Genomic DNA, 72089 nt, shown 5'->3' with positions numbered 1-72089 from the left:
AATGTTGCCAATGGGTCGAATATCTATTACAAATTAGATACCTAGCCATTCCAAATCAATTTTAAAATTGATTTATCATCCAAACCCGTGCAAAAACGAAATTATAAATATTATTTTTTTTATTTTAGAAATTATAAATAAATAAAAATCATAAATTCTATTTAGACTTATATATAGGGGCCGCACACTATGTGAAGTGGGGTTAATTGGCGCCACTTAATTTTTTAAAAATATTTATAAAATAGGATTAAATTGATAAAAAAAATTAAAAAATATATACACTAAGTTAAAAAAATTAGAGTTTTTAATCTAATTGACCCACTAAAAATCAAATTAAATAAAATGATCCCACTAGAAAATATTTCTAGCTCCGCCATTATATATATATATATATATTTACGATTATAATTAGAAAGGTATATTTATATTTTTAGGAAAATAATTATTTTTTACAATTTTAAAATATTAATTAAATGGAAAATGGATATCACAATAAGGGTATGTTTACTTATATAAAATAATTTTTTGTTTTATGAGAAAAAAGTTTTCTCAGAGAATGAAAATTAAAATATAAAATGGAAAAACACGTTCACTAAATTACAATATAAAATCATATTTTAATTCAAAAAATTTAGAAACATTATTCATAATTAAAAGAAATAAAATGTTATAAAACAAAGGCCAATAATCAAGTAAGCCTGAATTTTGAATGTTTTAACCATTTTAGCCAATTCTTTTAATTTTTTTCAATAATACGTGTAACTTATTTTTAACTTATTTTTTTATTAACAATTGTGACCTCCATCCAGTTAGAATCATGCTGACATGTCTGTTAATGGGTCTCACCTGCTGACAATAAGCAACTGACTAGGAATTCCACTAGAGCAACCCCGATTAATTATAATATAAAACAACAATATTTACGTTCTTTTGCAATAATAGAATCCAAATTATTCAATTGCAAATTCTCCACTTCTCGCTTCATTTTCTCTTCTACCTGTAGGATTGATTTTCCTTTTCTATGCCTCTTCATCACCATGCCAACCGCCTTTGCCACATAGACTCATCGTCCTATGGACCTCCTCTCTTGCCTCTTGTCTCCTAACCCTGAAATCAAGCTCAATGCTCTTAGAAAAGTCAAGAACCAGATCATCAGTAATCGGACCAAGAAGCTTTCCTTCCTTAAGCTAGGTGTCGTCCTGGTTGTCTCCTCTATCCTTACCGCTGCCATTGACAAAGCTGACTCTCAATTAGCTGATGTGTCAACGTAACAGACCAAAACAATAACTATATTAGTAACATTATTGTCTAGTCAAAGGTAGCTATAGGGAGTTTCGTATGTGACTTCGATGCTGGTGTCCAAGCCATTCTCGATGCTACTACTCTTCCTTACCTACTTCGGCCCTCCCCAATTCGATGAGAAGGTAATTGAAGCTTATTTGGTCGAATTTTTATTATCCAATTTTTGTTTAAAATGAGAAGCGAAGAGAACCTCAAAATGAGAACTTAGTTGGACGGAACATGTAACTGTGATTAGGATAATTTGATTGATATTTAGTTCTTAAAACTCACTGTTTGGTTATTTGATTGTAGCAATGCCAAGGGAGAGTGAATTATTATGTTAATATAAAACGTTGCCATTTTGTGTTATAATTGATACGAGGGCTGCTAGAGTGGAATTTCTATTCAACTGCTCTATTGTCAGTAGGCAGTGTTCTGAGAACCAGACCTGTCAGTAAACCAGTAAAGGGAGGGGTTCACTGAATCGAAAGGTTCGACCGAGTTCAATACGGTTCAACCGGATTTTTATATATAATATTTTTAAATATATTTATCAAATAAAATTGAAAATATATGTTAAAAAAAAAATTGAACTCGAATAAAAAACATTTTCAAAATTGGCTTTTATAAAAAGAATAAAAATTATTAAATAATTTTAAAAAAATAAAATATGAATAAATTTAAAACTAAAAAAATTAATTAATTAACATAATATATATATTATTTTTCATTTAATTAACATATTAGGACTTTGGGTTTAGAAATAAAGAGACTCAAAAATTAAAAAATCAATGCGCGCAATTTTTAAGAGGCCAAATTAAAAAAAAAAAAGCCTATATTTTTGGGAAAATCCAGAAATTGAATCGAACCGGTTTTAATCGGTCTAATTCGCCTGTTTTTAACTGATTTTCATCTGGTTTTTATCGATTCGGGCTGATTTTTTGAACATCCAATTTTGCTATATAATCCAAACTGGACCACAATCTAGTTCTCGATTGAACCAATCGGTCCGGTCTGATTTCAGAACAATGTTAATAGGTGAGACTCATTAACAAACACGTCAGCGGGATTCTAACGGATCCTTGATGAATATCACAATTGTTAATAAAAAAATAAGTTGCATGTATTGGTTGAAAAAATTAAAAGAATTGGTTGCAATGGTTAAAACGTCCAAAATTCAGGATTTATCTGACTATTAGGCCTAAAAGAAACTTAGAATTTTTTTAAAAAATTTTCAAATTTTATTATTGATTATTTAGAGTAATAGTAATATCCATTTTTATCATTTTGCAAAATTTTTTATATATAAAGGATATAACTATAAATATATTTTTGTAGTAATAAAATTAATTATATATTAAAGCAATAATATAACTTTTTATGTTGTTTAAATAATTTTTATTTGTTCAATAAAAAATTTTCATTAAAAAAGTTATAGATATTATATTTTTAATTATGAAAATGTCATTTTTTAAAAATGGAAATCAGTTGGAAAACACATCTTCTGTTATAAAGGAAAATTGTGAAAAACAACTTAAAATTATTTTCCAAATCTTAATTAAATTTTAAAAAATTATTTTCCAGTTCTCAATGAAAAACTAACTAATTTGAACACAAAACTTTTTTCCAGTTTTCTTTTAAAACTTTCCCAGAAAATTACTTTAGTTTTCTGCAAGTAAACAACCACTAAACTTTTCATAAAATTTCCTTTGAGTTGTTTAAAAGCTTATATTTATTGAATCTAGGGTTGGACTGTCTTGTCTTCCAATCCAACCAGAGGGAAAGGAATTTTGTAAAAACTGATTGATTTGAACACAAAACTTTTTTTCCAGTTTTCTTGGAAAACTTTCCTATAAAACTACTCTAATTTTCTGCTAGTAAACAACCATTGAACTTTTCATAAAATTTCCTTTAAGTTGTTCAAAAGCTTATATTTATTAAATCTACGGTTGGACTGTCTTGTCTTCCAATCCAACCAGAGGGAAAGGAATTTTGTAAAATGTCTCCTTTGTAAATCCCAACTTTAATGTTACATCCAGCGTAATAAGATTGACTGTGCTTCCAGTGTCAGCTAAAATCCGCCTAATCTCTATGTATATGGTAAGTGTCAATGGATACTAGTGAGGTGATTGGATTTTATAAGAATTTAACAATAGTTCGACATCATTGACTATGGACAATACTCTTTTCTTTGGAGGTTTTGGGAGTGTTAGTTCCTCCTACTATCATGTTAACGATCACCTTATGACCTTGTTCCTATTGAGGTTAATCAATTCTTAGGCCTAACATGTATGTAGCCGAATGCCTCTAGTTGCCCCTATAATATGCTCTTCATCAAACAAACACTTTTCCAACTTAGAGTTCATTTGATATGACTGGTATTTTTGTGCCCACTCCTTCAGGTCAATGGGCCCGGTGGTCGACACATATGCCTAACATGCCACAAAGTTCCCGACCTTCTTTAGGTTTATTTGACACGCAACAGTGGCAGACTCATATTAATGCTGGGTTTGCACCATTTGCACGCACATCATCTTAGCATTGTCCAAGTACATATGAAGATCCATTTGCATCAAGTGTATCCAACTTCCTTTTTACACAACATCAATCTAACCTTGGCCAAATTCAACCAGATCATGGCATTTTTACACAATGCGAGAGTAGTGATCATACTACGACACAAAAGATGCTGAATCTTTACAATCGTCTGAATCATAAGATCAAACTCCAAATTTGAACATCGCCACGTTTATTGTACCTACTCCAACAAACGAGTCTCATCAATTGTTGAGCCTCACTCATATACTCATGAACAACATAGACGTGGAGTTGGGAGTTGGATTGCATGATTATGGAGTCAAAATCAGAGAAAGCATCCAACTTGCGGTAAATGATGTCCTCATTGACTTCATATTTTTATATATGTGTACCATTATCTACAGTACTTTGACAATGTTTTATTATATGTACCTATGGATATTTTCAAATGATGTTTGATGATAATATTTTTATTAGATTCCTAAATTTCATATTCTTATTGAACTTACATAAAATTAAAATCAAAGTCATATTCCATTACTATAAGATATTAGCAAGATAACATACTTAATAGAAAAAATAACTTAACTCCCAGTCACTTGGTGGCTATCCGATCTGAACATGTTTGTTTATTATAGCCAAAATTTCCATATCTTGAACAATAGATTCTTGATGTACTACCGAGCTTAACAACTTTCCAACATCTCACTGCGAATTTGAGATGATTTTGGTTTACCTTTGTTCCGTGTTCATGACACGTCTGAGAAAAGTGGCTTACCATCCGCAATGGGCCAATAGTCAGAATGTCCAAGGGGATGGAACATGTATTCATAACATTTTAAGGATTCATCAGTGTATAATACTTATCCATGAACTATGTATAATCAATGGTTTTTGAGTTGCATACAGCTATTGCATGAGAACAAAGGATCCTAATCTCTTGAAATTTGCCACACATACATGTCCCATCCTAAAGCTTAACAACTTGCTTTCCTCCTTTCTCTTCGGTATGGGTTTTAAATTCCATTATCTGACTATTAATGTAATAATGGGATGGCCACTAACGCCATTTCATTTTCCTTTAGCATTTCTGCACAATAATGGGCGAACACAAAGCCGTTCTACTGTTGATGAATGAAATTGGTGCATCGAGTGTCAAAATGCTGAACACACTGATAGAAGATTTTATCCACCATTGTTGTAATAGGTAGAGCCCTAAAACCTTTAAGCATACCATTCATAGACTCAATTGTGTTAGTTGTCATAGAGCCATGTTATTTCTCTCCATCGTGAACACGTCCATTTCTCCAATTCGATCTTATCAGCCCATTCAATAGTCTCTCAGTGTAATTCATGAATGTCTTTCATATTATGAAGAACTTCCTCTTTTGATTTTCATAGGCTGGTAACATCAAGAAAAATGAACAAAGAAAATGATAAAGCACTTAAAAACCTAAAATTTAAATTAGAAAAATAAGTGCAAAACCACCAAATTAATAACTTATCAGCCTTTTGCAAAGCTTCTTTCATTTGAGCATGCTTGAATTTAGTATTATAATTGCTAAGAATATGGCGTATGTAGTAGCAATAATTTGCTGCTGAAGGCAATCGCCAATCTTTTTACATTGCCTTTTTAATACTAATATGGTGGTCTGATATCACATATAGATTGTCTCATTCAGTAACAAAAAATCTGATGCAATCCATAAACCAATCCTAATGAGAAGCGTCTTCCTTCTTAATTACGGCAAATGCAAGTGGAAATATCTGGTTATTCTCGTCGAGTGCTGTTGCACACATTAGATAACCATTATATTTTCCGTATAAGAAGGTTCCATCTACCATTATCCCATGTCGACAATGTGACATCCTACTGAATTGAGTCGCGTTCAGTAATAAAAAATCTGATGCAATCCATAAACCAATCCTAATGAGAAGCGTCTTCCTTCTTAATTATGGCAAATGCAAGTGGAAATATCTGGTTATTCTCGTCGAGTGCTGTTGCACACATTAGATAACCATTATATTTTCTGTATAAGAAGGTTCCATCTACCATTATCCCATGCCGACAATGTGACATCCTATTGAATTGAGTCGTTGCATTTAGCGAGTCGAGTCGAGTCGGAACGAACCAGAATCGAGTTCGAGCCATAAAATTAAATAAATCAAAGACTTGGACTTAATTGAATGAAACATAAAGATGTAGACTCAATTGAAATAAAAGTATAAGGATTAGGACCTAATTGAAATAAAGTATAAAGTTTAGGTATTAAATGGTAAAATATTGAAAATTTAGGTACTATTTGGTAAATTTTTAACATACTAGAAGATATATTTGGAGGTTACCCGAAAATTCCATTCACTTTACCTTCTCCATCTTCTCCTAAATCTTCCTCTATTTTCTATCTTAATATTCAAGCTTTCAAGCATTAAATTCAACTTATAACTCTATCCAAGTAAGTTGAATTTCTTGAATTTCATAATTTAATGAGATTTTGGATGATTAATAAGATGTTATTATGTATAGGAGAGGTGAGCTCAAAGTGAGAAGAAAAGGAAGCTAAGAAGAAGGTTTAAAGCTTTTTGGTTGAAGGTTTGATATCTCTTTTAGTTTAACAAATTTTCTTGCATGAGAATATGTGTAGTGTGATGATAGTGATAAGATATGTAGTGTAAAGATAGTCATCTTTACAACTGCTGCAGTTCATCTTTTGAAGACCCAGTCTTTAGGGTAACTACTCATTTTGATATTTTGGTTCTGTGGCATGTATAGGGCACATAGTTGGGCCCATTTCATTTTGGAAAATAGTGTAATGTCTTGAATATATTAAATAAATGTCTGTATATAAATGATGTATAAAGCAACAACATGACATAATATTTAGCATATAGGATGATATCAGCATGACAGGACATAGGTTCAACCAGATTATAGCGTCTCGGCTCGGTTCATTCGGGTTCAAGGGTGGACCGGGAAGGGATGTTATAGACAATGTTTAAATCAATTGATTGCTTGAATGCCTAGGACATCCGATCAAAAATGCGACAATGCGGATCTATGTTATCATTTATATAATGGTCATAGTCTTAATAACAAAAATTGAACCAGTATTGAAATGAAGAAATGCAGTCGTGTACTGACTAATCATCTATATGAGTCATCCCATCTCCCAAATAGCTTAACAATGGTCATTTGTTTCTCATGCTAAGTTTTTCGATAAGTGGGCTCATATTCGACTTTCTCTTTAATCTCAGCTTGTAGAGCTTTGATTTTGATAATCAGTTGTTCTTCTATCATAGATATAATAAAAGCACAAATATATTTATTATCCAAATGTCAATGATTTTGTATCAATTGACTGTTAGTGCAGGTGTGACCACCATTATACTTTATGATTTTTCATACATTGGACCCATCCATCCTGCTTGCTCGTAATCTCCAATTATATTGATCTAATTGATATGCACATTTGATGGCATATGTTGTGGGTTTGGTTTCAATCATACGAAACTAATGATGTCTTCATAGATGGTACTCTTTAACAGCTGCTTGTATTGCATCTTTGAAGGAAAATAACATACTAACTGAAAATTTTTTTTTATGGATCCCAATTTGAAGAACACAGAGGTTTAGCATTAGGATCCATTGTTAATAAATCAAAATCAATTTTCGACAATGGTGGTGGAGGAATAATAGGTAATATTGGATCTGAACATGAGTGTTATAGTATTCTTGTATGGTTTTCCATAAAATGTGTCCTTTCATCGTGGGAATCTTAATCTTACCTTTGATACCTTACCAAAGCATAGAATGTATTCCTTTTGATATAATGACATTGTTACATTGTTTCATTTATAATATTAACATTTAACAAGGAGAGAGGAGAGAGAATATTAGTCCGTAAAGCTGCTAGACAATATTAAAACAAATTAAAATTTATTGCTTTTATTCCGGTTATAGGTGACAATTCTTTTATTACACTATAACCGCAACAAAAGCCTTTGAAATGTCAATAAAACACCATTCTTATAAATATTTTTCAAAGAACACCATTTGCGAAATAGTTTTTTGCAGAATACCATATTTGTAAAAAACCCAAATTAATGTACTTGTAATTGTATTATAATATTTTATATAATAGTATTATAATACTGTAATTATAATTCATCGCAGTACGTGTAAAACACCAAAGGTCAAAATAAGCTTCAAATAATGTACAGTGGGGACCACGTGATTAGACTGGTTGCAAAAAGGAATAGGCCACGTGGATAACTTAGTTGATTTATTATTAATTTGAAAAACCGTAGTCAATACTGGTTCGGTTCGATGATTTTAACTTGGTTTTCATATGTTTTAAGCGATTCTCTTTTGGTTTTTTACTCTTCAGTAATAAGCATCCATCCTAGACTGAACTATAATCCAGTTCCCAGTTAAACTGGCTGGACCAGTTCTTAGAACCATGGTTGCAGTTTCCATTCCCCATCACATAATGTCATTAAATAATTAGAAAATAAGTAAAATGATAAAAAAACATATTTTGTTTTGTATCAATGTGTTTGTTCATCCCTCAAGATGCTTGTATTAATTGTATGTATAAAACATATTTTGTTATTTAAATCTCTGATTCTCGAAGAATAAGTGCAGAAATTATGTCGTCTTTAATTAATTACATAAATATGGTTGGTTAGATTATGGCTTCACAAATTGATTTCATTGATGAGGTGAAGCAACAGAGATGCAGTGGAATTAGAAAGTGTGTGTGGTGCGATTGTGGCAGTTTCTAGAACGTGATAACTTAAGCAGTGCATTCTCTCTTGAGATGGTGCTACAAGATGGAAAGTTTTTTTACTAAATCTCTCTTGATATACTATATGTTATCTTTTGATATTATATAAGTGGGTTTAACATAATATTTGAATTGAAGGATATTTGAATGATATATTTCAATGATATTTCTGCAGTTAACTAAAGTAAGTTATGTGTTTATACAAATATGACCATTTATACTACATGTTGTCTTTTGTATGCTTTCTAATTTATCATTTATTCATATGCTGATTTTTTTAGGAGTATGTATGATTGTAAAAATTGAGAAATCCAAACAAATCTCTTTAATATATATAATTTGTTTGATATGTTACGAAACAAAATAATATTTTTAATATTTATGTTTATCCATTTTACTTACATCATTTCTTCTTTAGGAGTCTAAATGTTTGTACAGATTAGGAAATCTTTTTTTTTTTTATGATTGATATCTATTTTTTTTCGTAACTGTTCATATTTGATTTTAGCGAGATCATATCCATACAACGATTGATAAAACTGTTATTTGTATATTCAAATCAAAGATACACAAGCTTAGATAATATTTGATGAAAAACTTTATAATTGAACCAAATAATTTAAATCTGTAATGGGATAAGGTTGATCATCACAGGACTTGGAAATTGGGTTATTGAAGCCAAACTTTATCAAGAAATTTGGTTGGAGAAAAAGTCTTAATCCTAAGAATGAGGTTGACTCCATTTAATGCAAAAATACTTTTTAAATTTCAGTGAGGGCAATTTCAGATTACATTGTCTTTTGCCATGATTATTAATAAAAGTCAAGGCCAATCATTACTTCATGTCAGGTTATTTCTAAGGAGACTTGTGTTTACACATGGACAACTTTGTGTTGCTCTTTCAAGGGTGACAAGTATAAATAGATTAAAAGTTTTAATTTATGATGATGAGCGATAAATTACAAATGAAGTTACAAATATAGTATATAAAGAAGTTTTTCGTAATCTAATTTAAACAGGTGTTTAATTTGTAGTTTTCAACTAAAAAAAATTATTTATCATTTTTTAAATTACATTATTTTAAAATGATGTTTTAAAGATTATTTTATCTTTTAATATTGCGTATAACATCAGAGTTCATATTTTTGAGATGGTTTTGCAAAGGGAATTGAGTTTTTCTAAAGGAGAAAGTGATGTTTCTTCTAGAGTTATTGCTTACAGGATCATTGCTAAGACAACTGATTTTACTGATGCTCAATATACTCTTCTCAACGTGAGTAATTTGTGTGCGTGAACACATGCAGGCTGGCATGTTACTTTGCCTATTTTGGTCATTGGCTAAGATTCTTTGGGAACAAATTTATGCCCTAAAGTTGTTGAATTTGCGTGTGTTTATGGACAACTATAACTACTAAGTTTTCTATGAGCCATTGTTTTTTACGAAGGGGTAATTATTATATAGGAACTTGTTTTATTTATATTTTATATGAGTTGTTAATATTGATTTTAAAGGAAAGTAACCGAGTTTAATTAATTGTGGTTCATACCATATTTTAAAGCTTTTTCCAACATGATGTAGATGATTTGCCTGTAACAATTCGTTATAATTATAAAATCTATCATGGATGATATTTGTCAATGCTCAACGGTTATCAGCTATGTTAACACAAATGAGGCTATCGGCCCGTTGTTTAATTGATCTCTTTTTTTAATAATAAGACATTAACCGTGTAGTATGTATTTATATAGATTTATAATATTTTTGGTCTTAAAATATTATTGTTTATTGCAGGTCATATTATGTATGACTTTTACTATTTTATACCTTGGTAAAAGGTTTCGTAATTTTTTTAAATGATGTTATAAAAGATTATTTCATCTTTTAATAAACCGAGTAGCCAATTAATTAAAAGAGTGTAATTTAATAATAATAATAATAATAAAATAATAATAATAATATTATTATTATTTATGAAATTATTAAGTGAAATTTCTTCACGGTACAATGCGGTATCCCATATTAAAAAAATTTCTTTGAAGGAAATTATAAGTTAGGACGAATTTCTCATATTAAGTTTTTGAAATCTGAGGTTTTGTTCGTTTATTTAGGTAAATTTACTTTTTTCGGCTATATATTTATCTTTTATTTATTTATTTTTCCTTACAATTCATTTCCTTTTCTTGCTTCTCAGTCGTCAGTCCCTCATTTTCTTTAAAACAGACTTAACCGTAGAATTCAGTATTGGATTGAGCTCTATGAACCTTTCTGTTGCTTCTCAGTCCCTCTCTCTTCCGCAGAGACGATCTTTGTCTTACAATGACGCAATTCCTATGACACCATCCTCTCTTCTCCACCGCATCCCCACCAGCAATTCCGCATTTATTCACCATCCATTCACTGGCCGCCACAAAATCATAATCCGTTCGTCGGCGAAACCAACCATCACCGATGAGCCTCGTACCTTACTTCGTGTTGCTGCTACCTCCGCCTTACTGTTCTTAGGCCTAAGTGTTGGTGTTTGGCAAGCAGCGGCTTCGACTACGTTTCTCCACCCCGCGACCACTAAATTACCGGAAATTGCAGTTGTCCCTCAAGGTATACTTGTTTTAATTACTCCTTGTTTTTTTTGTTTATACTTGAATTAGAATATTTTTGTTTTACAATTGTTTTGCTTTAGATTTTATGGACACAGAGGGTGATGATACCAATGGCAATTCTAAGGCTTCGGAAAAATTTGAAGACGAAGAGTTGAACAGTGCATTTGAAGCTTGGAAGTCAAAAACATTTGCTTTATCTGTTCCTCTTAGAATTGTTGCTCTTCGTGGTTCTATGCCTCCTTCCTGGGGAAAGGTATAAACTTTTCTGGCTGTTTCTATTTTTCGCCCTTAATGCTTATGATTTATTCTGTACTTTTCAGTTTCTTTATCTATTCGTGCCCACATGAAATTATGGTACTTTTTTCTGGGTTGTTGTGTTACTTAATAACATAGCAGAGAAAAATCTGATGTTCCAGTTATCTCTATCATGGTTTAATTAATGCTTTTATATGCTGAATAAGTAACTCGACTTGTGGAAAATGTTGTTTTACTACCTTACAGTATCAGGAAGGATTTATTTGTCGCAATAACTTGATCTTCTTTTAATTTATAGGATTTCACACAATCTCAAGGAAGGAGATTAAGGCTTCGTATGCAGTTCCTTGGAAGTCTTGACAAGATTTTTTCTGACCTATCAATGTCCTTTAACAAACGCAGGATTGGTCCTGCATCTGTTGTGGCTGCTGATGTTGTTAGTATTGGTGATTCCTGGCTTAGTTTTGCCATTAAAAAGTCTATAGTTGAGCCCATTACTGGGATAGAAGACCAGGATTGGTATAAAGATTTAAGCGAAAAATGGAAGGTAAGAGTTTAGAACTCTTGAAACTCTATGTTTTGGCTTCTTTTCATGTTTAAAGATCTTTAGGTGATTCATCTGATTCAAAGATATTTGGTACTTAATAATTATAATTATGGTGGTTTTAGGCCATCCATGCCCATGATTTTTGTCCTCAGTTCTTCCTGCCTTCTTTCTCTAGTGTTGGCTGCAAGTTTGGTTTATATCCTAAAGCTACAACATTCTAATCTTTCAGGCTAGCCATTTTATTGAATCTCACAACCACATTAAATCCACAATTTTATCAAACGTAGCCTCCTCAAATCATATATAAATAGATTGACTTTGCTTGTATTAATGCAGTTTTTTTATAATAAAGGGAAAATTAATTAGGGTTTTCTGGAAACAAATTAATTTTATTTTACAAAATGTACTAAGATCACACAAGTCACAATTGTACTACAAGATATTGATACACTGCTACTTATACTCCCACAGTTTAGAAGTATTCATAGGATTCCATGCATTATTGAACATTGATTTTAATCCAGATGATCATTACTAATACAGGATATTTCCTTGAATGATACTATTTCCCCTACACTTAAGCAGTTATATCTTTTGCTGGTTCCTGTTTCTCCATGGAGAGTTGCCTTTGTTCAATAATAAACATGTCTCAGGTATACTTACGCAGGAATCGTGAGGGAAAAATAGACCCAAATGGTGAAGTATGGGCTGCTCCATATCGATGGGGCACTATGGTGATAGCCTACAAGAAAAATAAACTCCAGAAGAATAAATTGGCTCCAATAGAGGTAACTTGTATGTTTAATACATCTTTCCATACTGGGATGACCAATGATATTTTCATGTTTCTACTCTTTGTGAAATTTACTAACCCTAATTATAATGAAAGGAAAACTAAGGGTTTTATAGGAACCATTGGTATTTTATCAGTTCATTGGAATGTGGACATAGCAACTATGTTTCTGTATCAATTTATATTGTTTGAATACCATAGAGGGGCTGACGGTTATGGATGGAGGAAATTATTAGACATTAACATGGCTTGGCTTTAAAACTTAACTTTGTGGTTCTATTGCTTCTGTAGATACTTAGTTAGGAATTCCATTGGGTACAATAATATTTCCAATTATGATAATAGGTCAAAATTGCAGGATTGGGCAGATCTATGGCAGCCTAAGCTCGCAGGGAGGATTTCTATGGTTGACTCTCCTAGAGAGGTGGTTGGTGCAGTTTTGAAATATATGGGAGCATCATATAATACAGAGAACATTGAATTGGAAGTTCCTGGTGGAAGGAAGGCAGTCCAACAAAATCTTGCATTCCTTCAAAAACAGGTAGATAGATTTTATGATTGCATTTCATACTTCCTTTTGTAGATAAGAATAAAGAGTTGCAAGGTATTCCACTGAGTAAGGCAAATCTAACCAAGAGTTAAACATCAATAAAGCGAGAAAAGTTTGGCCTGTAGGGACATTATATATTATGCTTCTGCATCTTTGTGATTTTCATGAGGTGAATCTAGAAACAAGGTGGATTGAGGTTTCTTAGCGAAAATCTGATGAAAACAGGCTGGAGTCTTGATAGTTTGATGTCTAAAATGTAAAAATGTTACTTAAGTGGGAATGGCTCTTTTCCTTAGAATTAGATTCTCAATAATGATAGCTTGAAGTATGTTTTACAACATAATAAAGGATTGCAAAGGTTGGATACTCGATGCTAGCTTTTATTCTTTGCCACTAGAAGAAGATTCCTAGCAGTTCATACTTCAGTGAGGTAGACTTTTGACTTAAGGATTTTTCTATTTACTTGTCTGTATTGCCTCACTACTCTTTGAAATGCTCCCAATACCAGGTTGTGCATGTTGGATTGGGGAACAAGTTGTTGCTATTTTAATTTTCAAAAGTCTAGTGAAATAAAGGAAAACAGTGGCTATTGGTTTAATTCTGGTTAGAGTCATTTTGCATTTAAATTTTTTTAGAATTTTTGTTAACCGGAATTCAGCCCTAAGCCTGAACCTAAAATACTAGGATAAAAGTTAAACTATGTGTTCACATGATTTTTATTTCCTTTTACATTTGAATTCATTGCACCAATGATCAGAAAAGGAAAACAAAAAAAAGAATGCTAAACCCTTAGACATGCCTACAGTGCCAAGCTGAGCATCTAACACTACCAAAAAAAAAAAAAAAAAAAAAAAAATTAAGGCTGAAGAAAATTTTGAAAGCATTCTCAAGGTTGTATAAAAAGAAAAGAGGGGCCAAAAAAAAAAAAAAAAAAAATCAGATCCCATGAAAGTTTCACAGTATTAATTGAAATATAATAAAATATGCACAGAAAAGTTTCTGTATTTTATTTTAAGGAAGAAGCTACACAATTTCCACCTTAAAAAGTTATATCTGTGGGAGATGGATGTCTAAATTAATTAAATCTAGATACTCGCGACATGTGATAGTTTTGATTAGGGTAATTATTACTATTAGTGTGTGAAAATTTTCAATGTTTGTTGTTTTAGCATTTGAATTGACTTTACAATCAAGTGTTTGAATGTAAAAAAATTTAATCTAATTTAGATGCATTTGACTGGATTTACTTATGAAAAAATTTGGATGGAGATTTTACCTCCGTAAATAATAGCACCCTACCCCTCCTCACCTATTCAACTATTTCACTTACTCCATTTATGTCTCTCTCTCTCTCTCTCTCTCCCTTCCTCTCTTTTACCTTCTCTCTTCTTTTGCCTTTAGGAACTCCATTTCTAATCGTTCTCTCTCTTGTAGCATCAACAATGGTAACTTATATGTGTCTGCTTGATGTTGCGTTTAGGTTACATTTGGGAAACTGCATTTGCAATATTTAAGGCTTAAACCATGATTTGGGAAAGCTAGACTTATTAGCTTCTCTCAAACCATGGTTTTCCTAAAGCAGTTTAAGAAAATTAAGAAAAAAAAAGTCAAAAAATACAAAACACAGTTGAAAAAGCATCTCTAAACTGAATCCCAAATGGAGCCTAAATCTCCAAATTGTTTCAAAATTGATGCCTCAATCTCCATGAATAAATTATTACATATTCCACTTTTTTCTTATATGCAAACACATTCAATATTGATACCTATCTTTCCTTTTTTGCCCTCATGTCGATTGGCTTGTTTTGTTTGCTAAGAAAATGCAAGAAAAAGAAATATCTTTGGTTGTTAAGAAAATGCAAGAAAGAGGAATAAAAGTGTGGGTAGAGATGTGAAGATGAGAATTCAAATTTTTACGAGGGAAAGGAAAGAGAAGGAAATAGAGATAGATAGATAGATAGAAAGAGAGAGGATATACAGCCTTGTTAATGAGGGCAAACACAATGGATTATGCTTGTTCTAGTTGATTGAAGTTAGCTTCCCCCGCCCCTCTTTCTCCTTGCTATTGTTTTTCTTGATTGCTTTTAGGGTGTGTGCTATTTCATGTCGAGGTGGGAAGTTTTTGTGGATCATAATGATGCATATGGGGTAAGGCAAAGATGATGGTAGAGGTGGGGTGAGTGATTTAAGTGATGCAGCGAGTATGCGAGACAAACTTAATGACCTATCTAAATCTAGGAAAAAACGTGTAGCAAGCTTCTAGCAGAAACTTTAAGCTCAGTTTAAGTGGAAAATAGCTTATTTTTTTATGCAAAGTTGTAACATCAAATATTTATAGAACCTGTTGTCTGAAATAGAATGCTGACGACGGAGATATAATTAAATGGGATTAATATTAGTACTTGTGTTTGGGCTGTGAATTGCATTAAAAGTACATTAATATATTATTGTTCAGTTGCATTTAAGTAGCTACTATCTGTTGTACTAAGCTTTTATGTCCTCGATATTGTAGGGTCTATAAATTCAAGCATGAACTGTCAATAATAATCCGAGAAATAAAAATTGTCAATTTAATCTGAGTATTATATTAAAGAGATTAATCATCAAATTTCAGAAAATATTCAAAGAAGGCATGATCAAACCCTAGAGTCTTGAAGGCTTGATTGAATCCAAGCTGCTCCTAGGATTTCCTTGCCTTCATTCTCAAGTTGATGAGAACAAAAAGGGCAACAACAATAAAAATAATAACAATAATAACAATTAAGGATTAATCTCAAATTAGTTGTAATTGGCTATAAATCCTTTGTTTCCATATCCATTCTGTTCAATTAAGCAATTGAAGCAAAGTATAAAATTGGAAAAGTTTTGTAATACTTTTTGTGAAAGAATTTTGGAAAAGAAGATTTTTTTTTTTTTTTTTTTTAAAGAAGAAAAATCATTTGATTTATTAGTAAATAAACAAAACAAGCGACAGGCAACTAAGCCTTAAATTAGTTAGGGTTTGCTGTATGAATCTTTTGCCTCCATTTTACTTTGTCCATAGCTAAATCCTTACTAATATCCAAATACTATAGGCACCTTCTTGACGACTTCCCTCTATGTGGTTCTAGGTCTGTCTCTTCCCCCATTTAGCAGCCTCCACTACCAAGGTATCACATTTATGAATTGGGCATTATGGGGGTCTACTTAACACATGACTATACCATCTCAAACTTCTGCTACTTGCACCTTTTCTCTAATGTCGTCATTCCTAATCTTATCCAATCTTTTGTGACCATACATCCATCTCACATCCGCATCTTTGAATTTGATATCTTATTGAAAAAGGACAAGGAGCAAAAATTCAAAGAACAAATTTCGGATCTTATTGAGCTATTTGGTCTTAAGAAAAATCACCAATGCCGCTGCTTATCTTATAGTTTCAATTCAAAATGATTATTGTGGTTTTCGTGGCCCTAAACTCAGTTGTGGTTTTGGTCAAAGGGTTTGTAAACCTGAAATTGTCTTCAATGCTGAGAATATTTTTAATAAAGAAGATATTGTGATTGTTGGTCTGAATGCTGTGAGGTTGCTTCCCCATTGTGGGAATCATGAATTGGAGGTAGATGCAATATAGTTTGGTAGTCTAAAACAATAACTGGAGCTTAGAAGAAGACAAATAAAAGAAATTATGTTTTCTATCAGTGGAAAATCTTAGCCTGCAGAGGTCTTTATATGAATAAGAGAGTGAATAAAGAAGTAAATTGTCAAAAGTGTTGTGAATGTTGATACAAAGGCATCTGAGATGGGTTTTTTTCAGAAATAATGGGAAAAAGAAGTCAGTATGCACGAGGAGCTATGACAGTCATGTCTTGAATTGACATTAAATGGAAGTTACACGATCATCGAAGGAATGGCATTAGATGTGGAAAAGAATGAAATCCCAGCCAACAAAGGTTTTGAGTTTTTGAATGTTTTTGTGAAAATAAAAATAGTTTTTGGAACTTAGATGGGAGAACGATCATGGCCCTTGACTATCTGTTCTGATGGCTACTGGATATAAGTTCAATTTTTGGATTTAATATGTGACTTGCTAGAATTATGCAACTTCATTACATCCTTGTTGGTCTGGGATTGCTATAGCTGGCAGTTACTTTCACTGAGCAAACATTGCAGAACTTTGTTTTTGCTTAAGGGAGCAATCAAGGATTGCAAAGTTGCTATCAAAAGAAGCTATAGAAAGGCTGTGATGTCAAATTAGGGAAGTTCCCAGAGAAGCTTCAAGTGCACAGGCAGCAATGAGTACCAATTTTGCAGAATCCTTTTTAGGTCCATGGTGATAGGAATCTTAGTCTTTATCATTTCTAACCTTAAGGACACAGATATACTCCTTGGGATAGGCAAGTATGACAATGAAGATACAAGTAAATGGTATTAGTAGTAGAAGTCGAGTCAAGCTGTGGATTGCATTACAAATACATTTTTATTCATTTCCATATACATCTTAGTTGCATATAATTAGTGTCTGTTGTGACTACTTAACTCTATATTAAACTCAAGCATGTACTGTTAATAGCAATAGAAGCGATAAAAAAAATTATCAATTGAATCTTGCTCTCCAGTGTCTCTATACTTTCTTTCTTTTCCCTCTCTCTTTTATTTCTCACTCTCAAACACCAAAGTCAGGACCTAAAAATCTTGGATCCTAACTTTTTTTTTGAATTTTGTAGGCAACTGATCATGCTGTTATTTTATTTTATTTATTTATTTATTTGGGTGTTTGGTTTTTATTTTTCATTTTTACCATTTAGGTTCCTAACTTTAGCAATGTCCACATTTCAGATGCATTCCATTCAACAGAGTTTTTTTAATTCCAAACTAGTCAGGCTGGTAGCTATATAGACCTATTTCCTCCATTTCACTTGTTATAAAAAATATTTTTTTCATCTATTTTCATCAATAGGGACACTTATATATACATATACAGGATAATATAAACCTATTATGAATCTAACTCCTAACAAAACTCTATTTACAACTAGTCCTTAATATTCTTTAGAAAGATATATAACCTTTGAGTTTGAGCCCCTTTTTTCTGATGATGTCATCTAGGCCTACCCTGTCCTTTCCATCAACATTATTTCAATGTGTTCAATCTTCATACTAAAGCACCTCTTGATCTGTGATGCACATGTAACACATTCAATCTCTGCTCTCAATTTTTCTTCAGTAGCAAGTGTCACTTCCACCTTCCTGTAGATGTTTCTCTATTTTTGATTTCTTTTATTGTTGTTGAAGGGGCCTCAATCACCTTCCTGTAGATGTTTCTCTATTTTTGATTTCTTTTATTGTTGTTGAAGGGGCCTCAAGCATGCTTGAGGTTAGAGCCATATAGGCCAAGTCTAAATCCTCAACCATCCCTAAGGTTCAACTTTTGCACTTCCTCCAAGCACAAGTTATATAAGAAGCATGCCTCACAAGAATATATTGGCAAATTCTTACTGCTCTTTAATGCCAATCTCTTAAAAACCCTTAAAATCTCTTAGATGGCCACAGCCATCCATTTGGCTTCCTTCTTTTTCTATTAGATTTTGGGGTTGAGGCTTTGAGGATTGAAAAACTTGTCTTCTGGTAACATATTAGGATATTTCTAACTTTTTCCTAAAATTACCTAAATTTGAATGGAAGGAAGACTAAGAGCCCATTTGATATTGCTGCGGCTAATAGCAGACTTGGAGCCAAAATTAACCCCTCATTTGGATTTTGTGTTTGGAATGAAAAAAAAAAAAAGGATTGAAATTCTATGAATTCAATTCTTTGGAATTGAACATAATTAAACTAAATTTCATCAAAGTAGATGAACTACCAAATTAATTCCACAAAAACATAATGCAGATTTTTATGACAAAACTATCCATCCTCCTAGTCTTTTAAAATTATTTTGTTAAGGGTATTTTAGAAAATAAAGGCAAATAAGTTTTCAATTCTAAATTCATTCCAAACATAATTATGTGAAATTCAATTGAATTTTATATTCTAAATTAAACATACCAAATTTGAAAAATTCATTTGTGAATGAATTCTATCTAGAATTCATTTGTAAATGAATTCTATCTAGAAGTCATTTGTACCAAACGGAGCGCAAGAGTAATTTTGTTGGTCTAGTTGATATAGCTTTTTGAATTATGGTTTTCTAATGGGTCCAAATATGATTTTGAAATAAGCTCACATTTGAAGCTTTTCTCAAATCCAGTTTTAGGCTCATAAAAACAGTAGTGTATATTCATTGTCTCATGAGAATTGTTCCTAATTTTTGACTCAAGATCTACTATTTTGGAATGGCATGCTATACTAGCCCTGAATAGTATAGCAGAACACAACATGGTTATATTTAAAAGAAAAAAAAAGGTTACAGCAAAGTTGCTAATAATCTCCTCATACAATTACAATTGGAAAAAGAAAAATGTAGTCTTTACAGGTCCATCCATTCTGAGTTTGTTGATGCAAAAGTAACATTTTCGAGGTACTTGAATCACTAAAAAGTAATTCCACTGACTTTCAGTTGTACAACCAAATTGAAGAAACATTTGATTTTCTCAGAAATTTTTTTCCCTCTGACTATAGATTTTTCCTTGCACGAACAGACCCTTTTGGTAATGTATAAAACAATTTAACTTTTTGAATCAATGATTTACTAATGGTAGTAGCAGAGTTTATGCAGAAAATGAAGAGGATTGAGAAGAAATAAGATACAAAAATTTTGTATGAGGAATGCACAACTTTGCTTGGGATAAAAAGACAGTATCACAGTGTCCTAAATCTTTTTGTACCAATGAATCTTCTAACAGTATTATAATTTATAATCTTGTCATTTATTGGCTATTTGTAGGTTCGGCTATTCGACAGTGTGGACTATCTTAAAGCATTTGGAGTGGGAGATGTATGGGTGGCTGTTGGGTGGAGTAGTGATGTCCTTCCTGTTGCCAAGCGGATGTCTAATGTTGCTGTTGTAGTTCCCAAGTCTGGAGCTAGCTTATGGGCTGATCTCTGGGTATTCTTATTCATCTAAGTGTAAAGTTGACAATCACTTGGTTTTTCTTCTTCATAATACTTGTTTGTGATCGCCTCTAATACATCATCTATTGTGTCTAAGCATTCATTTGTTAAGATGGTAATAGCAGACTGGCAGTGCAATGACTGAGTGTGATCTATGATCTAGATATACGTTGAAGATTAGAGTTTTACCAATCATGAATTAGAATAGCAGTTATTATTATAATTTTTAGTTGTACGTGCTTGTTCAGAAGATAAGTTGTACACTTTTGTGCAGGCAATCCCTGCTGCCTCTAGACTTGAAACAAACGAAATCGGAGGACGAGTGAGAGGGCCATCTCCATTAATCCATCAGTGGATAGAGTTCTGCTTGCAAGCTGCAAGAGCACTGCCTTTTAAGCAGGAGGTAATACCTGGTGCAACTCCTTCTGCCCTTGAAAGCATTCCAATTGAAGTCCCTAAAGAGCTGACCAGGAATAAGCCAAGTCTAGACACAAATCTTATTGCTGGAGTACCTCCACCTGAAATTTTGTCTAGATGCGAGTTCTTGAAGCCGCTGTCTGATGCTACATTATCAGATTATTGGTGGCTGATTGCCGGTATGCAGAAGTCTGATCCTGGTTTAGTCCATAGAATACATCATCATCTCTCGTCGATGGCACAGTCTGTTAGGTTAAAGCTGTATCCCAAGGCCTAAACTTGGACAAAGTTTCATTGAAGCAAGTCAGCAACTTCCAAAATGCTAAGATGAGCTTTGACGGGTTCGGGTTCTGACATATCTGCGGGCACATCGGTAGGATAATTTCAAGGTTAAGCGGAGCTTACTAGTTATTGTAAGTTAGGTCTTTTTATCTCAGTTTCAAATTTTTAGTATAGAATAAATATTTATCTTATTGTTGAAACATTTTATAATGTATTTGTGCAATCAAAATTATATTATATGTACATTACATCTCATTATATTTTTAATGTAATGCTCTTTTTTTTTTTAATTTAAATTAAGTTAAATTATATAACTTCAAATGTTTGATGTAAAATTTCTCTCTTTTTTTTTTTCTAATACTAAACTAATTTTCTAATGTGTATTTGTATCATTTATTTCAAATATGGCAATTAGAGTAACCCCTATTTGATGTACAATCTTAAATTACTTAGTCATGTCAAGAAAAATACATGTTATAGCTATTAACCATTTCCTAATATTGTTGAGAGTGAAAAAAAGAAAGTGAGATGAAAAGGGAGAAAGGGATGGCGCATAGATAGATTAGTCGTCGTTTTTCTTTTTTCAGTTCTGTGGAGAGAATTGTTGGCTGCTCAGACTTTATTTTCGTTGAAAAGCGAAAAAGGGTTCAAGGCTTTGTTTGGAATACAGAAATAAAAAAAAAAGAAAATAATAGAAGAACAATTTTAATCAAATTTTTTTAATATTTTCAATCAATACATCCAACTTATGTATCAAGGCTCTTCTCTTCGGCTCCCTATCTCTTTTTTTTCTCTATCCTTACTGAATATTTTTAAGAACAATTCTGCAATTATTTTATGCTCTAATCTTTCTTCTGTTCTTCTTGCACTTTTCTTCTTTTGTTTGAGATCTTGATTGATTACACTTACTTAACACACATCTGTTTATCTTTTGTGAAACAAAATGCTATATTGTTGATGTTTTTCTTGATTTGAATATAATAAAGCTTTATCTTCCTGGACGAAATAGATGGTTAAATTTCTATTTATGATTTCTTCGGTTCTATTTTATTCTACTATATTTTAAAGAAATCTGAAGTTTTATGAGGCAGTTTTAACTCTGGGAACTTAATCTTATAAATATATACTTTTCTGAACTTGATTTTTAAAGTTAAATTTTTAAAAAATACAATTCACCCCCTTCAGGTCCTGCCATATAACAGGATTCATAAGAATTAGAAATGAGAGCTATTCTACTGTCTGTTTCAACAAATATTTTATGGAAATTTAAAATTCTTATAACTGTCTTGCTACTTGGGTTAATATTAAAAATTCTTTTCAGCAACTAATTTTGTAAATCACACCGAATAAAAAATAATTTTAAAATTAAAATGGAACAAATTATATAAATACAAATCCAAATCAAAAGGAACCGATTCACTTTACATAGCCCTATCCACTTCTATGGTAGAAATGCTACTAAATTTTATAATTAAACGGTACAAAAGAATAGAATACAATTTGACAAATATGCAACATATGAGGTTAGGTAAATTTGATCATCCGCCCAAAAGTTTAAACGGCAATAATAATCTCCCATTTCAGTTTCTTCAACACGTAGCCCGAAATCTACACGTACATTTAGCATCCAATTTAGCTTCATGGTCAATCTATTTTACTCAACCACAGCTCCAAACCGAAATAAAACCAGCCTCCTTTGGTTCCAATTCTGATCTGATTCAAAATCAAAATTCAACATTTTTCTAGGAATCGATTCAGAACCAGAACCGAATTGGATGGTTCGCTCCACAAAATAGAAGTAAATGAAATGCATAATTGAATTATTTTCAAACAAAATACACAGCACAAATAAATAATCATATTCATATCTAAATTTACAAACTACAAGCTGGCTGTTAACCTACTTGTCATATATAGAAAACTTTATTGCACACTTACAGGACAAATGAACTGACACTAAATCAAGTGATTGGCGTAATAGAATATTACACAAAATCAGATTACCATATACAATAAGAAAATATGGTATTTAGTTTTCTTCCATTATCTTATTAACTGGTGCTTTCTCTTGCTTCTCTATATAAGCTGTAGGAAACCATCCAGCTTTACCTTTGCATTCCCCTTCGGACCACCCCGTCGGAGCCACCTTGTAACATTACCAATCAAAAAATGGAAAGTTTAGGCAAAGGAGAAGTAACTAAGCTCCAGATTTACAATCCAAATAGAATCAACGATAATCAAAATATAAAAATAAAATTAAAAGAAAAGTAAATATGGATGTGCACCATTTTGTTATCATTGGAAAACTGAACTGATGAAATTCAGTTATTTTGGTAGGAAGAAATTGAGTTCAGAGTTTGATTTGGTTACTAGTTCATAAAATTGTCATTTTCCAAATATTAGTATGTTCCATAGATAAAAATACTCATATTATCTTGTTATTCCCTCTGTCCCCCTTTCTCTCTTTTATTTTTCTATTTTCTCTCTCTTCTGACCTCTTTCTTCCTAAACAGCAATTCTCTCTCTATGAACACACCTGGCTAGGTAGTAAGTGCATGCCTTTTAAAGTTGCAAAAGGAGACAATGATTAGGAATTTAGGACTCAGCATCGTGCACTCTTCCTCTGAGATAGAGTCGAAGTTAGGATTTTGTGGATTATTTGTTTCCCTAGCATTGGAGGTTGTTTTGTACAGGGAGTTGTTTCATGGTTAACATCTAGTGCGCTAAGAATGTAATAAAGGTGCAAAATAACTGTTTACATACGGATTTTGGATTTTGCAATATTTACATTTTGTAATCAGATAAAACTTGCTATTGATTAGTTCAACAGAAAAAAAGGTAAATTATTTTAATTAAATAGTCCTTTATTTTAATTTCATCTAATTATTTATTTTTTTATTAATATGTAACTTCTTCTATTAGTCAATTAAAAAGTGAAAGAAAAACATAAAACGGATTATTACTTTATTAAATTACTTGGGGTATAATTATCCTTGGTTTTTTCAATTTGATTTTGATAAGATGAATACATCTTTTTTATAGAATTATTATATCAATTATACGTTAGAAAATACAAGAAAATGATTTTTCAATTCTGAGTTTATTTCAAACATAATTATATTAAATTCAATTGAATTATATGTTCTAAACTACAACATATACGGAATATGAGAAATATATTTGCAAATAAATTCTACCGAGAAATGAATTTTGCAAATAAATTCTACCGAGAAATGAATTTTACAAATAAATGAATTCATTTATGCCAAACAAGGTGTAAAACAACGATAGGTCTAAACTTTGTGACTTTGTAATTCTACCCTATTTTAAAAATTCATGTGATTTTAACTTTTTATTTCTCACCCATGGATCAGTTAATGTTATTCTTTGGTTCATATATATATATATATATATATATATATATATATTTTTTTTTTTAGTATCGGGAAAAGGGGATTCGAATTTAGATCTATTGTCAGTCCGTATTACCACTAGACAATGCCTTGGTATACATTGAAATAACATATTTTGTAATTTTTTGAAATCTATCATATTTCTGAATTTGATAAGAAATCTAGGATTTTAACATGTTGAGTATATTCAAATGATATATTAATATATTTTATAGTTATTTGAAATCCATCATATTTAAGCCTATTATCGATATCCTTCAAATTCATAAATATCACAAATTCAGACAGTGGTTTAATCAAATCTAAATCAAGATGTTCAAATTAATAAATCCAAACACAACAGAATAGAAATAAATTAAAAACCACTCCCTAAAACTTTCCTTTGTCAAGTTTCAAATCTAATTATTTAAATAGAAACCAAGAACCAAAAAGCCACCATATGAATCCTGCTAAAATAATTAAATACAATTCAGGAACTTCCTAACTACAACCACAATGGCCTATAAATGCTCTCATCCTTCTAATGATTATAATCTAGTTTGAAACTTTAATTGGTTCTTGGAAATTCCTTAATAACTTTTAGGGTTTTAGTCTATCAGATAGAGAAAGAGTTCGTGCGTTGGTGAAGGTGCAGAGGATAGAAAACTTAGGAAACTAATGTTAAAATTGGAAAAAAAAAAAGATTGCAAACAACCTTTCAAATTAGAATATATCACCTGAATTTTTAAAATAGAGTAAAATTTCAAAAGGTTGCAAAGTTCAGCATAACAAATAATTGCAAAATAAGTTAGAAAAAATAAATTGCAAGCAAACAGTCTACAGGTGATTGAATCGATCAGAAAGAGTCGAATGTACCTGACGAACCACAACATAATCATCAAGAGATAGACTTAATTCTCCTTCTGCTTGTGCATCAAATGCATGTATAACCTGCAATTATGAAGGTTGAAAAAAAAAAAACAGAACAAAAAGACACACATAAAGGAAGTGAACTGAGAATTCAAAATGAACCAATTAGAGAAATTGCACAAACACAAGTATTGATGAACAAATGAACCAAAAAAGTACAGCTTCAAGTTTACTAGTTTGGCAATTCACATAGAGAAATAATTTGGAAATCTAGTTCTGATGGAAATAAAGGACTACTTGATCAACCAGAACTAATTCTTCAATCCTTTGTATATCTAACTAAATTTCGCATAACACAGCTTCTGTATCTGCCAGTTTAAAAATGTTTGATATGAGATCTTACGGTTTACTTTTGTCTTTTCCTTTAGCTGCCTGAAGTTCTTTTATGTTCATCTTTTGTTGCTTTTACATAACCGATAGGCCTATATGTTGAAATAGAAATAGTAACATTTTCATTTGTCTAGGGATAGTTACATCCAATACCCTGAAATAGTGGAATGTGAGACCATGGAAAATTCAATCCCAAACTTTAAGATTTAAACATTTTACTTCTAACTTTTAGCTGGACTATAATACTCACCATTGCAAAAATCACTTTTGGTATTTCTTTCAACTCAATTTTGTGGGACAAAATTGGTGTAATGTTTTAAATACTCGCCAAATCAACAATTTACTTGTGTAGGCGGAGATCCAGTATTTTCTGAATCCTTATGTAAGGAATTACAAAAGAAATTCTTTCAACAGAGATGTGAATTAGGAAGGATTGGTCGATTAAATATGAACTGGAGATTCACTCTTGGAATTTCTTTCAACTCAATTTTTTGGAACAAAATTGGTTTAAAGTTTTAAATACCAGGAACAAACATCTATTTAAAACATTATCTAATACAAATTAGTTAAATGTTGCATGAAATATCCTTATACGTAATGGTTAAAATTCTCTCAACTCATTTAACACATGATTTATACAAAACAGTTAGATATATGGTTAAATTTTAAGGTTCACAAGTCAATTATTTTTGTTTGCAAAATTGAAAAGTAATAATCTTTTTCTACCCTGTAATAATTTGCTTTAGATATCTCATTCTCAAGATTTCATGGACAAAAGTGGAATAAAAATTTGAGAAAATTAAAATGTAGTGAGATCACCAGTTGCAACAATTTATAAAGCCTCGATTGACATTGTACGGTTTGAAACCATGAGGTCCTATTTGTAATAACTCATTAAATTCAAGGTGTTGGGTGTACTGATTGTTTCTTAATTTTTTGGGACAGCACCGTTTATCGTCCCAATACTTTATAGGCCTTTCCATTTAATTTCTAATGTTTTATCATTTTCGTTCTGAATAAAGACTTGAGACTGTTTAAAGTCCTCATCTTAGTCCTAAAGTGGAACACCTGGACAATCTCTAGTCTAGTGGACAATGTTAGATTGTCAATGTTACATGTACCTTCTCTTTTTCTTCTTTTCTTTCTCAATGTTCTGTTTTTTTAAATTCACTTGAGACAATAACAATCCATAAATTCAAAGCCTCAACCACCACAACCTTACTTAAACCTAAATCAATAAAACAACAGTCCAAAAAAGATAATTAAAGGTCTCATTTCAAACTAACAAATAATAACAAAAGTTTTACATAATATTACATAATATTCTCTTTCCTAAGCAATTCAACATCTTCGAATCACCACTTTTTTACCTTAGTTAAGTTGGAAAATTACGTCTTTAAAATTTGGAAGTATGGTCATTCGAAGGTCTTCTATTGGGAGTTCCTACAAAGAAGAAAAGGGAGGAAAACAAGAAAAGAGGGATGGGGGGTGGAATGAGGCAAAAAAAATTTGTCTTTTTGAAAGGATGAGGACTTTTTTTGGAAAGGGAAAAAGTAGATGTGGTGTTGACTAACAAAATCCAACATCATAGTAGCAGAATTCTATGAAAAATACAATTTTCTAACTGCAACATCAACCATACCATATCAATTTTAAAACAATGAAATGCAAAATCATGAGATATACAAAAACTTGAAAATATTTCAACTCATGGCTTATGCAAGCACAATTATGCAAAGCCGATATATTAAAGGACTTTTACTTTTAATTGATTTCTATTTTGTTTTTTTATCATGAGACAGCATTTATGTTAGTGACTGTTGAGCCCCAAAGGTCCCACACAAGATGAACATTGCAAATATATAGATGCTAAGATGGATGCATAGTCATATAAGATTGAACAAAATTAGAAATGACATATCCAACAAAGGTGCAAATAGCACACATTGAGGATAAAATGGGAGAAGGACGTCAAAGATGGTTGGTCATCTCCTGTGTCGACCTATTATAAAAAATTTAAAAATATACCCATGTGCCCCCAGTTCATAAATGCGACACATTGATGGTGAATGGTTTTAAAAGAGAAGAGGTAGACCTAGGACCTCTATGGAGAGAAGTTGTCCCAAAAGACCTACTAATTCTTAGCATTAGTGCAGAATTAGTTATGAACAGAGGAATTCATATAACAGACCACAAGTAGTTTAAGATTAAGGTTTAGTTGGTATTATATCATGAAGTAACTCCTCTAGATAAGATGGATATCCAAAGAGATCAGGAGTCTTACTTTTGCTATGAAAAATGTGTCCTTTTGATTAATATCTTTCTCATCACCAGCTCCATTAGATGTAGTATCCGGATGTATGGCTAGGGCATTCACATTTTGCTGCGTGGTAGCTGATTGTGATGAAGATTCATTTAATTGCTCCTCTGATATCATCTATCTCCAACAATAAACATTCAAAGTAGCACTAGTCATAATCTTCTGTATAAATATAAATGCAGGATATGAAATAGTTTTGACACCCGATGTTGAAAGCTCAGATGGAGTGCTAAACACAGGCATCAATCTATGGATGAACTATGTGTATGCAGTGCACGCACATGAGAGATTGCAAAGCCAGGTGTAAGATTACAAACCTCAGCATGTAATTTATCTAAAATATCAAGAACATGTTGATGATAACATCTCTCAGCATCTACCTGAAAAATAATTTCATTTCAGAAGCAGAAGCAAACAACCTTGTACGCAGATTGAGAATCAGTGAGCAGCAAAATATAGTTGAGGTGTTTATCAAATAATCAAACAACAAATGAGATTTTGTACATGTATGAAATAACTTCCCCCACAAAACATTAAAATCACAAAGAACAGCACTACACTGCAGAAACAACAGAATCAAACATTAAAAACAAGTTATCCTTTTACTAAAGCATACTGTTGACATTATGAGTTGCGTATTCCCTTTTACAACATAATTATGCAAGATTTCAATTCTCAACATTCAAGAGAATTTGATAAGGATTTTCATAGGTCTAGCAAGGAAAAGGAAAAAAGTACATGGTTAGCTAGGCTGTTTATAAACCTAAGGCTCCATTTTTTGTGAAAAAAAAAAAAAAACTTTTTAGATGATTTCTTACAAAGAAAATTTTTCTAAGAAAAAAATAAACTTTTTGTTTTTGCTTGCAATGCTTAAAATCAGTTAAAAAATATTCTTCTTTCAATAAACAAATACAAAAATTCATGTCCTTTATATTTTATGGTCTTTTTTTAACTCTTTTTTGGTTAGTGGTTGAATAGAAGAGAAAATGACACCAAAAATAGAGTAAATAGTTGCTGCAGATGCAAGCTGCACATAAATAAACTGTGGCCAGTGGACTAATAGATATGTGCTGACAAGGTTCCCTTAGAATTTTCTTGCCTTTTTATAAGTATAAGAAAGTTCGGAAAAAATCTTATCATTTTGAAAACATAAGCCCATTTCCTTGAAATGTTTTAGCTTCCATTCTAACCAACAAAATATATTTTATTGACCAATTTTTCTAATTAACCCAAACATCTACAAATGTGGAAAATGCTTTCCAATAAGGTATTTTGCAAAACAACAAAGCCTACGTCCAAATTTTAAAACTTAGAAGTTCATAATATTCAACTTTAACAAGTTATTAAGGGATAATGACACCAAAAGGTCTATAACTTTGAGCGAATTTCTATTGAACCATTTTTTTAAAACTCAAGTACATGAAAGGATGAAGTTTTCTAATGAAGAACACACGCCAATTTATCAAGGCTAGGATGCATTTGTTGTGAAAAAATGAACAATACAGAGAAGGAATAAGCCAAAACAATGGCTTTTCAACAGTGAAAACAATAATAATCTTTTGTAAGGACATGAACTTGACAAAAACTTAATGAACATACCCAATATATGGCTATAGATTCATAAGGAAAGATGTCAGAGAGACATATTTGATGTCCGTTACCCATTAACCAAACTCAAAGCAACGTAGAGAAGAAATCAAAAGTCAGACCATATCATGAGACCATGAAAGTAGCATTTTAATTGTCAATAACTTGGAAAAACAAAACCACAATATAGTAATTGTTAACCTTGACTATAGAAATGCAAGTTATTTTTAGCTTTCAGCAAGCATAATTTTAAAGAGACTTTGATGGAGCAACTGTAAGTAATGATCATGTTATCTTTCTATAATGACCAGATTAGCAATTACCCATCTACTTTCAAAAAACCCTTTAATCGTTGGGGTAACAGGAACAGGAGGACAAAGCCATTACATTATAGTTTCAGCCTTTATTAACACGTTGCATCTACCACATTAAAGCTCAAATAACAGTGAATACAGGATAACAATAAAATCAAACCTAGAAAGATAACTACAAAATAATGCAAGTAAAAGAACTTATTAAATGTAACCAAATAAGCAAATTTGGACTATCCCAATGACTCAACTGCTACTCATGCACAAACATGCATGCAGAAAAGAAATGAAATGATCAGCAGTACCATTGTAAATAGACGCTGAACTGTAGTCTGTTGCTGCTGATTTTCAACAGACAACATGGCGTCAGTTGCTTCTTTCCCAAGTGCAAGGATTGTAGATTTAAGCTCAGTCAGTCTTGATTCTGCACTTCGAAGCCTCATGCAATTCTCTGCAGATATGTCGGATTCCCTGATCTTTGATCGACGCCTCAACACTTCAGCAGCCTGATGAGAAAATAACCATTATGAATCCACTAAGATTCTTCCACCACAAGACACCCATGGGATGCCAAAGATGAAGGATTACCTGGGCTTCAACCTCTTGGCGGAGTTTTTCATAACAACGTGTTAAATGGCGAGCATCCTCCAAAGGAGCTCCTGTTACCATGGCTCGAAGAGGCACAGAAACCTAAATACCAAAAATCTGTGACAGAATCAGAAACATTAAAGGAAATGCAAAAATAACAAGGCTGCTAAAGACATCACTATTAGCACACCATTCATGGTGTCCATGCACATGATTTAAATGTACAAGTTCTTCTTCTAATATCACCACATTGCTTAGTTTCTTCATGACATCAATAGCCATCTGACTATCACTTGTCCAAATGCTAAATCCTAATATCAAACATAGTCAATATATTAGATTGGGACTGGATTAAGGTATATCCTATTACAAATTCGCCAAATGAAAATATTAAATTCAACAAATCCACGAATTTTGAAATTTAGATATATGATCACTATTTTGGACCAAACACCTTATGGACAATATAATATCTCGACATTTTACTATATGATGATAATGATAGCTTTGACAAATTTAACTTTCAAAGGAGTCTATTCAACCCAAAAGCTTAAGCCATTAAGTGGGAAGGCTCAAAAACCACATAAGCAAAGACATGCATGAGTGCAAGAAATATGCACACGCCACTTGGGATCTCTCCTGGCTATTTAGAATGACAAGGCGGCTTACCAAAAAAATAAAGCAAACTGTAGAAGAAGATATTTGTGGAAGCTACCTGAAGTTTCCCTTTCAAAGGCTAGAGTTTGGAAAGTTAGGAACCGAGTTAGAATAGCAAAAGAAAGGACTTGAATCTTCTTATAAAGAACATTTTTAACCATTTCAATCACATTTAGCCCCTCAAATTCTCAACAACAACCCCACCCCCACTCTTTTCCTTCCCTCATCCCCTCCCATTTCCTTTCTTCAAAAGAGGTCCACCATCTTTAATCAAAGCAATAATTATTCTGGGGGAATTATTAGCTTCTATTATTTGAATGTACACAAGTTCTGAAGCACAGAGTTATCCCTCAACATCTGAAAGATAAAGATGAAAAGAAAGTATAAAAGAGCTGTTTTATCTCGGCTCTGCATCGAATTACCAAATAGGAGAGCTATGAAATTTGGCCAAGAAGACCAAATTTATAACATCTTTATCATAAAAATAGATAAACTGATAAAAAGGAGAAAGGATGTATTAGTAAATCAACACCATACAAAAATAAACAAGAGAAAAACACAGAGAGAGAAAGGTGACAACAAAAATGGTGCAATGTGCCAAATTCCACAGGGCCACCTGTGTTTCACATGAAAGAGAGAGTTCCAAATGCCTTGCAGAGTCTAGCATGTTTTGTTATATAGAAGAATAGGAGAAATCATGAAATTAAAATTAAAAAAATGAAGAAAATGCTCTCAGCAATTAAAGTGCATAGGCTAGACCAATGAAAAATATGCATGAGGAGGTTCCTAAGGACTGCCTATTTTTATTACAAAACTGGAACAGGTGAGAAATTTACCTGATCACTGAGGATTCCAAGTAAATTTTCCCTCTCGTTTTCCATTAAATTATGAGATGTACCAAATTGAAGAACAGCTCTTGCAACATGAGAATTCAAGCTTTGATTATCAGCTCCATATTTGCAACAATCTTCAGCCAACTTTCTCTCTGAAATATTTGTACAAAATTCATCTACCAGCATTGTCAAGGAAATAAATGCAACAAAAAGAGCAAAATTGTACTCACCTATCTCCATTTGCTTTGAACTTGCAGATATAAAACCTTCAATTCCACGAACAATATTCTTTTGAAAATGCTGTGGAGTATACGAAAAATTAAGGTTTTGGTCAAATTAAATCATTATTTCATGTATATTAAAAATTTAATCAAATTGACTCCTAATTGACGTATCACGTGTTGCTTAGTACAAGTGAAAGAAAAAACCTGAATGTTCCAAATATTTTTAATGTCTGATTGAATAATATTTTAAAAAAACATGATCAGATCTCAAACTGTCAAGTATTACCTTAGCTGACCTGGTAGAATTGTACAGATTTTGAAGATGTTGATAACGCTGAAATTCTGCTTCATCAATGGTAACAGTTTCACTACCAAAATGTCCCAAATGTTTCAATACGGCCTGCAAAATGAACATTTAACTCACAGATTGATTAAGTTGTTATGGATGAAATGACATGAAAATAGAACTTAGTATGCTAAGAATACAATTTCATTTGCCCTACAGTTTTTTATTAGTAATATGCATCAAGCTTTGGCCCATGGCATCTTCTTGATTGGACATGATAGAAAAATGAAAGTACACAAGATGGTATAATCAATGTGGCTTGATACAAATTAGATTTTATGTCATTAAAAACATTGATGCATATCTTTGTGCCCAAAAAAAGAAATTAAAAAGAACAGAAGAATGCAAGAATTGTAATAAAGAGTAATAAAATCTAATTACTAAAAATATAAATAAAAATTTCTAAGTCATCCAACAAGAAAATTTCTTGTTATGTTGCAGTCCATCTAAACTCCACGGAGCATTTGAATAGAATGGACCAAGAATAATCCATCCTAAGCCAAGATAAGGATTTGAATAAGTGGCCATTTATTGTAAAGATAACAATAAAATACTTCCAAGGTGGTTTCCCCTCTTGCAAAACATTGCATTTAAGATTAACTGCCATATGAAATAGGCAAGAGTACATAGCATTCACCAAATTGATGTGAGACCCAGATTTGAGACAAGGTTCCCACATGTTGGGAATGCTTGCACGCAAAGAAGTTAACCCAAGAAGTTAGGGCATGTGTCATAAGTGATGCAGCAGAAAGAACAAAGGTGTAAGCTATGATGCACTTACGCCTTTAATGAAGTGCATGCAGTATTATATACCTGTTTACACATGCATTTACTTAACATGTGCCCATCACATACTGATCACATTAAACCATATCCAACAGAAAAAAAATAAAAAAGGAAAATTTTTATACATTTAATGACACAATAGACAATTTAAGTCTCTTTTACAATAACTTTTTAGTGCATTCCACTAAAATAAAGAAAACATAGAGTTTAAGTTAAGAATTAGTAGAAAATAATGAAGAGATAAATTCCCATGATAATTAGTAGTAATTATCTTGGTAAACTTTATTCTGAATATGCAAGCAATGCTGGATGAAGGCTTTTAAGTTTCACATTGATGTAAACATTTTATTACAGATTATAGATGAAATTTCTTTTCCTGTATGAATGGGATTTTCTTGTATGCAAACACGCATAGGCAACATGTCCCCAACATGTCATGTCTTTGATTTTCAAAAATTCATGTGTCACGCTCATGCATCATTTGTATTGCATTTCCTAGAGTGAAATAGGACCAATATGGTCTTATAACTGACGTTCCACACACTTTGGGACATAGATGAAGGTTATTAAAAACTAGAAGGTTCGCCCTGTATTGGTTGTTCATCATGGAAATTTAAGGTACTGATATGGGACTATTAATTCACAACATGTCCCCAACATATCATGTCTTTGATCTTCAAGAATTCATGTGTCACGCTCATGCATCATTTGTATCGCATTTCCTAGAGTGAAATAGAACCAATATGGTCTTATAGCTGAGGTTTCACACAGTGTGGGGACATAGATGAAGGTTATTAAAAACTAGAAGGTTCTCCCTGTATTTGTTGTTCATCATGGAAATTTAAGGTACTGATATGGGACTATTAATTCATAACCATATCACTTGATACAGAAGAATAAGAGCATTACAGGCCGACAATGTACGACCAATCTCGATTTAAAAACCCAAAAACTACAGCCTCCTTTTTTCCTGTTGACAACCTATTCTCACCTATATAACAGTAAAAACACTTATTCTCCTCTCTTCATTTCCATTTCAGCCCCATAGCATCTTATTGTTTTGACATCAAAATACTTGAGTTCAATTGCAAGAGTTGCGTTCAAAGCTATGTGCAAAGGAATTAATTTGGCCTTTTTAAGCTGTTTGGCTTTTATTTAATTTAAACAACTATAATCGTTAGAGACTTAGATCTATAAAATTATTGCAATTAAATTATTGTTTGAATGTTGACTTGAATGAATTTATGGATTAAAAACTTAAATAAATTTTAGCATTAGTGTTACAGTCTGATATGATCCTATACCAGAACATTGCTGCAAGCGCAATTGATATTGTATCAATACCATTATTTAAAACTCATGTAAATGTGAGTAAAGAATAACTTAATTCAAGGAGTTAGGTTGTCCCCCCATACGTAATGAAAACATCCAAAACACAAGCAACCACCCAACACCATAAACTGCTTGGATCTTGCCACCAAGTAGCTTAAGCTATAGGCTTGTTTTTGGATTCTAAAACCGAACAGGTGCATTTAGTGGTGAGTATATTTCATATTGGGTTGCCTATGTTTTCAGGTACATTACAAAGTCTAGAACTGATTTAAAAGTCATATTTCTTTATTAATGTTGGTCAAGATCCATAAATATCTGATGTAAAAGAGGAAAAAGAAACTCACGAGGTATTCTAATGTAGATCTTGCTCCTTGATAATTTTAGGTTTTCCTTGCAAATTTTGCTATTTGTGAATTTTTCTATTTGTATTTTTCTTTATTAGTTAGACTTTTATTGTTATTTAATAAAGATATAAAGTGCTGTTAATTTCATTTTTACTGATATAAGTCAAATTTGGAAGTTGTATACTGAACAAGCGCAAACAATGGAATTGAGTAGTTTGAGTTTATCAGAAGCAATGTCAGCATATCACATTATCCCTCTTTGCTTATTTTATTTATTTATTTATTTTTCTCTCCTTTCTCTTTGTTTCTTTTAGAAGCTGCCTGTTAGGTAACAATTTTAGTATACCCAACAAGCAATAAACTATCCCTTCCCCTCATTCTAGTTAGTCCCTAAACTAATTCTATCATTCGACCAGCATAAGCAATCATTTCAACATAATTTTTTCCTCTCTTTTTTATCTGCTAATTAAACTTTAGAAAAACCTATACAAACTTAATACTAGTTATGCTTGCTTTGCCCATCATACAAAAAATTTATAGAAAGAAGTATTACTTGGCAGATCACTCAAATTATCCTACATCAAGAGATTCAATAGATGCCACCCTATTAAAAGATGTCAACTTTCCTAGGATACAAAATCTAAAAATAGAAAACTACCTAATAATTAAATATCTCCATCTAAATCATCCTCAAGAAGCAAATAATCTAAGTTCTAGGAGGATAGAACCCTCCCAAATTGCCAAGGCAATTAGAGTTGAATGAGCCAGCTCAGTGCAAAATTTCCTCTTGAATTAGCATTAAAGGCATATTGTTCTTCCATATTTTACTTGAAAAAATGAAAATCCATCACAGCGAGTTGAGACTAATTAAAACTTAAATAATAAAAATTCAATATCTTTCACTAAGTTAAAAAGCAAAAATAAAATCATGCACTGATACACAACCCACCAACAAGTTGGAAAACCAGATTAAAACCAAAAATACAAAAACAGAGAGAGTGAGAGAGAGAGAGAGAGAGAGAGAGAGAGAAAAGAAAAAGAAAAACTTACTTGCTGTTGCTTGGCAACTTGCTCTCTAAGTCTTGTAGCTTGCTTCTTTATGGCCTCCATATCTAAAAACTAACCCAATTAAAGCAAAACAAAAACCCTACTAATTGACTTACACTTAAGAGAGTTTGTATCAGTGTCAGTATCAGTATCAGTGGAAACAGTTGAAAATCAATCAATTATGACATTGATGAGGGGAGAATTGGAAGTTTCATATCTCCTTGCCTAAACTTGGGGCACATAAAGAGCGACAGTTTGATCGGGAAAGGATGCCCTTTACAGTAAACAGAAACGAACAGTAGACAATAAAAGATGAGAGAGAAACTGTACAAGGAAAGCGAAAACTGTCTTTGTAAAGAGAGAATTTTCAAGGAAAGCGTTTTGACCTTTGGTGCGCCGACGCACGCACGCACGCACGTGCTAAAGGAATTTGGGGAAGGGAATGGTTAAAAAAAAAAAAGGAAATTAATTATTTAGTTCTCAAGGTTTGACAAAACTATTTAAATAGTACTGCATTTCAAACAAATACATAGAATCTCTCTGATATTTGCCTCCGTTAATCTAAGTAGTCCATTTTTCCGTTAATTCATAATGAAAGGACGAAAATACCCCAGACAGTATGAAAGCCACCTCTTCTGTTGTTTTCTCAAAGAAAGACACAAATAATTTTATTTTTCTACTATTATCTGTCTCCCTCCCGTATCTACGCCATTCTCCCTCTCTCCCTCCAACCCACAGCCACTTTTTGTCATGGTTAATCTCTGGCTTGCACTAGTTTCTATACTCTCTCTATGTCTTTCTTTCTGTTGTGGGGTCCCTCCGACATGTGGGACCCACATACATTTGAAAAGAAAAAAAATATATATAAAACACGTTTTTTGTTTTGGTGGCAGTCAAAGAGGGACTGTCGAACAAATAAAAAAAAAACACGTTCATTTTGTTATTCAAAGGACGGTGCCAAAGAAAGAAAGAAAAAAAGGAAAAGTAAACGCGTGATTAACGCGTCCACTGCGTCCCCTTCTCCTATAAAAAGGAGAAGGTTTTCCTTCATTAATATGTACAAAAACAAAATATATAAAATAAGAATACACTATTGAGTGTAGAAAATTTTAAAAAAGGGTTCCTAAAATTGGGAAAGAGAGAAAATAGTGAGGATTGAAATTTTAGGGTGTTTTTGTTAAACACTTAGAGTACCACTATTTTTTGTAATATCTTTTGTACCTACTATTTTTAGTAGAAGAATTATTCGGAGTTTTTGTCCCGTGGACGTAGCCTATAACAGTTGAAGGGTGAACCACGTAAATCTCGGTGTTCTTATTTTTTCATCTGGCATTTACGGTAATTATTTAATTTTTACCGTGATTATTATTTCTGGTGGATTCGATCGTCAATATTCAATATTTAATTATTGGAGGTATATGTGGTAATAGTAATTTTATTTTACTTTTACCACCGGAATTTTTCCGCGGGCCCCACTCAGGATTAGTTATAATCCTAACAACTGGTATCAGAGCCTTTGGTTGGTAAATTCTGTCAAAGTTACTATTCACGTGAATAGTGAAATTTTGTCAGATTCAGAATTCAGCATGGCTAACGATGGGGCAATAATTAAATTGACGGATTCGAACTATTCAATGTGAAAATCCATAATGGAGGACTACCTCAATTGCAAAGATCTGTATGATCCAATTGAAGGTGACAGTGCAAAGCCGGAAGAAATGAAGGAAAGGCAGTGGGAGAAATTAAAAAAGCAGACATTGGGTATAATACGCCAATGGATAGATGCTAGCCTGTACAACCATGTGAGAAATGAAAAAGATCTCTAAGTTCTCTGGAAGAAATTAGAGAATATGTACGAGGCTACGAATGCTCAAGGAAAAGTCTTCATGATGCGTAAAGTCATGAACTTGAAGCTGTCAGAGGGGCGATCAATTACACAACACCTGAACGATTTTGAAGGACTCGTAACTGAGTTAGCAATTAGCGGTATGTCCTTAGAAGACGAGATGCAAGCATGCCTACTGTTGGGATCTCTACCGGATAGCTGGGATACTCTTGTGGTATCATTGAGTAACTCAGCTCCAAATGGTGTGGTAACGATGTCTATAGTAAAGAATAGACTATTTAATGAAGAACTACGAAGAAGAGATGTTGCCAGTACCAGTTCACAAGCCCTTGTCACAGAGAATAGGGGCCGGAGCAAGAGTAGAGGTCCAAGACATGTAAAGTCAGGTGGTAGATCCAAGTCCAGAGAGATGAGAAAATATTACCATTGCGGTAAGGAGGGTCATCTCAAAAGAAATTGTCGTTTACTCAAACAGGATAATGCAAACCGAAGACAGGAGAATGACAGAAATACATCTGCTACAGTCTTAGGAGAAGATGGTGAGGTGACTTTAGTCACTCATGATGCAGATTGCTGTCATGTTGGAGATGCAGATACCGAGTGGATAGTAGACTCCAGTGCTTCATACCACTGTGTTCCAATAAGGGAATATTTTTCCACTTATAAAGCAGGAGACTTTGGCACTATTAAAATGGGAAATAATAGTGTCTTGCAAGTGGTGGGAATCGGTGATATCTGCATAAAGACAAGTGTCGGGTGCACATTAACACTTAAAAATGTGAGACATATTCCCGATCTTCGGTTGAACCTGTTATCTATGAGCGTACTGGACAAGGAAGACTATCACCATCATACAGGTGGCGGTAATTGGAAACTCATCAAAGGGTCTTTGGTGGTGGCGAGAGGAAAATTATGTTGCTCGCTATATAAGACGCATGCAATAATATGTGCGAGACAACTAAATACAGTTGCAGATGATGCTTCACCAAATTTTTGGCATAGGCGGCTGACGCACGTTAGTGAGAAAGGGTTGAATATGTTGGCTAAGAAGTCCCTCATTCCATTAGCCAAAGGTAAAATAAACCCTTGTGATTATTGTTTGTTTGGGAAGCAACATCGGGTCTCATTTTTGAAAAGCTCTAGAAGGAGAGACAACAAGTTGGAGTTGGTACACTCTGACGTATGTGGTCCCATGGAGGTAGAATCACTTGGAGGAAGTAGGTATTTTCTTACCTTCATTGATGATTTCTCGTGGAAGACATGGATATATTTGTTGCGCACAAAAGACCAAGTATTCAAGCACTTTCAGCAATTCCATGCGATGGTGGAAAGGGAGACTGGAGTGGCATTGAAGTGTTTGCGTACGGATAATGGTGGTGAGTATATATCTAAGGAGTTTAGAGATTATTGTAGTCAGCACGGTATCAGGCATGAAAAAAGACAGTTCCTGGTACGCCTCAACACAATGGCGTTGCTGAACGGATGAATCACACCATTATTGAAAGAGTCAGATCCGTGCTCAAAATGGCCAACTTACCTAAGCCATTTTGGGGAGAAGCTGTCAATACTGCTGTCTACCTAATCAACCGACTACCTTCAGCACCATTGGATTTTGATATCCCGGAGAAGGTCTGGACAAGTAGAAATATTTCATACTCTCACCTGAGGGTATTTGGCTGCAAGTCATTTATGCATGTTCCAAAGGAGCAGAGATTAAAGCTTGATGACAAGTCAGTTCCTTGCACTTTTGTTGGTTATGGAGATGAAGAGTTTGGCTACAGGTTGTGGGACCCAGTGAAAAAGAAAGTTGTCCGGAGCCGAGACGTAGTATTCCACGAGAATGAGATCGTGGCAGATACAATTTGTGAAGAATCCACAAGTGATGGTGTTATTGATATTACACCGGGAAGCATTCCTACAGATGATGCCACAGGAGGAGGAATGCCAGAATCAGAACAAGAAGAAGAAGAAGAGCCAGTCATAGGGGATTAAGAGACAATTGTAGATGATAACAGAGATGCAGAGGGTGTTGAGCAGGGGGAGCCAGAGAACCCCATTACACCAGAAGGAGTTGAACTTCAGTTGAGAAGGTCAACCAGAGAGCACCAACCATCTACAAGGTACCTTAGTTCTGATTACATTTTGATTACTGATGAGGGGGAGCCAGAGAGCTTCCAAGATGTGCAATCTTGCAAAGATAGAGATTGCTGGAGAAAGGCCATGCAAGAAGAGATAAATTCTTTAAAAAAGAATGACACGTATGAGTTGGTGAAACTTCCAAAAGGGAAGAGAACATTCAAGAACAAATGGGTGTACAAACTGAAGAAAGATGATGACAACCTAGTGAGGTACAAAGCTCGATTGGTCGTCAAAGGCTTCAATCAAAAGAAAGGTATTGACTTTGATGAGATTTTTTCACCAGTTGTGAAAATGAGTTTCTATTCGAGTTATACTAGGTCTTGTAGCCAATTTGAATCTTGAGTTAGAGCCGCTTGATGTGAAGACCGCATTCTTGCATGGGGATCTAGAGGAAGAAATCTATATGGAACAACCAAAAGGTTTCAAGGTCAAGGAAAAAGAGGACATGGTTTGTTGCTTGAAGAAGAGCTTATACGGGTTGAAACAAGCACCGCGACAGTGGTATAAAAAGTTTGATTCTTTCATGGTGAATCAAGGATACAAAAGGACAAATGCAGATCCTTGTGTATATGTTCAGAAATTCCCTGATGGTAAATTTATCATCCTTCTCTTATATGTTGATGATATGCTAATCGTTGGACCAGATGCACACATGATTAGCAAGTTAAAGAGTGATTTGTCAAAAGCATTTGACATGAAGGATTTGGGATCGGCAAGGCGAATTCTCGGAATGGAGATTATTCGAGATAGAAAATCCTGCAGGTTATGGTTATCGCAGGAAAAATATATTGAACGAGTTCTAGAGAGGTTCAGTATGAAAAATGCTAAACCATTTAGCACTCCGCTTGCTGCTCACTTCAAGTTGAGTAAGAAATCCTACCCATCAACAGAGAAAGAAAAAGGAGAGATGTCAAATGTTCCATATTCTTCAGCAGTCGGAAGTTTGATGTACGCAATGGTGTGTACGAGACCAGATATCACTCATGCAGTTGGCGTTGTGAGCCGATTTCTGTCAAATCCCCAGAAGACACATTGGGAAGCAGTGAAGTGGATCTTCAGATACCTGAGAGGAACTTCAAAGTTATGTTTAACTTTTGGAGGTGAAAAGGCTGTACTTGTTGGTTACACAGATGCAGATATGGCCGACGATCTTGATGAAAGAAAATCTACATCAGGTTACCTATTTACATTCTCAGGGGGAGCTATTTCATGGCATTCAAGATTACAAAAATGTGTTTCGTTATCAATGACCAAAGCAGAGTACGTTGCAGCAACGGAAGCAGGAAAGGAAATGCTTTGGTTAAAACGATTTTTTCAAGAATTGGGTGTGCAGTAGGAAGAATATATAGTTTATTGTGATAGTCAAAGTGCGTTAGACTTAAGCAAAAATACTATGTATCATGCACGGACGAAGCACATTAATGTAAGATATCATTGGCTTAGACTTGCCATTGAAGAGAAGCAGTTTCAGTTGCGAAAGATCCACACAGACAGAAATGCTGCAGATATATTGACAAAGGTCATTCCGAAGGAGAAGTTTGAGCTATGTGTCAAAGCAGCAGGGATGGAGAGTCCCACCATGTAGTCGGGAGGGGGAGAATTGTTGTGGGGTCCCTCCGACATGTGGGACCCACACACATTTGAAAGGAAAAAAAAATATATATAAAACACGTTTTTTGTTTTGGTGGCAGTCAAAGAGAGACTGCCGAACAAAGAAAAAAAAAACACGTTCATTTTGTTATTCAAAGGACGGTGCCAAAGAAAGAAAGAAAAAAAGGAAAAGTGGACGCGTGATTAACGCGTCCACTGCGTCCCCTTCTCCTATAAAAAGGAGAAGGTTTTCCTTCATTAATGTGTACAAAAACAAAATATATAGAATAGGAATACACTATTGAGTGTAGAAAATTTTAGGAAAGGGTTCCTAAAATTGGGAAAGAGAGAAAATAGTGAGGATTGAAATTTTGGGGTGTTTTTGTTAAACACTTAGAGTACCACTATTTTTTGTAATCTCTTTTGTACCTACTATTTTTAGTAGAAGAATTATTCGGAATTTTTGTCCCGTGGACGTAACCCATAATAGTTGAAGGGTGAATCACGTAAATCTCGGTGTTCTTATTTTTTCATCTGGCATTTACGGTAATTATTTAATTTTTACCGTGATTATTATTTCTGGTGGATTCGATCGTCAATATTCAATATTTAATTATTGGAGGTATATGTGGTAATAGTAATTTTATTTTACTTTTACCACTGGTATTTTTCCGCGGGCCCCACTCGGGATTAGTTATAATCCTAACACTTTCTCCTCCTCCATTCTCATCCACCAACAACCATTCTTTATGATGGTTAATCTATTTCCCTCTCTTTCTCACGTTTATTCTGTATGGTTTGGTGGATTTTCTGTATTTTCCTTCAATTTTTGTTGATTGGAAAGATATTTTATTTTTGTAATTTTGCTTCAATTTTGTTGATTTTAAAGAGAATTTCATAAATCGTTTTTCCCTTTTTGCGAAATTTATTTATAAAGTAGATTTGATTTTTTGATTCTTTTTTTTATTTACATACTAATTAACACCATGACCAGAGGCTATGCTGAGGAAAAGGAACCCAGCAAGAGTTATTGCTTTGTCAAATATATGTTTCAAAGCAATTTCTTGGCTAATAACTATACTTTCTCTTTTCTTTTCAAATTCCTCATGAAAGTCACACCTGCCTTAGCCGCCGGTTGCACCATGGTTGTCAACCAGTAAAGCAGTTTCCTCTTTCAGCTCTCTATTTGCCCATCTCTCTGTACTAGTGAGTTTGCAATGCTTTTTTTTTTTTTTTTTAAATCCTAGCAAAAATGGCCCAACACTAGTGACTTTGACATGTTGCGACTCAAGCCATGTTAAACACTTTGTTTCATGCTCACCATCTGTTTGATTATATCAATAGCCCAACACAGTAAATAGGTGATGCGGTGCCATTGGGTATACCTATTGATAAGGTCAAGTTTAATAGGAAAGTTTTGCATCGTATGATAGAAGATATAAAGTTACATTTAGTATAATACTTTGAAATCAGTTTTACCGGATCCACAGAAGTTAGCCAAAAAAAAAAAAAAACATTAAATGATGATCGAAAATGAACAAATTAGAAAATATTAAAATGCAATTAAAAGTCAAAGGATGAGATTTGGGGATTAATAATGATAAGAAATGAGAAATATATATGGATGATGGAGATGATAAAAAATGAGAAAAGGAGTTAGTAGTATGGATTTATAAGGGCATTTTAGTCATTTTAGTAAAAATTAACGGCAAAAAGTATACTTTTTGGACGGAAAGACTTGGGTATTTGACGGAGGCAAATCTCAGGAATGTTCTAAATATTTATATAAATAGTAAAGACTACTTGAATAATTTTGTCAAAACTCAAAGACTAAATAATAAATTTCCCTGAAAAAATTGGGTAAATTTATAAATTTTCATCAAAATTTTGTGATGCATTAACTTTTTTTTTTTTTTTTTTTGGTCTAAAGGAGAGCAAAGCTCAAGAGCCTATGCATAGAACCGGGGATAGGCTATCCCTGTGATATCATGCGATAACCAATAGTCCACACCTATGGGAGGGTCAACCAATAAGTGAGTTCCCAAAGGATAATTCCTTGCTAACTTGAAAAGGAAATCAGCTCCAAAATTGGCTTCCCTATATATGTGAACAATATTGCAATTCCAAGAGAGCTATAGTATCTGCTGAATATCTATCACAAGTTGTTGAAGCCACTGCAGATTGCAAACTCCCTGTAATCATTTGGATAACCACTGAGTTGTCACATTCCACTATTAGGTGTTCAATGCCTAGGGACTTAGCAATTTTTAAACCCTCAAGAATCGCCCATTACTCAACACCTGGAACTGAAGCAATACCAATCTTAGACACAAAGCCATGCACCCAGTTACCCTTCAAATCTCGTAACAAGCCTCCTGTATAAGCAACTCATCAGTGTTCAATTTGAAGAAAAGGTGGGGGGGGGGGGGGAGAGGAGCCTAGGCAATCCCAAATTGTACAAGCTTCTTCCAAAGCATACGGCTTTCTCCAAAGTTTCTGCCTCACAGCATTCTCCCTAGGAACAAAACCTTCCAACACTTTAGCCATGGAAAATTCTTTATAGGCCACAAAAATATTCCTAGCTAACACTCCAATGGGAATATGCTTCTCTTGAAAAAGCCATATGTTCCTTTTAGCCCAAATCTTTCAACAAGCAACTGCAAAAACGGTAGACTATGGCAAACCCGATACATGTGTTTCCTTCGAACTTAGATTTGCTAGAACCCAGGTACTAAACGAAGCAGTATTATCAATAAAGTTAACAGAAGATGGAACTTGAATGACCAACTAGACTTGGCTCACATAACAGTAGTCACGACACATATGCAGGCCATTTTCATAAGCTCCCAAATAAATAAAGCAAGCTGGGGAATCTGTTAAATGCCTGCGCGACCTCTCACTGTAGGTGAGGAGTTTATTATGAAAAGCAAGCCTGTAACATCCTACTGAATCGAATCGTTGCATATACATGAGTCGAGTCGGGTCGAACTAGAAACCGGTTAACGCCAGAGTGGGGTAAAATGGAATGTACCATAAATAAGTAAAAGAAGTGGACTTACTTGAATGAAACAAAAAGATCAAAGTATAAGGAGTAGGACTTACTTGCACTAAAATAGAAAGTTTAGGTATTAAAACGTAACATATGGAAAATTTAGGTACTATTTGGTAATTTTTAACACACAATCAAAGATATATTTGGACTACACGAGACTTCCATTTCAGTTTGCTTTCTTCATTTTCTTCATCTTCATCTTCAACGTCTTCTTCTTCATCTCCATCTTCCTCTTCATCTCCTCTTGTCTTTCTCTTCATCTCCTTCCTTTCTCCATCACTTTTCATGTGATTTAAACACTAAATTCAACCTAGAACTCTATCCAAGTAAGTAGCCTTTCTTAAATTTCATACTTTTGTGATATTTTAGATGATTTATAAGAGTTATGATGTATAGGAGAGGGGAGCTCAAAGTTGGAGGAAAAGGAAGCTAAGAAGAAGATTTAAAGCTCTTTTGGTTGAAGGTTTGATATCTCTTTTAGTTTTTCACATTTTCTTGCATGAACACTTCTGTAGTGTGTGGATAATGCAAAGATATGTTGCTGAATGTTGAATTAGAGGTCTGTAAATGGTGATAAAGCATGGGATGAATTGAATGAATGAAGTAGACATTGAATTCATGCTGAACCAGGTTTGTTGGATCACTGACCAGTAACTTAACCCTGATTTTGACTCTATTTAACAATGGAATTAGGGAGTGTTATAGAAGAGTTATTTGTTCCTATATGTTTTAGCTGTCCATGAGTTTTTGAATCACCTAAATTGGAGTTATAAATTGAGAGATATGACCAAAATAGTACAGACTAGGCAGGCTGGAAACCACCAGTCTGGGCGGACTGGACGTTGCTCATTTAGGTAAATATTTGACTACCTTACCAACGTCATTAAGAGATGTGGTAGAAGACAAATTTGTACCCTAATGTGTTAGCTAACCATAGAATTCAGAATCACTTAAATTGGAGTTATAAATTGAGATCTGTGACTAAAATAGTATAACCTGTGCAGGCTGGAACCCAACAGCAGGGCAGACTGACAGTTGCTACTTGAGCTCAATGTTTGACTACCTTACCAATGTAATTAAGAGATGTGGTAGAAGACAAATTTGTATCCTAATGTGTTAGCTAACCATAGAATGTAGAATCACCTAAATTGGAGTTATAAATTGAGAGATATGACCAAACTAGTATAAACTGGGCAGGCTGGAAACCAACAGCAGGGCAGACTGGCAGTTGCTACTTGAGCTCAATATGTGACTACCTTGCCAACGTAATTAAGAGATGTGATAGAAGAAAACTTTGTACCTTAAGATGTTAGCTAACCATAGAATTTAGAATAACCTAAATTGGACGTATACAGAAAGAGTTATGCTAGGATTTGTGAAACATGTACAGGCTGCCTGGCAGATTTTAAGAACACATTAGAAATGATGTTGGAATGCATATGTAGATTCATTCACCCTAAAATTATTACTGCATTTTACCTTCTAAGTGAACTTAAATTCAAACTAAGAATTTCCTTAATTTGAATGGTAAAATTTAGTTACGTAAATATTAGTAAGAATTGCATCGCGGGTGCAATAGCTAGAGTATTTCCATGCAAGTTACTTTATACGTTATCAATGGTATGCATTATTCCTCATTAGATATTTTCTAAATAATTCTTGTATTATCACAATACACATAATATGCTCCATTAAGGTTAGGCAGAAACCACGTAGATAAGACTATGTCGCGACATAGGATAGCAGATCTGCGCCCCATACAGTTTGGTACTCCAGCTACAGGCTGTTGAGTGGATATGATTTATATACGGGCCATAACAGCCTAGCCATACAGTATTCATCCAGTTTCATACAGTTCATACAGTTCTTCTTATCACTTTGGTTTCACTATAACCTTATGGAGCCATGCAGTTATGTGATTTATTATTTATAAATTATACGATGGTTAATAAAAGTTGCAAAGTTTATACAGCATCATGAACAGCAGATAAAATCATGAAAGTATAATGATATGTGTGCTTATATGTTTATTGTTTTATTTCTTATTAAATTGAGATATCCACTGAGCATTATTTGCTCAGCGAGTTATGTATTTAACTCGTAGGTTTCGAGACTGGACCGTAGAGAATCAGCTTACAACTGCTGCAGTTCATCTGTGGAAGACTCAGTCTTCAGGGTAGCTACTCATTTTGATATTTTGATTCTGTCTATCCTTATCATGGCATGTACAGGGCACACAGTTGGGCCCATTTCATTTTGAAAATTAGTATCATGTCTTGTAAATATTAAGTACATATCTATATTTTCCTAATGTAAAAAGCAACAGCTTGACATCATATTCAGCATACAACATGATATTAGCATGAAAGGACATAGGTTCAACCAGATTGTAGCGTCTCAGCTCGGTTCATTTGAGTTAACCGGTGGACCGGGAAGGGATGTTACAAAGCCAGAGGAAAATTCTGACTCGTTGAGGCCCATTCCATTTCCAAATTAGAGACCAACCTCAATGATTATTGCTCGCTTCCAACCCAATCAACCAATTATCGGTCGATTTCACAGAAAACTATCTCAAGCTAGAAAAATGCCAATAAATCAGATCAGAACCTCTCCCCTAAGACGATGGAAGAACCATAGCAATGCATGGTAAAATCGAGCATGACAGAAAGGAACTAAACTTGGACCAGTTCCAAGACCCATTCTCAAAAGCCTACATTGCAACATAATCATTCAGCCAAGCGGAAGGGATAGCTGAAGTCACAACATCTTTTAAAATAACATCCTCCATAAGCCAACGGTCCCTCCAAAATCTGGCTCTCAAACCATCGCCCATAGAAAACATTAGACTATCTGTAACCTTATTCCAAGAATCTAAAATACCTTTGCCAATGAGGAAAGCTATATTCCGTACGGTACCATTTGGGCCAGGGTCCCAAGTTAGTTTATACTTACTAGACATAACTTGAATCCATAAATCATCTCCTCCTTTAAGAATGCCTCACCCCAGTTCATTAAAAAGGCTTCATTAACAATATTTAAATTCCTCAAGCCAAGCCCTCCATGTGCTTTAGGCAGACGCCAAGGAACCAGCGAGATTTTTTCTCTGAGAATTAGGGGCTGTTGTGAAAATCGCTATTTTCCCGCCCTTCGGATCGGCTTCAAGCAGGAACAAAAGAGAAAATAAAATAACGACTGAGACATTAAAGAGAATAAATAACACGATAATTTAACGTGGAAAACTCCCCAAGTGGAGAAAAATCACGGCCGTTGCAAATTGTTACAACCACAATTACAAAATATTTTTCTATTTGACACCCTCAAAACACCCCAAATATTTTATACTCCAAGAACTCTAAAAGACTTACTTTAAATCCCTAATATAAAACACATTCAAGTGTTTTTAGTGTGTATAGAAACCTAAACATTGGCTTCCTTTTATAGCCAATCCACCACCCTCCATAAGCTCTTCTCCCCGGTGTGGGATTGAGCTAAACAAATTTTTTTTTTATATTTTTTTCTTTTGTTTTCAACAAAGACGGCTAACAGGGGCCCCCTAAATAAACTTGTTGCACTACTTCTCCACTTCACATAAACATGAGAGGGAAGCTTGGTTGTCTGCATAGCGAACTGCGGAATCGTTGCTATGATCGAACTGGCTAACGTAACCCACCCAGCCATTGAGAGATGAGTAGCGTTCCATTCCGACAGCTTCTTACTCACATTATTAAGAATATAAGAATATGTCGCCTTGGTAACCTGACCTGAAGTAAAGGGACACCAAGGTAATTACCGAAATCCCTTGTGATTTTGAAGCCAAAGCATGACTTAAGCTATTTTTCAAAGGACCAATAACATTCCGAGAAAAGAAAACATGACTCTTAGCCGTGTTTACCTTCAAACCGGAGCAAGCATAAAAGTCATCTAGTACCCCCTTAATAGAGTTCACTTGATCTAGGGAGGCCTCAGCTAAGAGAATAAGGTCGTCCGCAAAGAATAAATGCAGCTTTGAGATACCCTCCGACCAGCTTTACTAATAGCTTGAGATAACCACTCCAAACAGAGAACAAAGAGGTAGGGGCTAAGTGAATACCCCTGTCTTAACCCCCTGTTGGGAAAAAGGCCTCCGAGGACATCCCGTACCTGGTTAGAACAAGATGAAACATACCGCATGATAGCTGAGATAAAAAAATCAGGAAATCCAATATCCAATAATGTGTCAGACAAGAAACTCCATCTAGTTTGATCGTAAGCCTTTTCCAAGTCCACCTTGATAGCCATAAACCCTTTGCCACTTCTTTATTCCGCATAGTATGAATTATCTCCTGGGCAATAACAATATTATCCGTAATATGTCGACCTGGAATAAAACTAGTCTGTGCAGGACTAACAATCTGAGGCATGATCCGTTTAAGCTAGTTAGCCAATGTTTTAGTGATAATCTTGTCGGTGACATTATAAAGGCTAATCAGCCTAAATTGAGTAATTTGGGTAGGGCTAGAAACTTTAGGAATGAGAACTAATAATGTTTCATTTACATTCTTCTCCAAACTCCCACCTGCAAAAAAAATTTTAATTTCATTAGACACAGAATTACCCAGTCTTCCACTGATGTTCAAAAAAGCCAGCATGGAAATCGTCCTGTCCTAGAGCTTTCCACGAACTCATTTGGAAAAGCGTTGTCTTAATCTCATCCATAGAAAGACTGGCAGCAAGGATATCAATCTCAATGGCACTTAAAAAAGGGAACATGTCGCGAATCGGGAAAAGAGGATCATGCCAGTTTCCAAATATAGGCTAGAAAGAAGTCCACCGCCATCTTCATAAGGATACTTTGGTCTTCCACCCAATTACCTTCCCCATCTTTAAGCATAGAGATATGATTTTTGCTTCATCGTTGGATAGCTTTAAGACGAAAGTAAGACATGTTGCGATCACCACAAACCACCCATCTTGCTCTCGATTTTTAAAACCATAGCATTTCCTCCCTGCATAAAACGATATCCGACTCCTGTTTGAGCAAGACCTCTAGTTTTGACAAATAGGGGTTAGGGCCTGTTTCAAGCTGATTTTGGATACCCTCAATACGCGCAAGCAATCTGCGTTTCTGGTGGAAAACATTACCAAAAACTGCATGATTCTAGACTTTCAAATCCCTAGACAAATCTGCCACTGCCAGAGAGAGAGGAACATTGTTACCCCATTTCGAAGCCACCATCTGATCAAAACTTTCATGGGTAAGCCAAGCAGCTAAAACCGAAATAGTGAGATGCTAGGATCTCTCTTCCTGTGCCTCGAAGTAGAAATAAGAATGGGACAATGATTCGAGGCTATTCTAGCAAGATGAGATACTGAATAGTTAGGGAAGGTTAGAACCCAAACATCATTACTCGAAGCCCTATCCAACCGTTCCATAAGGTTGCCCCTTCTCCATGTAAATCGAATTCCTTTGAAACCAAGATCGATAAGATTGCTATCCAGCCTCCAATTAGCAAATCTCCTATCAATCCCTGATTTATTTTGAGACTCTCCAAACCTTTCATCACTACTTTGAATGGCATTAAAATCTCCATGGAGGAGCCAGGGATGAGTCATACTCAAAGCTAAATAATCCAGCTCTTCCCATAGAGAGTTCCGAATATTAACTCGCGGACTGGCATAAATAGCCGTACATTCCATAAGAACCTTGCCATTTGCTTTGATACCCATGTGAATCCATTGTGAGCTGTTCCTAAGGATAGAAACTTCCCAGTCATTATTACAAAGAATCTAGATACCCCATACAAACCCTATAGCTTCAACCCGATGAGAATTCGGAAACCCAATCTTCTTGATAACTTTATTTGCATTGAGTCCACTCACACGTGGTTCTAAAAGGATGAGCATGACAGGCCTATATTTACTCAGCATCAGTTTAAGCGATCTCATAAAAGAGGAGCTAGCTGCTCATTGACAATTTCAGGCTATAATCGACATAATACATAAGAAGAAAAAAGAGACAAAACTAGTGACAAAACCCATGACTAACAGGCTAGTTAATAAGATAGGGATCCTTAGTCTCCCTTTCAAATAAGGCATCATCATCCTCTTCTTCCCCCTCTGATTCATTGACCTCGATCATCTCTGACTCCTTAGTTGCATTAGAATCTCCATGAATAAGCTCATCCCGTAGCCTGCTTACTTTTTCAAAAAGAGAGCTATTGGGTGGAGCCGTCACCATAGCTAAATTGTTAACAGTATCCAAAGGCCTGCCCGCAAATCCCATAGTATAAGAATAAATAACATTCAAGGGAACCCTCCCTTATTAATAGACATTTCATGGTCCTGTAGCTTAATCTGCATGGTTTTAGTCGGCTCGACCATCCTAACCATAGAGTGGGAGACCAGATTTAGACTAGTATTGCATGTAACAACAGCTTTGTTTTTAGTGGCCCTATTTTGAAATTCAAATATCTCCCCAAAGGTTGCTTTCTTAGGCCCTGACCCATAAGCAGATTTGGGCCCAACTTGGGCCTGATGCGGGCTGCGTTTGTTCTTATTGCCTCTGTTATATCTGGGCTCAGAATATTGTACAATGTCTTTCCTTTAATAGCCTTAAGTAATTGACTTGCATGGGACTCCTCATTCCTTATGCAATCATTCTCGCCATAATTCCCTCAGATATTATCCACCAAATCAGCATTATCCTCATCAGCAAGAATATTAAACCTGGTAGAATTCTTACCATTGCCCTTTTTGTCTTTCCTGAAAATTCTCCGACAGTTTAGCTAAACAACAAGATTTCAGGTTACAACCATCCATGGACCAAACTCCGGCTCCGGTACCTTTGCCGCCCCCTTGCATGGTTGTTGACTTGGCTACACACTCACTTCTTTCTCCTGCTCACCACCATTCTTTACTATGCAAAACTTTTCACGATGACCCGCATGTCCGCAGTGAAAGCATATCTCAGGGATGCATTCATATTCCACAGCTTGCATTCTCCCATTAATTAGGAATTTGGAAATTAGAGGGGCTTCCATATTTACAAGGATAGCAAGTCTAGTAAATTTACCTCGAAGGAGGTCTTCCGTGTTATAATTTACTTTAATAACACGGCCGACCACTTCCCCTATTGCCTTTAATACCTTCTTGTGATAAAGGTGGAGAGGAAGACTAGGTAAATGAATCCATACTACCGCTTCCTTTAACATAAAACTATGAATATTAAAGGATGGATTCCATGGCTGCACCACCAATAAGCTCCTTGCCATTGTCCATGGCCCATCAAGTATAACTCTATGGAAGTCATCTTCATACTCAAACTTAACTAGGAAATAGCCATTGTCGAGATCAAGAACATGGTGATTGTTCGATCTCCAAAGGGTTTCTATTTTGGAACAGAGGGCTTTATATCCAATTCTCCTCCCCCATAGGTGCACTACTACAGCCTTCGACCCCTTCTGAGCTAGATTCTTCTACAATAGTTCTGAGATGATCACGTCTGAGACCGAGCTCGAACGATCAATATGAATATCGTCTGAGGACATGACATAGTTAGAATCCCCGGGAGGGTCCTCTTCTTCTTCAATCTCCATTCTCTGCACAACCTTGTCTCTAAAAGAATATGAGAAAAGTTTTGGAGAAGTCGCAGGAGCGTCTTCCTGAATGCCCTGTTCTTTCTCACGGTGTTTCACCTTCTTCATGATCCTATCTTCATCCGTTAACCCCTCATTAGGGTTTTCCCTGTTAGACAGTTTTCTCTCAGACATCACTTTGAAATATTAAGGGTTCGTTTTTTGATTTTGTCTGTGATGCATTAACGGTTAATTCAGTTCATTAAACACTTTAATTTTAAATAGAAAAATAATTATTTAAATGATTTGCTAAACGGAGATTGCACCGTTCATTTCCCACCCTCTCCAGCACGAAGATATAATATACAAGTGAATTTAAATTTAAGATCAGAATCGATTGTAGATCAGTTGATTAAAGTTCTAAGAATACAATATTATAGTTGAAGTTCGAGTCATTTTGGTCTTTCATCACATTATATATCACATTATATATATATATATATATATATATATATATATATATATATATATATATATATATATTGATTAGCTGCATGTAATTGTTATTTTTTTTTTTTTTTTGTAGTTTGTACTTTAGTTTTATTAGTTTGTTGATTAATATTTTGTCATTGATTTTTTTCTTTAGTGATGTTTCTGTATATCTGTAGAGATATTAGAATTGAATTGTATAATTATTTGATAGCGAAGAAGTCAAAATATAGAATTCTTTCTTTTCTTTTTTTCTTTTTCTGTCTTTTGATTCTAACAATATTTATTTCGTTGCTTTTCACATTCATTTTCAATTTAAAAAAATATACAGATCATGTACTTAATGCCAAGTCTTTTGATAATGTGATATAGGAGATTTGGGTTATGATTCTTGAGGAGATGCCATTTGAAATATGGATAAAATCAAGATAAAGATTAAAATTCTTGCTTCTTGGTTATGTGAAATTCACTAAGTATAAAGTAACTTATTGCAATCAAATTTGCTTTGCAGGAAGACAATATGACACTTTGACTCTAAATAAAGGGATAATGCAAAACAGAAACCAAATTGGAGTCATTCAGCTCCTTCCTAAAATTCCTGAAACTCTAACTGAAAGTAAACCTACATCAGAATCAATGCCTCTAGCTAACACCTGCATATTAAATCACTCGAGGAAATTAGTAGCAAAATTGTGGATATCCTGTACAGATATAAAAAAACTTTCAAATGCAGAAAATTGAGTAAGCATTTCATTACTATTGAACAGTAAATTCAAGTCTCCCTTATAGGTTTGAATTGATGAAATGCAAAATACAAAGTCCAAGGAAATTAAGGAGCAAAAAGATAAATTTGAAGATATCCCCAATTCTCTTCTATTTTCCTCATCTTTCTCTTCCTTTCTAATAAACCAAACAGCTTGACTGCCGAAGGCTGTAACAGTATCTAGGAGCAAACTCAAAAATTTAAAGATATCCCCAATACTCAGAAAATGCTCAACTATTTTATCAATATATCATAAAGAAAATGAGTACAAAAATTGTCAAGTCAAATTTCCAAGCAGCAACACATAACTTGAATTGATTTCCAAGCTGACACATAAATGAAGCAAACTGCAATAGGCTAAGCGTATAAAGTAACTTATTGCAATCAAAATTTGCTTTATAGGAACACAATATGACACTGACTCTACATAAAAGGGATAATGTAAAACTGACATCAAATTGGAGTAATTCCTGAGTCTCTAATTAAAAGTAAACCTACATCAGAATCTATGCCTCTAGATAATATCTTCATATTAAATCACTTGAGGAAATTAGTAGTGAAGTTATGGATCTCCTGTTGGGATAAAGAAAAATCTCAAATGTAGCAAATTGAGTAAGCATTCACTATCCTTGAACATTAAATTCAAGTCTCCCTTATAGGTTTGAATTCGTGAAATGCAAAACACAAAGTCCAAGGAAGTTAAGGAGGAAAAAGGTAAATATACAAGAATTCAACTTTAGCTTAACAGTGTTCAGTTTGACTTTGAAAAGGAAAAGTAACAAATGAAATTCATTACCATTATTTAAATGAAATTCATGTATAATAAAACACGACAACTTTAGGGAAACAAGGCAGTTGTTGTAATCTGCATTTTCTTGACAAAGAAGAGTTTAATATTGTCAGAAAGACCAGAGAAGGCTAGAATTATAGAGTTCAAACCAAACACCGGAACAAGACAATAGGATGCTCGTATAATTTTACAAAAAGAGACCTTTTCAAATATACATAGTAGAAATTATATTACCCGTATAGGAGAAACTCCATGAGAATTTCACAAATTTCTACTACAACCTAGAAATTCATTGTGACAAATAACCAATGGGCTCTAAACCTGCTTCTGATCAGAAAATAATTTTTCCCTTCTTGATTTGGAAGAGAAAAATAATAATAATAGAAACACTGACATTCATCCAATTTCAGCAAAACATGGTTGCAGTCTTACTCGAGCACCTGAAAAATGAATAAGAGTACGGATAATTTAAAATTCTGTGAATAACCATTGGACTTCAATTCCTAAATCAGACCCTTTGCCTTTGGAATGTGATTAAGAGCCGCTATTCCATATTCGGCTTACTTTCCTCTGAGAATTTTTACGCTTAATGCCGTTGGTTTTTACACTCACTAATAATAGTGTTTCCTTAAAAAAAAAAAAAAGGGAAGATTAGACTAATAGCTGTAGAAAGCATTATAGTAATTTTGTAAAGAAACAGAATTTCAATTAATAAATTGAGCAAATGACCAAATTCTTTATTGCGCGATAATGATAAAAGTCTATAGATGTCATCAATTCGACCCCATGCATTTATTATTTTAAATTAGTACTGAAAACAATCCTATTACAATTTGAGAAAACTGCTTTTTAATATAAAAACAAAAGTTGTTTTATAGTGCCATAATTTAGTGTTAGAAAGTCAAATTTTTAAACAGTCATAGTACCAACAACATACATTTGTGTTGGGAAATATTCTGATCAAAACACAGTAAAGAAGTGCAGCTCAAAACATCCAACCAGCCCCAGTGGACCGATGCTGCATGGAATGAACCACTTCCTGCAACACGATAACATTATCATAAATCTGGCGACCCAGGATAAAGCTGCTTTCAGTGGGGGATATAATTTCAATAAGCACCAACTTAATTCTGTTAGCATTAACCTTGGTAATCAGCTTAAACAACACATTAGAGAGGCTAATCGGGTGAAATTGACTCAAATGCTCAGGAGAATCTACTTTAGGAAGAAAGGTAACCAAAATATTGCAAATACCATCAGACAGTTCCCCTCCACCCAAGAAATCTAACACACCTGGTAACTTCCAAACCCACCACATGCCATGATTTATGGAAAAAGACTGCTTGGAAGCCATCCGGGCTTAGAGCCTTAAAAGGATTCATCGAGAAGAGAGCAACACGAACTTCATTTGTAGAGAAGGGCTGAGTTAAGAACCCGATGTCTGAACCAGACAGGGCAGGAAAACCATTCGGGATAGATGAGATACAGGACTAACCACCTTCCTCCGTATATAGGCTAGAATAGAAATCCAAGGCCATGAATCACAGTGCAATCTGGTCCCAGCACCAGTCAATTTAATCTATTTTAAGACCTCTAACTTGCTTCTTAGAACCTTCCATAACAGCACAAGAGTGGAAATAGGCTGTATTCCTATCCCCTTCAAGCAACCATTTTGCTCTTGATTTTTGAAACCAAAGCATCTCTTCTTAATCAAGAACTTCCTCTAACTCCTTTCAAAGCTTCCTTTCTAAGATAATCAACCCATTATGAGGAGACAGAGAGTTGCAACTGAATACCCTTGAGACATGCTAGTAATCTACACTTGCGATGAGCCACATGCCCAACACTTCCCGACTCCATACAGCCAACCCAGCACTTAGATTAGATAACTTATTCAAAATAGGGTCCCTTTGACTCCATTTATTACCAACAAAATCCAGAAAAGAGGATGCATTAGCCAAGCTGCGTGGAAACGAAACAAGCACGGAGCCTACGTAGATTGATCATTATCAAGGTGCAAAAGTGTTAGCCGCCTTCGTTGAAAACAAATAAAAAAAAAAAGGTTTAGCTGAATCCCACATCGGGGAGAAGAGCTGATGGAGGGTGGTGAATTGTCTATAAAAGAAAGCTAATGTTTAGGTTTCTAAACACACCAAAATACACTAAAAATACTTAAATGTGTTTTATATTAGGGATTTAGAGCAATTCTCTTGGAGTCCATTGGAGTATAAAATATTTGGGGTGTTTTGAGGGTGTCGGGTAGAAAAATATTTTGTAATTGTGTTTGTAACAATTTGCCGCATAGTGAATATTTTTCTTGATTGTCGCTTGGCAACGGTCGTGGTTTTTCTCCACTTGGGGAGTTTTTCACATTAAATTATCGTGTTATTTATTCTCTTTAATTTTTCAGTCATTATTTTATTTTCTCATTTGTTCCTGCTTGAAGTCGATCCGAAGGGCAGGGAAAATAGCGATTTTCCCAACAAGTGGTATCAGAGCCTAGTTGTTAGGCGAAGCTTTTAGTGTTAAAATAATTTCTTGTAATTATAAGTATGCACTGTGGTTGCGGCTTAGTCTGATCTTCCACATCAAAAATACTGTTGTTAGAAATTATTTTATTTTAAAACCAGGTGGAGTTTTGGAAGTCTTGAAGCGGGTGGAGCTTTGCTTTGGTGTGCTTGAGTACCGGTGGTGAAGGTTCTGACGATAATTATTGAAGTTATTCTGGTACGAAAGTTCTGATAATATACCGTGCACGTAACTTCTGTCTAGAAGGCCGGATTTTAAGTGGGACCACTTGTGACCCCTCCGTCCAACTGAGATTTTACGTGGAATGGTAATACTGTCTAGGAGATCATTGTTGTCTTTCCTGTGTATTACCGAATCGGTTTACTTCACTAATTATTAGCTTCACTGTTATAAGCACAAGTAAGCATGCCGACTATGAGATGTGAGATTGAGAAATTTGACGGGAGAATGAATTTGCACTGTTGCAAGTGCAAGTCAAAGACGTGTTGATTCAGTCTGGACTGCATAAGGTTTTGCAGGGTAAAGCAGTCAATGGAAAGAATTTAGGAAAAGACAGTAGTAGTGGAGACTCAAAAAAATCCAAGATTAGCGATGAAGAATGGGAGGAGCTGGATATCAAAGCAGCAAGTCAAATTCGCATGTGTCTAGCAAAAAATATTCTTGCTAATGTGCTTGGATTGTCCACGACAAAGGAGTTGTGGGAGAAACTGGAAGAATTGTACTAGGGAAAAAATATATCCAACAGGTTATATTTGAAGGAGCAATTTCATACGTTGAAAATGACAAAAGGTACAAAGCTGTCAGATCACCTGAGTGTTCTTAACGGCATCGTCTCTGAATTGGAAACTCTTGGAGTGCAAACCGAAGATGAAAATAAAGCTCTTCGACTCATCCTGTCACTTCCTTCGACATATGAGCACATGAAACCTGTTCTGAAATATGTAGTAAGGAAGTGGTGTATGCGGATGTGGTTAGTAAGCTCATTACTGAGGAGAAAAAACTGAATGAAATGAAAAATAAATCATATGAGGATTCAGCTTTATTTGTCGGTACCAGGAAAAAGAAGAAAAGCTCCGGAAAGAGGAAGGTTGTCTGCTGGGGTTGTGGTCAAACTGGACACGTGAGGAAGGATTGCCCGAACAGTGAGCTGATTCGGCTAGAAGCTCTAACGTTGTTGCTGCCAATGTGATCTCCTGTGGCGAAGGAGATGATGGGTTCTCTCTGTAATTGAGGGATGTGTGTCCTCATGGCATGATTGCCACCTATTGAGATGCCATGGAAGAGGACGGATTATTGGTAGCTGGTCCATGAAAATGCGCACGGCATTGGTTGACAGTTGATGCAAAGTGTGTGGTGGAAAAAAATATGTCGATCGCTAATGAACTCTCGAAAAAGTCAACAGGAGGGTTGCACCATAATCTATTAGCGGGATCTGACATGGCCGATGGAAAATTCTTGGAATCGGTAAAGTGGTTCCAAGTGGCGATACTCTTTTATGGTGGAGTGTGATAATTCTTGACGATAAGAATTATGATTGTCGGTAGCAGACAATGTTGTGTTTTTTTAATTGTATTTTCAAGGTGGAGATTGTTAGCCGCCTTTATTGAAAACAAATAAAAAAAAAGGTTTAGCTGAATCCCACATCGGGGAGAAGAGCTAATGGAGGGTGGTGAATTGTCTATAAAAGAAAGCTAATGTTTAGGTTTCTAAACACACCAAAACACACCAAAAATACTTGAATGTGTTTTATATTAGGGATTTAGAGCAAGTCTCTTGGAGTCCCTTAGAGTATAAAATATTTGGGGTGTTTTGAGGGTGTCGGGTAGAAAAATATTTTGTAATTGTGGTTGTAACAATTTGCCGCATAGTGAATATTTTTCTTGATTGTCGTTTAGCAACGGCCGTGGTTTTTCTCCACTTGGGGAGTTTTCCACGTTAAATTATCGTGTTATTTATTCTCTTTAATTTCTCAGTTATTATTTTATTTTCTCATTTGTTCCTGCTTGAAGCCGATACGAAGGGCGGGAAAATAACGATTTTCCCAACAAAAAGAAGGGGTCAATGATTTGAAGCCAGACGCTCTAGGTGAAAAACATGAGCCGCTTGAAATAACAAATGCCAAGACACACTACACAACACCCTATCCAGATGAGCAGCACGAAAATCCCATTCTGAATTACCCCTCCACTAGGTAAACTTCGACCCAGTAAAACCAATATCCACTAACTCCAACTGATTGACCCAATTTCTGTAAGGCAGCACACTTCGAGACTACATTATGCCCAGAACTGTTAGTTTCCTCTGGAAACATTATAGAATTGAAGTCCCCCGCAAGGACATGGAGTCACAGAAAGACGTCTAATTCTTAAGAGAGTAGAAAAGAGAAGAGCTCGGAACTGATCCATTGGACTTCCATAAATTGTAGTGAAGTCCCATACTTTATTATACAAATCAATAACCCTACGGTGAATAAACTGGGAATGCGTGTAAAAATCGAAATGGAGCCAGCCGAAGCATTCTAGAATATCCAAATTCCACCACTGAAACCCACAGATTCCACCCTTACCCAATTCTCAAAACCCAGCTGCATACAGATACCATCAGCTTTGTAACCTGAGACTTTAGGTTCTACAAGAACAATAATCACCGGTTTGAACTTCAAACAAGAATCTTTAAGAGTCCGCACACTACGCTTAAAGGCAGCTCCCTGAATATTCCATACCAAAATCGTCATAAAAAGGCCAACACAGACACAAACGGGAAACATCATAGCTTGGCAAAAGTCAAAAGACATAGCGCATATCAAAAAAAACCCAGAACCACATTTACTGAGGACCCAAGGACTCCTCAACACCTCTCTTACCTTGAAGAGACACTTGCTAATCTACTCCCAACCCCCCGTGACCTGATTTCGCCACGGATAGAACAAAGCTCCCACCATCTCCTGGGTTAATAATCTCCATATCTTAATTTACCCCTTCGATCTATAACTCCTATGCTCACCTAACCCATCACAACCAAATGATGTCCAGTGCCTGCCACCACTTTATTGGACATTTTAGAAGTAGTTTAGAAGAGGTCAAAGGAGAAGAAGAAGGGGGTAAAGAAAAAGAAGTAGAGGGGAGAGAAGTAGTATTTCGTTTGAGAATATGGGTATTGGTACAAGATTTGGATTGAGGGGAGCCCTCTAGTCTAGGAAGATCACAACTTTCTTTCAAAGTGGGCCTAAGGAAAAGAGGCAAGTCTTTGTCCTTGGATATGGGCCTAGGTACAGGAGCCTTAACCTTAGGGGTGGGCTTAACTGACTTGGGTAGGGTTTTTTCCTTAAGGGCTAGTTTCTTCATATTGGGATTTAAAGCTTTATCTTTACTGAGCATCACAAGTCTGAGGTGAGGGCTATTCTCAAGTCAAGAGGGAAGTTGGGCTGGGCTAAGAGGAATATTCGCCATTAGGGAATGGTTAGTAGGTCCAATAAGAGCATCATTAGATATTTCCACCACATCATTAAACAGCACATTAAAATGTGATCCTACTCTATCAACCAAAGCTAGAGTACGGGAGGAGATTACTCATTAGCAGAAATATTAGCTATAGAATTCTCCCCCTTGGAGACACCAACTCCGAATTTTCGGCCTGGTTTTCTGCCCTGCATCTTAGCCAGCATCCTCGGCCCAAATTTATCAGTAATCTCCATTTGAATATTCTGGATTTCTCCTAGCGGCGGTCGGCGTTAAGCTGGAAGAGGAGCAATAATGCCAGGCGATAGATTTGCCCCAGTATCCTCAGGTCTATCATTGAAATTCCCAGCCTCTGGATGTAACGACAAGTCTGTTGGGTTTGGGTTCCTTTCCTATGTGGTAAAAGCCCATATTTTGAAGTCCATTAAACTAATTATTGTTTTACAATTTTGCCCCTCAACTAACAGCCATATTTATGATATTTTTGGCTGCTATTTGATTGATTCACACATCCAAAACTGTGTGATAGAAAAAAAAAAAACAGAAAAGAAGAGGAGAGGAGAGGGATTTTTTTTTCTGCACAGCCCCATCCAGCACCAGCCATCGTGTTCTAGTTATTCCCAGAGTTCCAACCGTTGGATCTTTGTGATATTTGGGTATGTTGTTCTTTACTCTCTGTTCTTGATTCTCACCGAAAGGATTTTGATTTGGAGTTTCAGAGATTGAGTTATGGCTCTGAATCCGAAGTTGTCTTGTTTTGCTTCCAATTCTGCATAGCTTCATCTTCTTCAGCGTTTCGGTAGTCACCTTTTGTCGGATTGAGCTGATTTTTGGTGAGCATGTTCCTAACATCCAATTCTTGATTCTGGCCGATCAGTTTAATTTTTGGATGAGTAGAACATTTTTAAATGTATTTAGAACAGTAGTTGTGTTTTGTGATCACTCCATTGTGTTGCTACACATTTGTTTGTGGTTGTTTGTGGTATGGCTACATTTTTTGGTGGTTGTTTGTGGTATAGCTACATTTTTTGGTGGTTGTAGCTTGCTGTAATTTGTAAGACAATATTTGTGATAGTGAACTTTATTTCCCTGGACCGGAGGAGGTCCTGTGGTTTTTATCCTTCACACCGGAGGAGTTTTTCACGTAAAAAGATTTGTGTTTGTGTGGTGAATGTTATTTTTGATTGTGCATGATTTAGGGCAACTTGTGTTACTTGAATTTGTTACTCATTGTTACTCCTAATAGATTCATTCAAGTGGGGAAGTTTTTGTTGTGAAATTATTTTGTGTTACTCCCCATCAAAGTCCTCCTCACAGTCATTTTTACTCTACGAACAGGAATCTGCTCTATGGCCATAACTGCCACAAGAAAAACATATTAGGTGGATGCCTTTATACTCTATCCTCCTGATCCTTCGCCTCAATCGAAACTTTGAAAAAAAGGGGTTTAGAGAGATCCACCTCCACGCAAAGCCGAGCATACTTGCCTCTATTTGCTTATAAGGTGGTGTCATCAACTTGAATGAGAGTGCCAATCCTCTTCCCTAAATGTAATAAAAACGTTCTAGAATAATATTCAATTGGGAGATCTGGAATTTTAATCCAAATTAGAGCAGTGTTGACTATAGCATTTTCAGTATTAAAATTCGGTTGCCATTGGCACACGATGGGATCATGGTCAACAACCATCCAAGGACCCTCGTACAACAAATGCTCATACTCATTTTCATTGGTAAACCGGACCAAAAAGTAGCCGTTCACATGGTCTATCATGTCTATGGCCGACTTTAATCCCCACATTTGTTTCAGTCTGCACTGCAGATAATTGAACCCAATTGATCTACCCAATACTTTAATAATCAAAGTGTGCTTCCATTGTTGGCGAAATATCCTTTTTTCCATCTTGGAAATTCGAATAGTTGGACATTTCAGATCATCATCCCCATCATCCTCCAAATCTGAATCGTCCTCCGGTGATACCTCATCATCCATATCTTCCTGACCATAGTTCCGATGATCAGACAAATCCATAACAACATCCCAAAAGGAAACCTTCATTTTAGCTTTAGTTAGAGGCCCATCCTCCCCAGATATGGGGCTAGAGTCTGAGGCAGAGGAGCCGCCCATGCCATCACTCACCTTCACCTTTTTGCTACTCCGATTGAGTTGATCGAGTTCCTCAGTTGAGGCAGGCGATTCAGAGGAAATCTCCATCATACTTCATATTCTATTTTAAAAAGTGAAAACAATTAAAAATATGACTTTACTCTCTCTCTCTCTCTCCAATGTTAACGCTGCTCACCCAGTCGCTCTCTCTCTTTTTCAGTCCTCCAATCACTGCCTCTCTCTTTCTATATCTTCCCTTTTTGCATTTCCTCATCTCAAGTTTACCATCGTTTCAAGCATCAGCTGAGGCATAGCATCATAAACACCTAGATCTGAATGTTCAGTATTTTTTTTTTTTTTTTTTTTTTTGTTGATTTTGTAGTAAACCGTAGCAAATGGCGGTTTGGTTCGCCGATTTTTTCATAATTTTTACTAGTTTTCAGAAATTTTTGTTCAATTTTTTAATCTCTATTTTAAAGCGTCAACTCGGACAAGATCATAGTTTGGTTTCTAGTTAAATCGGTCAAATTAGCCGGTCTGGTTCTCAGAACTATGTCCTTTATATTTCATATTCATTTATAACAAACAAGAGTTTGATGAATCAAGGATACAACTGCTCACAACTACAAGTAGGGGGTGTTCATTAAAATTGCCCAAACCAATCCAAACCAACCCAAATCGATTCAAAACCGCGGTTTTAAAAGATTGATGGGTTAATTTGATTTTGTAAAATTTGAAAACCGAGCTTTTAGTTTGATTATTATGATATAAGTAAGCAATTCTTATTGTATCGGCCAAAAATCTCGCTAATTTACAGTTTGAGAGTCATAATTGTCTAAACAAAACCAAACCTTATATATATATATATATATATATATATATATAAATGTGTGTGTGTGTTTAAATTCAATTCAATTTTTTTAAATGAAAATTTCCTTTGTATTTTATTAATTTATATTGGATGGTAAATTATGAGATTAGTTATATTAGATAATAATTGAACAATAATTTTTTATTAATTAGATAAATTATAGATTATTTTATAAAATGTTCAAATGTTTAAGATTCATATAAAATTAAATTAATATATATATACAAGCTATATGCGTATAAAACTATACTTTTATAATTTTTAGTAATCAATGTAATTAAATCAAAATATAAATTCTATATTTATAGTTTGCTTAATTATTATCTTATTGAATATATAATATTTTTATAGTATAATAAGAATATAAATATGAAAAATTAATTTGAAAACTTTTAATATCTATTAAAAATCATATGTATTCTATGACATAATTTTTATTAATTAAATTTCATTAGTATAATATTAATCTATTTTTTCTTTTTTGACATTTTTAATCTATTTTTTCTTGTTAATAGATGAATGAGAAGTTTAATTTCTCTTATTTCAAACTGCACAAATCGTCAAACTAAACCAAATTAAATCAAACCGCAAACTGAACTGAATCAAACTAAAATTGCTACCAAAGGTTTACTTTGGTTTGGAACTTTTTATGGTTTGATTTGGATTTAATTTTTTTCAAATCACCACTTTAACTTTGGTAAATTATTATATTCAAATTGATCCCAAACCCACGCACGAAAAACTCCTAAATACAAGTGGGCTAACTTTACTTGTGTTGGAAAAATGACATTTTAAGATATGTAATTATGTTTTTGAAAAAATGAGCACAATCGAAACAAATACGCAGCAAACAAATGGAAGTGGAATAGAACTATGTCTTCGCAATGTACTAAATTTTAGCTTGCAGTAATAACATTAGAACAAACCTGAACCTGGGTTCCGGACTGAATTAATTATCTTCTCTGCATTTTTTCCTCAACAAATTTATCAATTTTTGAAGCTCCATCAGTTAAGTATAAAAGCACTAATCAAACAAATGAGGTCTTAAAATCCATTAATATTTAATTTTCATCATTCAACAACACGTATTTACACTCTTCTCACAGTTCCTGCTTCAAGCAAACCTTGTAGTTGACAGTTTCTGGCAGGTTATATTCTGATTCAAGAGACAATAAAGAATCACAGCTTAAAATCAAATTCAATTCTGACCCACAAACAGACACACAAAAAGAAAACCATAAACAACAAAAGCTCACTTTATAATGGTTAGATTAAATTTGGTAATAAAGAACTAAGATTATGGATTTAAATCACACCAAATTGGCAGAAAGTGAACATGTTGCTTACGTCAAAATCATAGGTGTGCCTACATAACGAATATAAGATCAGCAATTATTAGAAATAACAAGAAAGATCTCTTTTGTTTCTTAATCTTTTGCTTAAATGTCATAACACCTGTTTTGCAGTGGGAGCGAAGGGATGAAAGTCGGCTGCCAAGGAAGCGCATAGACGAAGGCTTTATCAAAAGCCTCCACTATAATATTGTCACATATAACATCTAATGTTTGCATATGCAGGTTGCACGATACAACTGTGCTTCGACCCATCATAAAGTACACAATGTCACCATTGTTGGAGTCAGAAGCGAGCAGTTTTACAGACTGCTTGCATTGAAACCAAGTAGGATTTTTCGATTGCAAGCCAAAGAAACTGATGTCATGCTCCAAACACCATTCAACTTGTTCATAATCCTTGAGATCCCATACACGAATGGATAGAACATCTTTAGTGAAATCATCTTTAATCTCCAACAATCTTAAGATTCCCTTACAAACTGCAAGAGATTTGTTAATTCTAATAGAGAATGCTCCAGGTGGTAGATCAATTAAACGAGGGGATTCACCTTCATTGAATGGATCTATACCGATCAATACATTCAAAAAACAACTAATCCAAAACAACATTCCTTTATGAGGAATGCCACTACAGTTCAATAAAGGCCATCCAAAGACTTTAGACCTACAAGTCAACAATTTTTCACTCCAATTAGCAGAATCAGAGATAAAAATCTGAACTTTAAGGTCATTGCAGAAACGGAGTTCAGCAAAATATGGAATTCTAACCACAGCATACTTAAAACTAGTACCGCAGCCTTGGAATATAAATCCATGGCGGGTTTGCTTATGAGGAGGAGGACTTGGAGGGAGTTGAGTCCATCTTCCAGTAGTTGGATTACATATAAAATAAACAGACTTGGAACCAAGCCTAGAGCAACACAATAGCAAATCTTGGCACGAGGCTACCACAGAGGCAGGCTCTGCCTCTGGCTCGCAAGGTAAGTAATCACAAGGTAGAACAGAAAGAGAAAGCGCTTGAGATCTGAAAATCCATTTTTGATAGGTCACCAAGAGTTTTTTAATTCCATTGTCGAAGTCTTCATAGGACATAAGGAGAACAGAGGTATAATTGAGTTGAAGGAAGCGATGAGCGAAATAAGGAGTAGACATTAGAGCGTACCAGTGCTTGGAAACAAGCATACAGTGCTTGGCTGATTTCAATGGAAGACGAAGCAAAATTTCTATAATTAGACAATCGGGAACATCGTTGATGGTGGTAACACGAAAACACAAAGGCAAACGCTTGCCCTTGCGAGTTATAGAGCAGGACACCGTTTCCATGGTAGAAAGAATTATTGGAATGAAGAAACTAAGTTTGAGCAGAGACCTTTTATAGATTCCAATCGCCCTCTGTCAAAGTGTAGGTCCCAGTCCTAGCTCACTGTCACACTTTTAAATTTGAATTGCAAGTACAAGTGGGTCCCGTTTCTCATAATCCTTTCCAGCCAATGTTTGCCATGTTAAGTATGAGTGAGTGCAAGAAATACAGGTCTCGGCTTCAAAGATGGCTAAAGGTTAAATTAGTGCTTCTTGTCTTGAATTGATGCATTATTTTCAATAAAATTATCACCTTTTTTTTTATTTTTGTAATTATTTTTTCTATATTTTTCTGAAAACAGTCTATATTTATATATATTTTTTCTATATTTATGTAAAAAAATTTTTTTTTTCTAAAAAGCTCTAAATTTAATTATATGATCATAAATTCTAGCACAAGAGTATATATATATATATATATATATATATATATAATTACCAAAGTTATAAATGATAATAGTTGTCTATCTATAATATAAATTTAAAACGTAAAAAGATGAGTGAAACTAATCTAATCTCATTTTGAATAAACTTTCTCAGCGTGATATCTCACTTTCACTCTATTTTATTTTATTTATTTAATTTATTTCTTTATATATACTTTTAAACGACATTATTTTAGAAATTAATTATTATAGCGACATATACTTTAAAGGAATCTTTTTTTTTTTTTAAGACAGAAATAAGCATGTTTCAGCAAGTTTCCCTTTTTGGTAATTTCCATCTTGAAAAATTAGAAGACAGAATAGGTTCGATACTTATTTTTCGATTGAAAATTCAGTGTCTTTTTTTAGTGGATACTATATTATGATAAATTTATATTAGCAATATGTATATTATATTATATTAGAATATTCTGGTATCTGAGAGGAATGCTTAAATTGGCTATCAAATATCATTTCAGTAAGAAAATTACGGGCCCACAAAACCTTAAACATACACATGAAATGGGCACGTGATTGGGAAACAATTGTGGTTGAGTACCCCTATGCAAAAACGCCTTACATGTGAATAGTGGGCCAGTCTTACGCGTTCCTATTTACTACTCCCCTTATTAATTACTATTTAATTTAATATAAATAGAAAAGCCACCTTGGCATTGCCCATGGCCCACCTGCCACGTTGCATTGCTGCAGTGGAGTACACGTGGTGGACCTCAATGAATTATATATATATATATATATTCCTATTGCTGCACTTGAATTTGTCTATGAATTAATATAACATAATTTATCTATTGCTCACCTCTTTATTTTTAATTTTTTATGACTACTTTTTATTATTTAATTTGAATTTTTCACTTTTTATTGTTAATTAATGAGATAATTCTCTTTTTTTTGTTTTTGTAGTCATCAACTTTTGATATAATTATATGCCTAATTAAAAATTTTGTATGCTTAAATTAAATGAAAAAAAAAATTTGGTGTTCAGTTCAATTTTTTGCCTATTTGCTATGATTTACCTTAATTTGATTTTTGTTTAATTAACATAAAGCTAAAAGAACTAAAATAAAAGGCCTTATATGCTTGATATGCTAAACTAAAGTTTTTTTTTTTCTAATTCTTTTAGAATTTTTAATTTTTTAAGTTTATTGTGTTCTATCACAGGTTTAATAAGTATAAATAAATACTTTAATAATCAAATTGAAGAAGCTGAGATTGTCAAGAAAGAAATGTGATTAATCAAATTGAACACGTAAAAAATCTCGAAAAGTCAATAGTTATCAAATTTTAACTAAAAGAAATGGATAGGGGATAATGAAGTTAATAAACATTTATTTGAATTTCAAAAACGAATCTCAAACTTATAATTGTAGTCGGCAATATAATTTATTGTTTAATAATAATAACTATTATTTCAACCTGCGCAATGCACTTATAAGAGAATAATGAACGTGTAACAAAATGTTATTAAAGTGAACTCAGATCAACTTTATTAAATATTTAAAGATAAAGGTCATGTTCGGCAATACTAACTGGTTTAGTAGCTGTTAATGGTTTTACAAGCTGTTAGCTGTTTATATAATTGTTTAGAGTAAAAGTGTTGGATAAACATAGTTATTTGATTAGCTGTTGAATTTAAAATGATAAAAAGAGACATTTAAATATTGAGTTATAATTTTAACCTATGACTATAGTAGTGAACTCATTATAAAAAAAAATGTCAATTTATAGTGCATAGTCCAATTATATAAATCGAAATCATTATCATTTCTAAAGTGATAATACAATTTCCTCACATATTCTTCTATTAATTCATTATTAAATTATTCTGTTTAAATTTTTGTGTAAAATAATGTAATTTTTTTACTTAATTAATTGTAGACTTGATGTTAATATAAATTAATTAAGGATAATATAAGTTAATTAAAGATAAGGATAAGGACAATATAAGTTAATCAAGGACATAATTGTCATAAAAATTTTAATCAAAAAATGAAAACGCTAAACGTTTTAATAAACGCTATCTTATCCAGTAACAACTATTTATATACTATTTTACTAAATGATATAATTTACAAAAATAGTATTTTGACAAATCAAAGATAATTATATATTTGGGTTCAATTTTATCAATTTTTCTATTCTTATGTATGAATTTATTTTTTCTAATTGAATGTCTAAATGAAATTTGTTTAATTAAGTGCATATTTTTTACCGAAAGACAATTAAAAATATTTAAAATGTATTGGAATTATTTGAACCCGTATATTATAATTGTAAAAAATAAGGAAATTTTGTATCCATAGAGAATTTCTTATCAACTTACATGTGGAATGTTACTTGCCATAACAAGTTACATTGCCAAAATATGGAGCCCTTCTTCTTCATTTTTTTATACATTGCTTTTTATTTTTAATTTTAAACTCCAAATTAATTGATTTTTAATCTTTAATTAGTAATGCTAATTATATATATATGATTTGGAGCTATATTAAGCATTTACACACTAGTGGCAGGCTCTTACTTATGGGTTGTTCACCGGCAGCATACCAATTAATGGTATTGATTGTTTTTATGGTTTGATTTTTTTTTTTTTATTCGTTTTGTTATATTACATTCATTTATTCATTTTAATTCTGAGATTCAATTTAATTTTTATTATTTTAATTAATTTATGGAACTTTATTTGATTTTAAAAATAAGCTTTTAGTTGAATTTATGATAGTTTAATTTAGTTTGTGTCAATTATTTACTTGCATCATTATTTATATTATTATTATTTTATTTTTGTAATTATATTTAATATGCTAGGAGTTTATTATTTATTTGGTTATGATATATATTTATTAGATGAATGGTTAAAGGTATTGCTTATTGTAACTCTTTGTCTTAAGAGTCTCAAATTTTTGTGTTTGACTTCCAGTTATAAATTCTACCCATTTGTAAACACAAATTATCAACAGTGGCATTAGCTCAACAAGGTTGCCCCTAAATGTAATCAATCAATGATTGTAATTATCCTGAAAATTATTGTTGCTGAGAGTACTGGAATTTGAGATCGCTCACTCCTCATATAAATAAGAAGGCCAATTACTCATATAAATAAAAAGACCAATCAGATCATCAACTGATTGACTGCTATTTATGTCATTAATTGCTATTTTATTTATTGAATTATATATAGAAAAATAATAAATTGGTCACTGAATTAGAGTTGACTTAACACATGAAGACTTCAAAAACTAACTATTAAGTTCTCCACTTATGATTCCATTAACATGTTAACCCTTCTGTTCAAAATAGCTTATTTTCAATTAAAAGTAAAAATCTTTTTGATAAAAAAATAAGAGTATTAATTTGCAGAACCATTTAATGCCTTGTAAGAGAACTCCACATTTTGAACATCTCACATTTTCTAGAAATCAATAAAAATATTGAGGGCTGAGGTTTGGATGTTGAGTTGGTGGTGGGTTTAGTGAACCAATTGTAGGTAGGTGGATCTGCTTTTTATCCTTTTTAATTCAAAATTATGGCCTTAATTTTTTTTTTTTTAACATTGAGGAAATGATTCGAATCTGGATGTATTATCAATTGCATCTCCACTTACTACTAAGCTATGATGGCTTAATATGTACTTATATCCCGACCTTTAGAGTTTGTTGCACTTGCACCCTATTTTGAACTTTGCGACAACTATACTCTAAAATGAAAAAGTTAAGAGTGTTTACACTCTAAAATTAAATTAAGGGTTGATTTACAATAAAAATTACATTTTCATGGGATCTAATGAAAAATTCATTTTCTATTTATGAACAATGAGAAATATCATTATTAATATCATTGCCTTTCGATATTGCTGGTTGGTTCAAAATTATAAAGCAAAACTAATTAAACGAATCTTTTAATTTAAATAATATTAAAATATGTATATTCTAAAGATAATGGAGTGCATGAGCTGATGTTAGTTACAACATAAATTCTAAACATTCATAAATTATTCCAAATTCATTAAATCCTAAAATTATCAAATTGTTAAATTTTTTTTTTTCAAAATTTATTTTCAGCTATCATTCTCATGTACAATAAATATATAAATTAATACAAAATACTACATATGTCTATCACCATACATGAACATATATGAACTAAAATGAAAGAAATCAACATATCAATTTTGAAGCCACTGTCCAAACTCGAAGTGCTTTCTACGAATTAACTGCTTTCTATGAAAGCAAATTTTGCAATAATCAATGATGTATTCAAGTGATAGATGAGAGCTATTTTAAATTAATTTTTTTTTCCTTAATAGTGCTGTTCGAGTTTGGATTTAAGTTCTAGTTAAATTAACTCAAGTTCAGTTATGAGTCCCATGAAAATATATTTTTTATTGCAAATCAACCTTTAATTGTGGAGCATAAATACTTTCAATTTTTCATTTTAGGGTGTAATTGTTACAAAGTTCAAATTAAAGTGTAAGCGTAACAAACTTCAAAATTGAGTTATAAGTGCATATTAAGCCAAGCTAGGAATTTTTGTGCAAATTATAACTTAATTTCAATTTTAAATTTGAAAACTAAAGTTCGTCTGGAGGCCTTTATTCATTGGAGAGTTGATCTTGTCAAGTTGGGAATCTCTTAAATGCTGATTTACTTAAGGCAGCCTCACCCGAGTGAGTTCTTAATCTTGGGTTCAATGCATTAAAAAGAAATAAATAAATGAACTATGAGCGGAACTGAGGACTTGAAGATACCATCTTTGAAAGGACAAAATCTCAATATTCAGTGCATTAATGACGAAAATTGGCAAAAAAGACATGAGAATGTAACAATAGCACTATAAATATGGTAAATGTTTAAGAAAGGTATAAGATTTTCCCATTTAAGATATATAAACATGAAAATAAAACCGAAAATCATTAATATTTATTTGGACTTTTCATCATCACCAGAATCATCATCAATCCCATCAAAATTCATTCTATCTGATGCCTGTTTTGCCCACTTCACAATCTTCTCTGCTTCTCTATCAATCCTTTCTTCCTCTTTCATTGCCTTTCTTAGCATCTTCTGTTGTTCTTTCACTGAAAATGAATTCAAACTAGCTAAGAACTCATCATTCTTGCCGCTCCAAATAACGTTACAGTTTTCTTTGTTCTTTTTCTTAGAAGCCCTTTTTGGCGAACACCAAAAGCAGCCAGATTTCGGCGGAGGAGAATCAGGATCCACTGATGAATTCGACGAACCCAAAGGAGAACCAAATGAGGAAATAAAATTTTCAGCCGATGAATTGGCTTTAGATTTCTTCTCTAAACCCTTATTCCCATCTGGGCTTTTTCCCATATATGAATAAATCTCTTCCATTGTTGGAGAATTCAAAGATGATTCCTTCTCCACGAAGAATTTCTCTTCTCTATTCTGTTGGGTTTCCAAGAGAATTTGCTTTTTCTCACTTGGGTCTCTTTTGTTAGGAGAAAACATCTTAATATCATCATCTAAAACAGACCCATGAACTGTTTTGGCAAAATCAATGTTGGAATTAGAGAGAACAGTAGGTGTAGATGTTTTGGGTTTGGGGAGAGGGAAGGATTTGAGCTTTTGGAATCGGGTTTCTAAATCAGTCGGGAGAGCAGAATTAGA

General features: G+C 33.8%; 5 protein-coding genes across 7 annotated transcripts in view; 1 reads left to right on the top strand and 4 right to left on the bottom strand.

Moving 5' to 3' along the window:
* Positions 1–4940: 4940 nt before the first annotated feature.
* LOC149492832 (uncharacterized) lies at positions 4941–5664 on the bottom strand. The gene is made up of 2 exons (XM_089715964.1): positions 5548–5664; positions 4941–5063 (listed from the first exon to the last, which is right to left on the bottom strand). Exons 1-2 carry the CDS (start codon positions 5662–5664, stop codon positions 4941–4943), a joined length of 240 nt encoding a protein of 79 aa, XP_089572090.1.
* Positions 5665–10777: 5113 nt separating this feature from the next.
* LOC105632654 (putrescine-binding periplasmic protein-like protein) lies at positions 10778–21373 on the top strand. Of its 3 annotated transcripts, none has more exons than XM_089716478.1 (7): positions 10778–11202; positions 11285–11457; positions 11758–12006; positions 12660–12794; positions 13158–13340; positions 20218–20399; positions 20659–20799. In XM_089716478.1, the coding sequence occupies exons 1-6, from the start codon at positions 10863–10865 to the stop codon at positions 20395–20397; spliced, it is 1260 nt and encodes a 419-aa protein (XP_089572604.1). In that variant the 5' UTR covers positions 10778–10862; the 3' UTR covers positions 20398–20399; positions 20659–20799. The 3 variants fall into 3 exon arrangements, with proteins under 3 accessions (XP_089572604.1, XP_089572603.1, XP_012070483.1); XM_012215093.3 differs by having other exon boundaries at positions 10781–11202; positions 20218–20379; positions 20659–21373; XM_089716477.1 differs by lacking the exon at positions 13158–13340 and having other exon boundaries at positions 10779–11202; positions 20218–20379; positions 20659–21373.
* Positions 21374–22882: 1509 nt separating this feature from the next.
* LOC105632655 (SH3 domain-containing protein) lies at positions 22883–36488 on the bottom strand. Its single transcript, XM_012215095.4, has 10 exons — positions 36114–36488; positions 32542–32655; positions 32262–32331; positions 32035–32183; positions 30542–30643; positions 30259–30459; positions 28373–28435; positions 28020–28172; positions 25352–25426; positions 22883–23229 (listed from the first exon to the last, which is right to left on the bottom strand). Exons 1-10 carry the CDS (start codon positions 36171–36173, stop codon positions 23113–23115), a joined length of 1104 nt encoding a protein of 367 aa, XP_012070485.1. The 5' UTR covers positions 36174–36488; the 3' UTR covers positions 22883–23112.
* A 28091-nt stretch (positions 36489–64579) lies between these two features.
* Positions 64580–66006, bottom strand: LOC105632713 (F-box protein At5g49610). The gene has a single exon (XM_012215154.4). The coding sequence runs from the start codon at positions 65972–65974 to the stop codon at positions 64736–64738; it is 1239 nt and encodes a 412-aa protein (XP_012070544.1). The 5' UTR covers positions 65975–66006; the 3' UTR covers positions 64580–64735.
* Positions 66007–71267: 5261 nt separating this feature from the next.
* Positions 71268–72089, bottom strand: part of LOC105632656 (vitellogenin-2 protein) — a 1090-nt gene continuing 268 nt past the window's right edge. The window contains exon 1 of the mRNA XM_012215096.4: positions 71268–72089. This exon is cut by the window's right edge and continues 268 nt beyond it. Within this exon, the coding sequence (XP_012070486.1) occupies positions 71376–72089 (714 nt within the window). The 3' untranslated portion in view covers positions 71268–71375.

The sequence above is a fragment of the Jatropha curcas genome, chromosome 11 (assembly GCF_041381405.1).
Source record: "Jatropha curcas cultivar XTBG-Jc1 chromosome 11, XTBG_Jcur_1.0, whole genome shotgun sequence".
NCBI lineage: Eukaryota > Viridiplantae > Streptophyta > Magnoliopsida > Malpighiales > Euphorbiaceae > Jatropha > Jatropha curcas.
This window is presented reverse-complemented; position numbering and strand designations above follow the sequence as displayed.

Coding starts and splice junctions, on each gene's coding strand:
- LOC149492832 (XM_089715964.1), bottom strand. CDS start 5,664: ATGGTAGATGGAACCTTCTTATACGGAAAATATAATGGTTATCTAATG. Junction 5,064..5,547: donor CCGTAATTAAGAAGGAAGAC/GCTTCTCATTAG, acceptor AACACAATTGAG/TCTATGAATGGTATGCTTAA.
- LOC105632654 (XM_012215093.3), top strand. CDS start 10,863: ATGAACCTTTCTGTTGCTTCTCAGTCCCTCTCTCTTCCGCAGAGACGA. Junction 11,458..11,757: donor TGCCTCCTTCCTGGGGAAAG/GTATAAACTTTT, acceptor TTTAATTTATAG/GATTTCACACAATCTCAAGG. Junction 20,380..20,658: donor GCTTATGGGCTGATCTCTGG/GTATTCTTATTC, acceptor ACTTTTGTGCAG/GCAATCCCTGCTGCCTCTAG.
- LOC105632655 (XM_012215095.4), bottom strand. CDS start 36,173: ATGGAGGCCATAAAGAAGCAAGCTACAAGACTTAGAGAGCAAGTTGCC. Junction 32,184..32,261: donor TTCAAAGCAAATGGAGATAG/GTGAGTACAATT, acceptor CAAATATTTCAG/AGAGAAAGTTGGCTGAAGAT. Junction 25,427..28,019: donor ACACATTTTTCATAGCAAAA/GTAAGACTCCTG, acceptor TCATAATTGCAG/GTTATACATGCATTTGATGC.
- LOC105632713 (XM_012215154.4), bottom strand. CDS start 65,974: ATGGAAACGGTGTCCTGCTCTATAACTCGCAAGGGCAAGCGTTTGCCT.